The sequence below is a fragment of the Mesoplodon bidens genome (assembly GCF_964165515.1).
Source record: "Mesoplodon bidens genome assembly, chromosome: 7".
Classification (NCBI taxonomy): Eukaryota; Metazoa; Chordata; class Mammalia; order Artiodactyla; family Ziphiidae; genus Mesoplodon; species Mesoplodon bidens.
In genome coordinates, this window is record NC_138164.1 from 57,667,679 (window position 1) to 57,729,153 (window position 61,475).

At 43.3% G+C, this 61,475-nt stretch overlaps 1 protein-coding gene across 3 annotated transcripts; it reads right to left on the reverse strand.

Moving 5' to 3' along the window:
* Positions 1–41,141: 41,141 nt before the first annotated feature.
* Positions 41,142–51,349, reverse strand: CCKBR (cholecystokinin B receptor; the record flags this gene model as incomplete). Of its 3 annotated transcripts, none has more annotated exons than XM_081239381.1 (5): positions 41,142–41,680; positions 41,875–42,032; positions 42,341–42,590; positions 42,745–42,996; positions 51,199–51,349. In XM_081239381.1, 5 exons carry the CDS (start codon positions 51,347–51,349, stop codon positions 41,142–41,144), a joined length of 1,350 nt encoding a protein of 449 aa, XP_081095507.1. The 3 variants fall into 3 exon arrangements, with proteins under 3 accessions (XP_081095507.1, XP_081095506.1, XP_081095508.1); XM_081239380.1 differs by having other exon boundaries at positions 41,860–42,032; XM_081239382.1 differs by lacking the exon at positions 42,745–42,996.
* Positions 51,350–61,475: the final 10,126 nt, after the last annotated feature.

Below are 61,475 nucleotides of genomic sequence, written 5' to 3' on the forward strand. Positions count from 1 at the left end.
ACACAAAACTTTGAGTACCTATCGTGTTCCATCCAGGCCCTATAGTAGCTCTCGTGAACACCAAGATGACAATCCCTTCTGAGGCACTCAAGGACCTCAGAGTGTAGGGAGATACAAACATATAATGACTGATATAAGTGCAGTGATAGTTATACATAGGTTATTTTGAGAGGAAAGGGGAAAGGGACACAACCTAACATGAAGGAGGAAAGGGAGGGGATGTTCTTGGGAAAGGTAAATAGAAGGATGGGAAACAGGAATGGTGAGGGGCAGTAGAGCTCAGTGGTTAATGATTTGGGTTCTTAGTTCCCTCAGCTATTCAAAGGGATGGTGATAGCCCCTACTGGGCTGATACGAGGATTAAGTGATGTTAAGTGCCTAGCACAGTACGTGGAACATAGTTTGTTTCAGGTATATCATCCATTTGTCCACTCATTTGACAAATATTTCCTGAATTCTGACGGTCTGCCAGGCACTATTTTAAGAGCTGGGGATACAGTGACACACAAGTATGACAAGATCCCTGCCTCCGTGGACTTAAATTCTAGTAAGGGGAAGACAGGCAATAAAGAGGTAAACTTATAAGCCAGATAAAAACAAGTAAATGTATGAACTAGAAGGGCCTTCTGGTTATGGGCTCTGAAGAAAAGAAAACACTAGGGATACAGATAATTACTGGGGAGGATGAGTGCTTTAAATGAGGACGTTGGAGACTTAAAGTGGGACCAGAGTTCAACAGTGACGTTTTAAATAAATTTCTATGGAGTCAATTAGAAGAGTCCAAGCCCCTACCTGCGACAATTGGTAGGAAGTCTGTTTCCAGTCACTTTAGGGCTCTTCCACTTCCTTAGATTGTGCAGTTATACCAGGGGGTTCACACCATCTCAGTGTCTCTCAGACTGCATTTCTCTGCTGCTATTGTTCCTTATGACCACACGATGCCGCTGTTGGGGTACCAGTGTCCTGGTTGGTGCCTCATCCTACAACCCAGAGGTTGGCCTGTCAAGCTCTGTGCCCTGAACCAGAGGTCTTTCCATGGAGCGTGGCTCTGCAGTAGCTCCATTTCCTCTGGAGAAAATCAGGGCTCCTCCTCCAGGCTTCCAAACCTTAGTGCACAGACCATTCAGCTTCCCAGCAGCCACTCATTTCAAGGTTTTGCTATCACTGAGGGGCTGGTCTGAACAGGCTCAGTTCTCTATCTCCAAAGAATAAATCCTTGTTCCATTTCAAATCCTTGGAAATCCAATTTCCCCCTTTAAACCCCCACACAAAATTGAGAGCTCAAATGCATGTTTCTCACATAAAATAGCTTGATAGCTCATTGGGAAGCACACGAAGGCTCAGAGATCCTGGACCCTAACTCCTAGGAATCCAAAGACTTGGCTAACTTTGGTGGGGGATGTTACTTTTTATTCCTTCCTGATGCTTCTACTGCAGCAAATAATAAAAATCAAGTTAAAACAAAAGTGACTTAATTTTTTAATAGTTCTCTTCGTGACATTGCATTCTTCATTGTCGCTGCTATCATTATTATTACTATTACTATAAACTAAAGGGAATGGAGACACTGACACAGAGATCCAACTTGTCATCCAGCATATGTGGCATTTAGGTGGCTGCTTTAACCAGGGGGGAGGCACATAATTTTGGATTACCAAAATTCAGAGACTCGTTCTCAGTTTTTAAGATCAGAAATGCAAATTTATTATGTGTTCCAGCATGATTAGGCTGAAAGGGATTAATCAACAATAATCAAATTCAGAAAACACTGATTAACTTGAGTGCTGAATTCATTAATTTTCCTGAGAAGTCTAACTGGTAAGTGAACTAGAATAATCTAGCTAGCTAGTCAGAACATTTTCCATTCTGTAAGAAAGTCTACATGGGAAACTGAAGTAAAATCTTAAAGTATAAAGAAACAGAATAGGGCTTCCCTGGTGGCTCAGTGGTTAAGAGTCTGCCTGCTAATGCAGGGGACATGGGTTTGAGCCCTGGCCTGGGAAGATCCCACATGCCGCGGAGCAACTAAGCCTGTGTGCCACAACTACTAAGCCTGTGCACCACAACTACTGAGTCTGCGCTCTAGAGCCCACGAGCCACAACTACTGAGCCTGCGTGCCACAGCTACTGAAGCCCGTGGGCCTAGAGCCTGTGCTCTGCAACAAGAGAAGCCACCGCAGTGAGAAGCCCGTGCACCACAATGAAGAGTAATCCCTGCTCAGCACAACTAGAGAAAGCCGCGCACAGCAATGAAGAACCAAAGCAGCAAAAAAAAAAAAGAAAGAATAGTGAAAACAGATGAAGGTAATGGGCAGGATTATCCAACCTGCCTGCTTTTTTTCTGCTGTGATATTCCTCCTGCATGGGTAAGACTACATTCCTGGTAGGAAGTGTCTTCCTCTGTTAAGTACTGGAGATCCTTTTGACTTCCCTTTACTGAGAGTTGAATCATATAACTTCAGCTTTGAAGAGAACTAGAAAGCCATTGAATCCACCTACATTTCCAACACTTAAACATCCTTTACCATTTTACAGCCTATCCTTAGCTGGCTTGTATTTGAAAAAGTCCAGTGACAAGGAACTCACTGCCTCTTAGGCAACGCTATTTTTAGACAAACTTAACTGATAGGAAACTTTATAAGATCACAATATGTCTTTATGGTTTCCCATATGTGGCAGTTGGCCTCACTTCTGCAACATCTGTACACCAAAATTCCTTTATTTTTATGATGTGCGTGTCCTTGGAGTCCAGCTCCAGCAGGGCACACAGGACTGACTTATGTAGGATTTCTCCCACCATCTCTTCTTTAGGCTAAACATTGCTGCTTTTATTCAGTCATTCCTTGTGATATGTTCCTTCCAATCTTGGCCTTTCTTTGGTGAATTGTTTTAGTTCATTTGTATCCATGTTAAATAGAGAGGTGGCAAAGTACATGGAAAAAACATCGTCTTCACAGCTGAACTTTATTGCTGGTGAATGGGAATTCTCTTTTTTCAGGTCTGTTAGGAGGATTAAATAAGGTTTTTCATGTATTCATTCATTCACTTGATATTTGTTGTGCTAGGTGATGGGGATGGATGGTGTATTACACAGACAGGAGTGCTGCCCTCATGGAACTTATATTAAACTGGAACTTATATTAAGCTGGGAATTGTAATAAAGTTTGAAATAGGTGCTATAATGAGAGAAATATAAAGTCCTATAAGAGCCCCAGAAATGGGACCTTTTATCCAGTAGGGTGGCAGTAATTACAGAGGCGTCATTCCCTCTAACCTGATTTCCTCTTTTATTTTTTTCTATCCTGTTGTATTATTTCTTATTATGTAAGTTTCTCAAGTGACTTTTTGGAATGACCTGATATATAATAAAAAATAGTCATCTGAGTATCTGATTGACACACTAAATTGAACACATTTAAAACTGTGCTCCTCTTTTCTCAAAAGTCATGATTCTCCTCCGTTAATCACCTTAGAAAGTGTTACAATCAAAGACCTGAATTTCACCACCCGCCGAAATCCCTGCGTCCAATGAGTCACCAAGTCCTGCATATTCTTTCTTAGTAATTCTTGTGAATTTTTCTCTCATAAATAACTAATAAATTTGGGTCCACTAGGAGGATTTGAGAAGAAACCCATCTGGAAGAACAGAGAACCAGAGAGAAGTTGAATATTGCACTTTTCTCCTGGGCAAAATGGAGCTAATCATACTACCTACCATGTAGGTTTGTTGTGAGTTAAATGGGTGGATACATGTAAAAGGCTCAGAATTTTGCCAGACATATGAGAGCTTGACTTTCACTCTTGTTTTGTTATGGTCACTTGATCCCTAAATTCAGTCAATCCTGAAACCAGGTTTACCATGGACGTTTTCATTTATGTGAACTAATAAATATGCTTTTTGTTTAACCCTAGTTTTCGTTTTTTTGATGTATTTGATTTTCCCCTGCAGCTGAAAGATTCCTAATAGATACAGTCTCATTGGCGGTGAAACCAACATGAAGGGCGAGGGCGGCATCTTATCCTTGTATCCTCAGCACTTAGTGCAGGACCTGTCACAGAGTAGGTACTGAATATTTGGAGAATAAGCAAATTTATTCCATTGAGGTGCTAGGGACACAAGAACGAACAAGAACCTGCCCTCGAGGAGCTGGCTCACAGCTGACCCTTATTTGTTGTCCTTCATTAGAGCTCTGTTGCATCCTCCCAGGCAGACTAAGGCTTAGTAGAGACAGTACCTGGGGCCCACAATCCTTTCTGGGCCCATGACAATGCTTCAGTTTTTTTAAAATCAGAAGAAAAAAAAAGAACTTTTAGGTAAAAGAAACATTTTAATGTATGATGTTAATATATTCATTACACAACACAGTTGTAAAATGTAATTTAGAATGTGGTTACCAGAGGCAGGGGGGTGCGGGGCATGGAAATTGGATGAAGGTGGTCAAAAGGTACAAACTTCCAGTTATAAGTTAAATAAGTACTAGGGATGTAGTGTACAACATGATCAATATAATTGACACTGCTGTGTGTTATAGAAGAAAGTTCTTAAGAGAGTAAATCTTAAGAGGTCTCATCACAAAGAAAAAACTTTTTTTTCTATTTCTTTAACGTTGCATCTCTATGAGACGATGGATGTTCACTAAACTTATTGTGATAATCATCTCAGGATGTGTGCAAGTCAAATCATTATGCTAAACGTATACAGTGCTATGTGTTAATTATGTCTCAATAAAACTGGAAGAAAAAAATTTTTTAATGGAGGAAGGAGCTTGCCATCTGTCATTTAATTTTCTAGTTTCTTTCCTCCTTTTTTTTAGGGTAACTTTATTTAAGTTCTGTTCAATTTTTTTTTACATCTTTATTGGAGTATAATTGCTTTACAATGTTGTGTTAGTTTCTGCTGTACAACAAAGTGAGTCAGCTATACATATACATATAGCCCCTCCCTCTTGAGCCTCCCTCCCACCCTCCCCATCACAGGAGCACAGAGTCGATCTCCTTGTGCTATACAGCAGCTCCCCACTAGCTATCTATTTTACACATGGTAGTGTATATCTGTCAATGCTACTCTCTCAATTCGTCCCGGCCTCCCCTTCCCCCCACAACCCATGTCCACAAGTCGGTTCTCTACGTCTGCATCTCTATTCCTACCCTGCCACTAGGTTCATCAGTACCATTTTTCTAGATTCCATATATATGTGTTAATATATGGTATTTGTTTTTCTCTTTCTGACTTCACTCTGTATGACAGTCTCTAGGTCCATCCATGTCTCTACAAATGACTCAATTTTGTTCCTTTTTATGGCTGAGTAATATTCCACCGTATATATGTACCACATCTTCTTTATCCATTCACTAAGTTCAGTACCATTTTTAAAACTATTGCTTATCATTGAAAGAGGTGATTTCTTCTGGACTGTATTTGGAGGAGATTCACTGTATGGTAAATGAGCCAGGGCAATGATCCAGGCTAGCAGGAATTCTCCTTATGACAGAGTTTTCAGTGTGACTTTTTCTCTTTTCTTTAACAATTAACAACGCAGAGTTTTCTCCTCCTCCCTGAAATTACTTGCTGCAGGATGGTGGTCTGTTTGATTTCTTGGTCAGCTCTGCAAGTTCTACTTGTGTAAGCATCAAACTCATTTCAAGGAAGCTCAGGCCTGCAGCCCATGGACTCTGTTCTCATTACTACAAACTAAATTATGTTTCTTCTGCACTTCTGGATGTGCCCATTCACTGTGTGTTGTGCCAGCTCTGTGCGTGTGTCTTTGTGATTTGCAGGTGTGATCATCCTTGCTTTGATCCTCATGGCTATTGGCAGCACTTCCTCTTTGTGGTTTGGGCTTTCAGATTTTTCCTAGTTTCATCAAAGATGCACAGAGTTTGCATTTATGTTTCTCTTTCCTACTTTAGCATTTTTTCCAAAATGATAAGATGAGGAGAAAAATACACAGTGCAAATATGGGGCATCATGTAACAAATATGCACCATTTCCCTCTCGCATGATAGTTTAAGAAACTTAAAATTTATTTTATAGAGTATAGATCCAAACAGGGTGTTCAAATCATCTGAATGTAATACAAATATCTCTGAAAATTAAAGAAAAATATAACCTCATCCAGGGAAACATTAAGGATCGTGAAGCCAGAGCATTTAGCTCCTCAGATGGCATTCTCATGCAACTAACAGAGAAGAGTAACTCTTAGATAAAACGGACAAATCCTTATTAATGGAGTTTTACCTTAAATTCTCCAGCTTTTACAATTTTGGGGGATTAAAGTATAAACAACTTTTCCTTAGAGTCATAACTTGATCCTGCTTACTTTTTCACACACACACACACACACACACACACAAACATTTTAAAACATTTTAATATTTACCTTAGTTGAATTCCAGTTTCTAGGGAGACCTTTGGAGAACTCTCTATTGATGTCTATACACACATATGTATCCATCTACATATGGATGAACACACACACACACATGTATATATATATATATATATATACACACATATATTATATATATGTATACCTATATATACGTACACAAACATATACATATATTTCTACCTCAATGTTATATTTCATAAATTTCCAAAAAACAGTTAGGAATGTCAAGTTAGAACTAAATTAATATAACATTAAAATACAATCAAATCATACTAAAATTATTAGAGAAAGAAATAAAATTACATTTCTGAAAACTTTAATGTGCAAGTTTGTGTAGAACAATATGTACAAATCCAGCTAATCTTCACAAAATCGCTCCTCAAAAGATATTTCCGTTATTATCTCATGCTATCATTTACATTTAGTTCTCCAAATATCAAGCCAGACATTATAGCTTTTTTGTTTAAAAGCAAATAGAGAACATTTAGAAAACATTATTCATAAGAAATTTAAGTCGTTTCAGCTTAAGTATAATAACCGACTCTTAGGGATTCCCTGGCGGTCCAGTGGTTAAGACTCAGCGCTTCCACTGCAGGGGACACAGGTTCGATCCCTGCTTGGGGAACTAAGATCCCACATGCCGCGCAGCGCGGCCAAGAAAAAAAAAGAAAAGAAATAACTGACTCTTTGCGTGGATTAAAACATGCCCTTTCCATACCCCCAAATGCATCTTCTGTAATAATTTTCTTGATTTTGGCAGAGATAAAACATATGGCCATCTTTAAGAATTGAGGCTCATAAATGACTTATTTTACCAATAAACATTTTTCTATTTTAATTAGCAACGTCAAATAAGGAAATACCCAAATTGAGAGCTAATACATCTTGCAGTTCTATTATATTATATACTTTTTCCACTATACTTTTGGATTTAAAACAAAACATTTAGAATAAAAGTTGCCAAACTTGGAATTGTACAAATTAATTCAAGAAAACTCATATAGGAATTTGACTGAAATGGGAGTTGTGATAGATTCCCTCTCCTTTTTGATTCTGAAGCATCAGTTTCTAGGTAGAATTTTTGACTGGCTGAAAAGACCCCATCCATCCTTGTCTCTCCCTCTAGAATTTATATGTAGGAGAAATTTCTTTTTATTTTTTTAGGCCATGTTGTGCAGCATGTGGGATCTTAGTTTCCTGACCAGGGATCGAACCTGTGCCCCTTGCACTGGGAGCATGGAGTCTTAACCACTGGACCACCAGGGAAGTCCCATGTGGGAGAAACTTCTTGATAATTATTTGGGTATATTTTGTTTTAAGTATCATTATTTTTCTCCCTGATATGTTGCTTGATTCAGTTTATCAAGATCATACTTATCCCTGAAAGAGAAAATTCATGAAAAAACTATTCTGAAAAAAAGTCACAACTTTAGACATGATTTAACTTAGGATGGCATTTTACTTTCCTCGAATGGTGTCTATATTACTTCAGTGTACTTGAGAACTATAGTTCATTTTGGGATACACAAAGCCGATAGTAAAAAAATGTTTTCACAGGCAAATCACACATTTAACCAGAACTGATAATATTTACAATTTCTCAGCTTTTCACACATATAACTCACACATTCGTTCTGGTCAAAATGCACTCTTCAAGAAATAAGTTTCAAAAAGGAGTGTCTCATATTTATGAATGGAAATTTCATGTTCGCAACTATTTTCTTAAAAAAAATTTTTTTTAAGTCTTTAATTTGTTACGATGTTGCTTCTGTTTTTTTATGTTTTGGTTTTTTGGCTGCAAGGCATGTGGGATCTTAGCTCCCCGACCGGGGATCAAACCCGCACCCCCGGGCTTCCCTGGTGGCGCAGTGGTTGAGAGTCCGCCTGCCGATGCAGGGGACACGGGTTCGTGCCCCGGTCCGGGAAGATCCCACGTGCCGCGGAGCGCCTGGGCCCGTGAGCCATGGCCGCTGAGCCTGCGCGTCTAGAGCCTGTGCTCCGCAACGGGAGAGGCCACAACAGTGAGAGGCCCACATACCGCAAAAACAAAAAACAAAAAACAAAAAAAACCCCGCACCCCCTGCATTGGAAGGCGAAGTCTTAACCACTGGACCGCCAGGGAAGTCCCTATTTTCAAACATTTCCTTAGAAGGCATCTTTTAGAGCAAACACATTTTGGAAATGTTGTCACATTATTGCAAGATCAGAATACCCTTTCCTGCCCCCAACTCCTGGAAGACATTTCTTTCCTCCATGGACAGAAAGATTAAAAATATGCATTTCAAACAGAATAATTCAAAGCTAAAAGCATCAGTTTATAATTGGGCAGGTATAAGTGCTTACAACTTCGATATTTTAGTTTGTTTCCAGTTTCCACTGTCACCACTCCCACATCTATTGACTTCTGTTCAATTTCCTTTTGCTAAGTTAAGATTCTTCATTATTTTAGATCCTCTCTATTTTAAGTTGACACATTTTACATAGAGTAGGAATTATTATTTCTTTGAATTGATAGACTTTGCCTTTAAAATTTGCAGAACATTGTGTGGATCTCAGGTTGTTGATGTACCCAGGGATATGATAAGGGATCAGAGAATAGAGACAACATTAGCAAAAGGAAAGAAATCACAAATGGTATCCATTAGGGAAGTCCTTAACAGATCATGTCACCACCTGCAATATCATGGGAGAACAGGTTTTGGCACTGAGAACTTGCTGATCCCTAGATGATGGTATAGACTGAGCAGAGGCTATGGTGAAAACTGTGGCAGGCATGAGATACATTTGTGGAAGAGTGAAAAATGGTTCTCCTCTACCGAAGCATCCTCCTTTCTGCTCAGTAAGCAGGTGATAATATATTGAGCATACTAATTCAAAGGGCCCTTTATGTGTCTAGACAAAGAAGTCCACTATAATTGTTATTATTCAGTATTATTCTGGGAGTTCTACTTAATATAATAAAATGAGAAAAAATATAAAAATATCTGAAATATTGAATATGTAAATATATGAAAGGTGTCATTAATATTAACAGCAAATGTAGAACACTACGAATTGTGTAATTCCCTTAAAAGATATAAGTACTTGAAGTGTATAATATATATGCCATAGAAATCTATTGACTTTTTGGTAGTGGGACGGAAAAAGATACACTTATATTTTTTATATTCTATATTTCTCCAATTACTTGCACTTATAAATATGTATTAATTTTGTTAATAAAAAGGGAAAACTCTACCTAACTCAGAAGCCCTTAAGTGATAAGTAAAATAGCTCTCTATTTCTTTCCTTTAAACATACATAAATATTTCACATAATCATTGTCAAAATAAAATTTTATATTTCTTAATCAAACTATATATATGTTTCATAGCAGAAGTATAAGCAGAAATCTTGAATTAAGAATTATGTAATTTTTTTCTTTGTATAAATTTTAGCCTTTTTTCTTTCCTTTTTTTCTTGTGACTATAGGCATATATATACATAGCCCAGGAAATTTTTGTTATAAAGAGTAGAACAATCAATGTAGGATATATACACAAAGAAAAATATAACATCTACAATTATGAAATTTCATGCAGCTATCAAAAGTAAGATAATTTTAATTATATAAGAAAAATTTCAAATTATAATAGTTAAAAATATCAGAAAACTATACCATTTACACAGTAGGATCCCAGCTATGTTTTAAAATTAAAATGTGCATAAGAGGAAAAAGACTAGGCTAAAATGTTAACATTGATGAGAGGACAGGTCACACATTTTGTTCTTTAACCTTTTTTCTTAGCTTCCAAATCAAGTAATTTTTGCAATGAGTACATATTACTTTTGTGAATAGAAAAAAGTAAATTAAAAAAATGTTAAACAACAATACAGTATAGTTTCAAGTAAATAAAACCTGTCAGAAATGAGACTGAAGCTTATGAGTGCAAAGTCGAGGTAGGAAGATTGAGGCAATTCTATGCTGACATGTGGAGACTTCAGAGAAGAGCTGAAGAGACTCAATTTAGTAAGAGTGCCTCATTTGATTTATAGGGAATGGTGTCTTGAGCCTGTAAATTTATTTTTCCAGCATCTAAATCAGGTACTTTCAGATTGTGCTGAGAAACCAAAAAAAAAAAAAAAAAAAAAGATAGACAATCTTTGGTAGGAGCTCAAGTGTCTGCAGGCGGCCCTTCCTCCCTCGACAGAGCTTTAATAATGGAGTACTCCTACATTCCAGCTGGGCAGGCTCATCTCCATCTCGTCAGCACATAGAGGAAAATGAAACTGCAGGTGTCCGAGTTACTCATAGGGACCTAAGCTAAATAAAGAGGTGACATGGTGGAGGTGGGCGGTGGGCGGTGATGGCATGAATCCTAAGAACTGGCTTTCAAAGCATAAGTTCTTATGTTGCATAGTGTCTACAAACCAGGGATATGACTGAACAGACAGAATGAAAAGACAGGAGTCTTCACTGGGGAAAAATAAGACAAGATGGCCTCATCCTACATAATCACCAACCTCTTGTATACTGTGTTTATTTTGGCCGTGCCACGCAGCTTGCGGGATCTTAGTTCCCCTGACCAGGGATTGAACCTGTGCTCCCTGCGGTGGAAGCTCGGAGTCCTAACCACTGGACAGCCAGGGAATTCCCTTGTATGCTGTATTTAAAGCAGCATCTCAGAAAGTAAGCTTGTCATCTTCCACCTCATTTCGTTTTCCCCCCTTACTTCTGTGAACTATATTTCCATTCTTAATGCTCAAATATTGTTTCCCCCCTTTCAATCATCTCCCATATGTACATTAGTTAACAAATCTTGAAGAAGCTAGCTATGCAACATTTCATAAATCTAGTCCCTCATTTCTGTTTTATTGCTATTATCCTCATTCAGAGTCTCATTGCCTCTGATTTTGAACTCCTGAAATCATCTCTGAAATATCCCTATTCCAATCTACCTGATATACTCAGTTGGTTAAAACACTATTCTTGATTTTCTCAAAACCTCGTGACCTCCTCTTCCTCTTAGCCAAGGTAGCATTCTTGTATATTTGCTATAGTCTATTTGTGTAATTGTTCCATTCTCCACTACACTGTAAGCTCCTTGAGAGCAGGGATATATTGAATTTATCTTTCGGTCCTTCACAATGCTACATGTTTATTTAGAATTCATAAAAATGATTGGGGCCTTGGTATATAATTATTAACTTAGCTTCCCTCTCTTCCTACCCCGGTGCCAAGAAGCTCTTTCCAAAAACATGCTTTAGGTAAGAGAAATGGAACTGATATGTCCTCTCTGAACCATAAAACCTGCCTCCTGAGCACCTGTTCCGCCCCATATCACCAGTCAGTGACGGAAATACATTAATGCAAGTCCATTCAAAACAGACGGGGGTTATCATCCCCTTTTCATAACTGCCGGTTTGCTGGTAGGTGTCTGTGCCTCCACCTTTGTTGGGGATTGATGCCCATGATGTGTTTTCTACTAGGCACAAGTAGATGTAGCTTCTGCATTTTGAGAGACACCTGTTCTCAACTGCACACAACTCTGGGATGACTGCTGTTATATTGTCACCACCACACAGTTTCCTCTGCTTACTTTCCTGGGAGCTCTTTGTTCTGTCACTGGGAATCTCTTCTCCTCAAGCCCTCTTCTACCTTACCATTGCCAGTGCTCCAATATTCTGTTATACTTCCCTGCCCTTGCTCCAACCAGGGTAAGTTTTCCCAAAGAGGGAATCTTACTGCTCTCACTATGCTCCTGGAAGTGCAGATCTTTCAACTATTATTGTTTCAGAAGGAAGATACTGTGTTATAGGATTTCTCTTCTGTCCTACCAATAACTCAGTGCAACCTATCTCTCAAAGGAAGGGGTGGGATCTTGATCTTTTCTCCAGGTCAGTGGGTTGGGGGACTTAATAGAATGCTTCAAACAGACTCATGGTCTTTTGACTTTCAAGTATATTACCTAGACAGACTGTTAAATATACTAAACCTTATGATAGTGAAGGGGGAGGGTTGCTCCTCTAAGTGTTTGTTATTTAGCCACTAATATGGCCCTAGACTTCCAGGATATATAAGCAAGTGAGCATAAGGTATTTGGTTATGATCATGGCCTCCCCCACTTTTTTCCCTAAAGGACAGACACAATAAGACCCACTCATTTGCCTAGGAGTTTTCAGGTTATACTAATAAGAGGGAATTGAATAGGAAAAGTGGAGCTCTGATCTAGATTAAAAAAAATGAACTTAAGGCTTATCTGAAGATGGCAGAAAACTGTAAGGCTAACAGAAACACCTGAAAACAAGACATGCTTCCAAAATAAGACAAGAAATCTCAATACCAACAGACAAAACTAAAAAAAGATAAAAAAATATTAAACAGTTTAACATCATCAGCAAAGAGCAAAGCTATAGAAGCCAAACTGTAGAGAGAATTTCTGCAATGCTTTAGACTCTTAGCGGATGGGTTTCCCAGAACCCCTTAAAGGAGCAGCAATATAGATTTAGCTAGAGTTATGTCCTAATTTCCTGATTCCTGTCCCCTGGTCACAGTTGACTGGACAGGACAAAGCATTCCATCCAAACTAGTCAATCACAATCTTTTCTCTACACCAGTGGTTCTCAACTGGAGATACTTCTGCCCCCAGGGGACATTTGGCAAAGTCTGGAGACATTTTTGAGTATCACAAGTGGCATCTAGTATGTAGAGCTCAGTGATGTTGCTAAACAGCTTACAAAGCACAGGACAGTGCCCCCAACAAGAATTAACTTGTCCAAAATGTTGATAGTGCTGAGGTTGCTGAACCCTCACAGGTGATGGATCCCTGCTGTGAACCTTACGCCCACTGTTCCTTATTTGGATATCTACAATTAAGAAGTGGATGAAAAATATTCTCCTGGCATACGATGAAGGAAAAAGATGCAACATTAATTTAGGGTAACCCCTTTGCCTCACAAAAGACATTACATTAAAACAAAACAAAACAAAACCAGGAAAAAAAAACCCCCAAAAACCAAAAATGCAGGTGTGTGTGGAAGTATTCTCATAGGGACTTGGGGGGAAATTTTGTTCTTTTTCTTTTCAGAAATACTAGCACCCATTACCAGGACACCTATTTGTGCCTTTGTTATAATGCAACAGGGTTTTTGGATGCGTCAACAGAAAGGCACCACAATCAAATAATAATAGTGCCACCAGCAGAGTGAAATAAAAACAAGCAAAACTATGTAAGATTATTTGCCAGAAGTGATTTTTAGGGCAAGATACAAAAGGGCGTCTTTATTTCTGTCCTGCCCCTAGGTTCTTCAGAACCTTTTTTTTTAGATTCCATATATATGTGTTAGCATACGGTATTTGTTTTTCTCTTTCTGACGCGCAGGGAGATCAGCTAGGAGCTTTGTGACCACCTAGAAGGGTGGGATAGGGAGGGTGGGAGGGAAACACAAGAGGGAGGGGATATGGGGATATATGTATATGTATAGCTGATTCACTTTGTTATACAGCAGAAACTAACACACCATTGTAAAGCAATTATACTCCAATAAAGATGTTAAAAAAAAGATACAAAAGGGCAAGTGTATGTCTATCTGTGTGCATTTTTCAGAGGTATTTAACAGTTATTTTTAAGTACTATTTTCTGATTGTGATTTAGATGTGATTACACAGAAAGTGAAAAGAGATATTGTGTGAATCCAGTGAAGATAAATGTCATCATCACAGCAGGAAGTTAAAATGGGACTTGATGATGTAGAAAAGGGCGTTCAAGTCAGTGGATGCTGACCAGGCCTGTCAGAAGTCTGCCTGAAAATACCAAGGAGGATTTTTAAAAAAGTAAATAAATTAATTTAATTTATTTATTTGGCTGCGTTGGGTCTTCATTGCTGTGCGCAGGCTTTCTCTAGTTTCGATGAGCGAGGGCTACTCTTCGTTGCAGTGCACAGGCTTCTCATTGCGGTGGCTTCTCTTGTTGCAGAGCACGGGCTCTAGGTGCGCAGACTCAGTAGTTGTGGCGCACGGGCTTAGTTGCTCCGTGGCATGTGGGATCTTCCCAGACCAGGGCTCAAACCCCTGTCCCCTGCATTTACAGGCAGATTCTTAACCACTGCGCCACCAGGGAAGCCCAACAAGGAAGATTTTAAGACAGAGCTGCGAGCCCACTTGAGAGCTATGCCTCCCACAACCATAGTTGCTGTGCCAAGGTCACCTGTATAGCCTGTCATGGCAGCCAAGTCACTGTCCACTGCGCTGGGTTGCCCAGCTCAGCCAGGACCCAGCGGACGAGTGCAGAGGGCTTCTGAGATAGGAAAATAGGGAAATGTTTAGGGGAAGCTCAGAGGTAACTGGGACCCCAAAGAATGATGTCTGGGGGTAGATAAATTTCTGGAAAGCGATATGCACTGGAAAAGGCTTATGGATCATATTGGGGCTACTGAATACTTCCATGGATTTTGTTTTTGTTTAACATCCCAGAAGATGGCCAAAGGGATATCCAGAGATGCTAAATAAAACCTGAAGTAAATGTATCCTGAATATTACATTCAGCTCTGGCAGCTTGGAGAGGGGTCAAACAAATCATTATTTTGTGGTGGAGACGGCAGCTGAACTTACCCAGAACATCAAACATGTTAGAGTAATTCAAAGCTTGTTGCAGATGTGTTGTCAACGTTAATAGGGACTGTTAGAAAAAGTGGAGTGAACAGAGGATAAATAAAACATTCTTCTGGTCAGGTAATGAACCCAAACACATACTGTGGACTTCAGTTGTCCAGGGTTGGGGGTGAGAGGTGGCTAACATGTGACCTAGGGTGGAAAGCTGTTGAACATATAGGACAAAAGCTTAATCAGCCACTTTCTGGATTCTTTAACCTTCCCAGAAGCTGCCAGAAGCCAGGGCCTTTCTGATGAATAGTGGGTCCTGCTCACAGTTTTTAACATGGTTCTGAGTCAGTATATGTGAGTCCTGGGCCAGCTCTCAACAAGACAGCCCCAAGCAGATGAGGAGAATAAAATAAGACACTGACACCTTTCAGTGGTTATGCTGATGTCCATAAGTTTTGGCTCTGTATAAGCTTTACTTCTCACCAGAAAAAGAGCTGTTTCTATCACCCCCTTCATTGCTGCTCCTTTTCATCCAAAGATTGTGCTATTTGGCTCACAGATGATGGGTTATCTAACATGCCATATCTTCCTGGGGGGCAAGGGTCTTGTCAGGCACCACTTCCTGGATGGTTTCCCCCTGATCAAGAAACTAAGGTGGTCTTTGTGTTCAATGGTTGTTCTCCCCCACCCTGCTATGGCTGTGAGGGACCACAACCCTGTGAAACATCACCTTTGGGCAACATCACAACGGAACTTTTGTCAAATCTCACCATGTGGACAGCCTCAGGTTTCCAGTATGTGGTTCATTAGGGTGGTCCAGTTACAAAAGAGAAGGACAAGAAATAACCAAGAAGGCACATCTCCAGCTTTGGGTCTTTTTTTTGGGTATGCTCTTATGTTGGAGGGTGGTTATAAATATGCAGCTAACCTACAGTTTGTTTCACAGTCTGGGGAGAGGGTACAATACCATCATATCTTCACAAGTCTGTATCCTTTTGTGAACAAGACCAAGCACTACTGGGTTGGGCACTGAAAACTGATCAGCAAGGGTGGTGATTTTAAGCAATGTTATTCGGGACTGAGAAAAGTATATGTGTACCCCCACTCTGGGGCTGTTTCATCTTGTCCTGCTTTCTAGGGTCCATAGAAAGCTGATGTTCACGTGCTACTGTTCATTTACAATATCGTAGAGAAAAAGGAACAGTTCTTTACAGGTGCCCAGTGGAACTGAGGTGACCAACCCATCTTGGTCTGCTCAGGACTGTCCCTGTTTTAATACCAAAAGTCTTCTGTCCCAAGAAAACCTTCAGTCTCAGGCAAACTGGGATGGTTGGTCAACCTAAGTAGAACTGAATATGGCTCTGGTCAAAGTGTATGGGACTAACAAGATTTATGAGGTCTGGCATTTTAAGGAAACTTCCACATGACTCTTGGTGAATATATTCATCCACATCTGTGTTATAAAAATAAGGTTTCCAATTTCTAAGCCATGAAGGCCAATATAGTGGAGGAATGATTGTTAAACATAGGATATTGAGTTAAACCATTGTAAAATTCATTAAACAAATATTGAGTATTTACTATGTTCCAATCGCCTTTCTAAGTATTAGAAATAGAGAAACGAGCAAAATAAAGTCCTTAATTTCAGAGGACAAATTCTCAGGAATATAATCAGCAAGGTTGGCATGCTTTTTCTGAATGAATTGTGGGATAAATGTGCACAATGGTCAAACCTGCCCAATACTAATTTGGTGAGTCTACTTGGGAAACGCAGTAGCAAGATGTTTTCATGATATATCCAATTTTCTAATCTTGATTGCACATCCTATGAGAAAAAAGTTGGACATGCAACCTCAATATATGTGTATTTACAAATTATATGCATGTACTACTAATATATTAAACACATATACAAACATGAAAATTAAGAAAGGCTGTCCTGAGTAACTGTTCCTGAGATGTGTGCATCCAACTTTAGAGATGGCTAATACATCCCAGGTCAGTTCATAGATGATAACATGATAATCGCTTGCTAGAAGTATGCAAAGGGTATCTGTGCAGCAGCTCAGACCGCCTGCATCTTCACACACTGATTTTACCACAGGCTGTGCCCTCCTGGGTCATGACTTGCTTGACCATGTGGTGTCCTCCTTGAGGAAAATATGAGCCCCCCGCCCCCAGTCTACCTGCCATCTAGACACAAGCATGAAGCTTCACATGGTTTTAAACAAGCTTCTGAAACCCCATGTGGCAGTGCTTCAACACTATCTCACTCTTGTCTGTGAGAGTTAGACTATGAGGGTCTTAAATGTGTATTTTTCTCCTGAAGTGTACTTTTGGGGTGTACACAGCCTTTAAGAGGAGCCAGGACAATGTTAGCCAAGAAGTCTCAGGCCACCTCAAAGTGTAGGGCTGCCACCATAAAGCTTCTAGGAAGTTCCTGTGCTAGGTTGTTTGGAAGGTCACCAAACTGGGCTGCCTCAAAAGTCTCTTTGATGCTGTTGTCTGAAAGTCTCTAAGGCCCTCTGGGGCTGAGGTGAAGACTCAGGGCACACGTGATCAGCCATTAAAGGGTGGTTTAGTTCCAAGCAGGCATTAAAAGATAATTTTCGAAAGCAGGTAAAATCATGACTCTCATACAGATATAAGAATAAACACAAGTTGAAGATGTTATTTAACTCATTCATAGAAAACAAGTGAAGTGATACATCCAGATCAAAGGATATTATCAATAACAGACACAGTTATAGGTCAGGAATATGGAAAAGAATGTACAAATAGAGCCCAAATTGGTTTTTTGACTATTTCTCCCCATATAGAATTTGTTTGCATGTCTATAGACAAGAATTATTTGGCATTCCTGTCAGTTATCTACAGTTTACAGAATCAGAATCAGACAACCCAGGTTTGCTTTAAAATAAACACTTATTTTTCCATTTAAGCACAAATTTTCCCCTACAGTTTCCCTACTTTTGATCAAAAAGAATCTCAAAGATTCCTGATCACAAAATGAATGTGGCCTCATTAGATTTGGCCTGATTATTTACATAGGTGCAGCAAGAATGTTAGTTTACCATAAAGGCCTCCTTTAAGTTTACTCTGCTGGAGGTTTCCGTAAGGAATCTCAGGTTGGACTTCTAAAATCCTCTATTACTTGCTGTCCTGAGGCTAGGTAGCCACGCCCAAGAGACTTGATCCACCAGATTTCATCTGCAGTACTTATACGCTTTGGGTGACTTCCTCTCTTCTCAAAGTCCTCAAAACATCTCTAGCCTCCTGGCCGGTCATGGAAGTGAGCTTCTTTACCATCTGGTCCCTGTAAGCCAGGTAACAGGAGGGCTTTGTCAGCACTGTTTCAATAAAGTCAACCTTAGTTCCCTAAAAGTGACTGGTCAGGCACCAGCCACAGCTTCCCCAGGTGGGCAGGGAGCCTCTTCCCTTGTTCCTGTGGTCATGTCCACCTGGAGGGGCCTGGTGATGAGGTCACTGCTGGTATGGGCAGCCTGTCCTCCGCAAAGCAGCTGCCTGGTGGCTGCAGATACCAAAGACCATGAACTTGAAGCAGCTGGGAATCAGAGGACGTTATTCTCTCCCTCCTCTTCCAGAGAGCACCTCTACTTGCCCCTAGTTGTCTGAAAGCTTTTCCAAAAAGGACAAAAGGAGCTCAGATCAGTTGTCCACAGTGTTCCTTGTTGGAAATTATTTGATGAAGTCCCTCCCAGAGAGAATCTTCAGAAAATCCAAAAACCATTCAGCAGGAAAAAAGCATGAACAGGGAGGACCTATAAATCACTGTTTCAGTCTTCAAGATGAAAGAATTTTGAATTTGAGCCACCTTCTACCATCTTTCTGATTCTTGAGTATGGGTCATCATATGATTGACGATTCCTTTTGTGTCCTGTTGAAATCTTTGCCTACTCCAAGAAAATCTTCCTGCCAAATCAGTGACAAGAACACGAGACCTTTGAGCTGAGTCTTAAAATTGAGAAATTAAAGCAGTACATTAAAAAAAATTAAGAAGAAAATATTGCAAGTGCAATGGTAATTTGGACCAGGGAAGAAATTCATAGTAGGAAAAAGGTTAGAGAATTGAGGTGCAGGGATTGCCCCCTAGTGATCATGGTAAAGCTTGGATTCTAGCTGTAGTAAGTGAACTAAATAAACATCACTCCTGAAGTTTATACAGTATTCCTCCCCAGAGGAAAGAAATGGTGGGAAAGCTTCAGTAAAACAACTTCTATCTAAACATATCATTCTCTATAATGCTGGTCCAGAATGATGATTCTCCAGATGTTGGTCTGGAATTAAGCTGTACATATCCTATGTCTTTCCATTTCTTTACATTTTTCAGAAAGATGGTCCATATCAGGATGTTTTATACAGTATCTCAGGAGCATATTCATGTTACAGACCTGATGTTGGTTATGTCCAAGGGATGTCTTTCATTGTGGCATTGTGCATTCTCAGTTTGGAAGAGGCAGTCGCCTTCATTGCATTTGGAAATCTCATGAATAAGCCATCCCAGTTGGCTTTTTTCTGTGTGGATTGCAGCAAGATGTTGAAATATTTTGGAACATCTGAAGTATTCTTTGAGGGCAGTCTCTTTACACATTTTCTTCATATCAAGTAGTCTTACGTTTTCACACTAGCATATACTTGATAGACTGGATATTCACATAGCATCACAAGTCACTATTCTACTTGATCCAGCCAGTCCAGGCTGGGATGTATTTTGCAGAGATGAGGAGGAATTTTTATTTAGAACTGGGACAGGAATCCTCCAGTTATATGAAGACATTTTCCTTCAGGTATACTTTATTCACATAGCACAGTTTCTAAATAAATTGGCAGAGGATCTCACATCAGAAAAGCTGTTTGGCTGTGTTGCAGCCATTCAGATACAGAAAAGCACCAGTTAAGGGACTTAGGTCTTTGTGTCAGTAATGAAGGATACAAGAAGGAGGCAAGAATACCAGTTCTGCATTTTTTTTTTTTTTTTTGAGGTACGCGGGCCTCTCACTGTTGTGGCCTCTCCCGTTGCGGAGCACAGGCTCCGGACGTGGAGGCTCAGCGGCCATGGCTCATGGGCCCAGCCGCTCCGCGGCATGTGGGATCTTCCCAGACCAGGGCACGAACCTGTGTCCCCTGCATCGGCGGGTGGACTCTCAACCACTGCGCCACCAGGGAAGCCCAACAGTACTGCTTTGAACAGCTAATCTTCATAATTAACAGACTAATTGAAACATAAAAGAAGCATTTTTTTTATAACAGTATTTTGTTTCCTATGTAAGCACATGGAAGAAAGTTGGAGCAATCCAAAAGAATCAAGAGGTGGAAAACAGCTGATTTTGAATTTTGTGTCTGAAGTAACAGAAATGAGCAACCTATTGACAATATTATTTTTAAAAAGCATTGCCATTTTACACAAGAAAAAGTGTAAATGGCTAGTTCATACTCCATAATCTGGGGGTGAATGTTTGAATGCAAAAACATTTAAAACAGTTTTAGGGAAAAAAAGACAGTGACTGGTCGTACCCAATTAAATAAACATCATTTTCAAATATGACATTCCAGACAAGGCCTTGGTTACATAACCATTTTCCCAATTATATTTAGTAAAGAGGAGGGTGGATTCTTATTGAACCTATGCAAATAACTAAGTTACCATTTAAAAGTAAGAATATTTAATAAAAATTTCTGAATTTGGAAGGGGAATCAAGTAGGGAGAATAAAACATCATCTAAAGATGTTTCATTTCAGTTTACAAAATCAGAATCTACTAAATTGTTATGGCTTATAAATAAGTTAACAAGAAAGAAAAAGGGCTTCCTTATGTATCCAGAAAATAGAACATTAAAACAATATCAACAATATTCCAAACAAGTAGCTACAATCCTCTCTCATTAGTTCATCCATTCTATGAAATCAATCCTTGTTCTGCTGGATATTGGGTTAGCAGCATCATGAACCCATCTGCTTCTTACTAAAAAGAGTTCTGGAAATCCTGATCTAGCCCAACAGTACAGTCTTTTTTTTTTCCCTTCAGTACGGTCTTAAAGTTGTTTAAGTGATGACATCAGAAGCCTGTACCCAAGATCTATTCGTTGAAGTGTCAGTAGTTTGAAGTACCTGGTACAGTTCTTTTCCTTGGGCTCTGGGGACCATGTATCTTTGTCAAGGACGTGATCTGGCCTCTGCAGCTGATTGCAGAGCCTTCAGGGAAGATTCCAAGCAATACAAAAAACTATCTGTAGATGCCAGAGACTTAAAATAACTATAGTAATTACTGGAGAGGGTTCATAACAAGTATGATGCAACTGACGAGGAAATTTAGTTGTTTCTGTCATGCAAAACAATGCTAATCCAAATAAATAAATAAACACATAAAGCTATGACAAAACGTCTATGCACATAATAATTAAGTCTATTTTCAAAGAAGATACTGAATTTTACATCTGGTTTATAAAAATGGATGAACATACTTGTTACAGAGGAAAAATTCTTGAGATATGCAAAATTCTTGAGTCTTAATATATATATGTAATACACTAAAAATATACCAAGAACGTATCAAGAATATCAAGTAATGAGATTTGGAGTAGGTCCTAAACATCTGTATTTTAATTAAAACTCTACAGATAAGTCTGATATTTATCCCCAAATGAAAACCACTGGCCTAGAAGACGCTAGATTCAAATTAAAGAAGAAAGATTCCAACCAAATAAACGTTTTAAATAATAACTAAAAGTATGACTAACAACACTATTTTGTTGTTGCCTAACATCAGGCAAAGCATCATCAGGATACAGATAAACAGAAACACCGATAAATCTCCAGGGCCTTCCCATGAATCATTCAAGTTCTAAAATAGTTACAGCAATAATATTTTACCTATACAAATTTAACCTAGGAAACGCTAAGCATCTTTTCTGATTTGACAAATCTTTCCATGAAACTCATCAATAACAACATAAATAAAACCTAATTATTTAGAAATAACACCCCTCTTTCATAAGGTAAAAGAACAGATCTTTTGGGGTTTGAGAGACCCACTGGGAAATCTCAAAGATAGGTTTAGGGAGGCAAAAATCAAGAGTTGTCAGGAGATTTGAACTCTTAAGATAGGATCATGGGTGCCTCAGAAACAACAGCTGTTGTTTTTCAAATGTTGTCATTTGAAAATGACAATAAAACATCTAAAAATAAGTACAGAATGTAACATGATTGTAAAGAATCTTAGTTCTTTTCTAAGTGAGGAACATTTGTTTGCTTTTTAAAAATAATCAAGAACATAATACAATTAACATATTATAAGACACAGAATCTTTTGCTATATAGGCAAAGTACACACACAAAAAGAACTTTCCATATTGGAGGTGAAGACAATAAGCAGTAAACCAGGGAAATATGGCCATCAAAATAAAGCAAACTTTGGTGAAATTTTAACACATTTCATAGCTTTTCAGACTCAGGTATTATAAACCAAGGCAAATAAAATTTATTTCCAGAAAGAAAGTAGAATGGTTGTTGCCAGGGGTTGGAGGGAGGGTAGGATGGGGAGTTAATATTTTAACAGGTGTGAAGTTTCGGTTTGGGAAGTTGAAAAATTTCTGGGGATGGATGGTGGTGACAGTGGCACAACAATGTAGACATACTAAAGTACACTTAAAAACAGTTAAAATGGTAGATTATTTCCAAATTTTGCCCTTCATCATGTTCTTTTATATTCTGGAACAAACTGACACTTTAGTTTAGGACCCATCTCATGGCGTCTACAATGTCAGAATGAATTTCATAACATGAAGAGGTTATTAATATGCAATGCAGTCATTGTTGCTATGTTCAAATAACTCAATAAATAAGAATTATAAACATTTCTCAATTCAGTTTCCATTATGTTGTGTTGATAATTAAATGTACCATCCCTAGCCCCCTTCTCCCTTTAAGGTCCTCAATATATTTGAAGAATGCAAAGGGGGCTTTGGAGACAAAACAAAACTTACAGACAAAACCTTGAGAACCATTGCTTTAGGACAAAACTATGCTTTTTTTCTCGAGAAACAGGAGCACACACAGTTGTATTTCTCTGTTGCTCCTCAATACAGTCTCAACCACTAACATAAATTCTAAGTTTCAACCAAAGTAACTTCCGTTTCAGAGAAAATTAGGGTGGGGGGGGAGGGAGGAGGTGGATAGTTGTGAACTATGTCACATACCCACTTTTTATTTTATTTTATTTTATTTTGGCCGTGCCTCATGCGGAAACTATGTCACATACCAGCCTTTTATTTTATTTTTTATTTTTTGGCAGCGCAGAATGTAGGATCTTAGTTCCCTGATCAGGGAACGAACCTGTGCCCCCTGCAGTGGAAGCTTGGAGTCTTAACCACTGGACCACCAGAGAAGTCCCAGATACCAGCTTTTTAGCTTTTTAACAGACCAGCAGGGTTCATAGCTACACATAACAAAACTTTCCATAGACACTTATATCCCTTACCGTACAATTTATCAAAGTGGCAAAAATGAACATATTCATGAACAGACCCAAAGATACAGTCTCTTACAGCATATAAGACGCAAAAGTATATAAACTTAAAATTATGCTTAGTAATCAATGTCCAGTAGTCCGTCTTACTTAGGAGTGATCTTGGTATCCGATGATTATCCATTAATTAATTTAATTTTAATATCAGTCCAAGGTTTTAAGTTACCAAAAACTCTTGAAAATTATCTTCAAGGTGACATATTGAAAAACAAAATTTCTGTTGAAATAAAAGTTTTTCTGAATAATGATTGATTAGTGAAAAACAAATTTTCATTTTTCATAATCTTTAACATTATGAATAATGTTAACTTATTTGATCAATAAACTTGTATAAATTTAGAAAAAACATATCTAAGTAGAATACTATTGGGAATTCCACTTAACATTAATAAATTAGAGAAAATATAGCTGTTTTTCCTAAACCCCAAATACTAAACTACTCATTTTCCAAAGATTTACTTAAATTTATAAGCTGGAATTTTTAACATGTTAATGAATGGTTTCTGTAAGAACATTTTATTAGTGTAACACATTTAAAGATTTAGGAGTTCATTTTCACTACTTTCTGGGAATTTTAGGAATATTTGCTTTACTTAAGCACTTATTTATCTCTATCAGTCAATCAGAAAAGAACTCAATTAACATGAGACTTTATAATCAAATTCATTCAAACCCTCTGGAAATAAGAAAATATTACACACTTACACAATGAGGGATAAAGGCCTTTCTGAACTACAGACACACAGACATACAGAGATGGATAAAGAGGGCTTATAGCTTGGATTCTAAAATTTCAGTCACAGGTCAAGAGTAAATGCAGAAGCCCCAAATCTCACCAGTCCTGGTATTAAAGAGTTGTTTTCCCTCCCAATGGGCAAAGGACTCAATTGATTTGGGCTCAAAATTGACAAACTAACAAAAATGACTAACAATCCAAATTCTCCATCATCTCTCACTCAACAGAGAATAGATCTCTATAATCCATTAGTCCATTTACAGAGATCACTAAATGGTCAGACCATAAAACAAAATTCTCAGTCATTGCTGACACTAATGAGTATTGGCTATACATGAATCAAAAACCAAAACCAAAACCAAAAATAAAAAATTAGTAGAGAGGAAAATTAAATTAGAAAAACAGCAAAGATGTCTTGTCACTTTGGATTCACCTCTGGGAGCCAAGAAAAGATGGGCCTGGGCATAAGCACATCTCTGGTGATGAAGTTTACCTGGCTCATCAGATGAATTCATCTTGGTGGCAGACCTCCAAAACTGTTTTTTTAAAAATAGTTAATTAATTAATTTATTTTTGGCTGCATTGGGTCTTCGTTGCTCTGCCTGGGCTTTCTTTAGTTGCGGCAAGCGGGGGCTACTCTTCGTTGCGGTTTGCGGGCTTCTCATTGCGGTGGCTTCTCTTGTTGTGGAGCACAGGCTCTATGTGCGTGGGCTTCAGTAGTTGTGGCTTGCAGGCTCTAGAGCGCAGGCTCAGTAGTTGTGGCTCACAGGCTTAGCTGCTCCGCGGCATGTGGGATCTTCCCGGACCAGGGCTCGAACCCGTGTTGCCTGCATTGGCAGGAGGATTCTTAACCACTGTGCCACCAGGGAAACCCCCTCCAAAACTGTTCAAAGGCCATTTTCAAAATTTAAGAAGTATGATTCTAATACACGTATAAACATGTATTAAAAGATTTTATTTAACTCATTAATGAGAATCCAAAGAACAGACACATTTACAGATTAGAAATATTAAAATGCATGTGCAAATGGAACATAAACTGAGTGTTTTTTGGGGTGGGGTTTGGGGTGAGGGAGGTGTTTTGCATGGCTATTTTCTGCAACTTGAGTAGTAAGACAACTCCAACAAGATCAGAATCAGATAATGGGAAGGGTGTACATAGACAATACATAGTTCTATTGAAGCTTACATGACCTGGCTATTGTAAATAGTGCTGCAATGAACATTGGGGTGCATGTGTCTTTTTGAATTATGGTTTTCTCTGGGTATATACCCAGTAGTGGGATTGCTGGGTCAAATGGTAGTTCTATTTTTAGTTTTTAAAGGAACCTCTATACTGTTCTTCATAGTGGCTTTATCAGTTTACATTCCCACCAACAGTGCAAGAGGGTTCCCTTTTCTCTACACCCTCTCCAGCATTTGTTGTTTGTAGATTTTCTGATGAAGCCCATTCTAACTGGTGTGAGGTGATACCTCATTGTAGTTTTGATTTGCATTTCTCTAATAATTAGTGATGTTGAGCAGCTTTTCATGTGCTTCTTGGCCATCTGTGTGTCTTCTTTGGAGAAATGTCTATTTAGGTCTTCTGCCCATTTTTTGACTGGGTTGTTTGTTTTTTTTAATATTGAGCTGTATGAGTTGTTTATATATTTTGGAGATTAATCCTTTGTCCGTTGCTTCATTTGCAAATATTTTCTCCCATGCTGAGGGTTGTCTTTTCTTCTTGTTTGTGGTCTCCCTTGCTTTGCAAAAGGTTTTAAGTTTCATTAGGCCCCATTTGTTTATTTTTGTTTTTATTTCCATTTCTCTAGGAGGTGGATCAAAAAATATCTTACTGTGATTTATGTCAAAGAGCGTTCTTCCTATGTTTTCCTCTAAGAGTTTTATAGTGTCCGGTCTTACATTTAGGTCTCTAATCCATTTTGAGTTTATTTTTGTGTATGGTGTTAGGAAGTGTTCTAATTTCATTCTTTTACTTGTAGCTGTCCAGTTTTCCCAGCACCACTTATTAACTGTCTTTTCTCCATTGTATATCTTTTGCCTCCTTTGTCATAGATTAGTTGACCATAGGTGCATGGGTTTATCTCTGGGCTTTCTATCCTGTTGCCTGCGCACCGCAACGAAGAGTAGCCCCCTCTTGCCGCAACTAGAGAAAGCCCGCGGGCAGCAATGAAGACCCAACGCAGCCATAAATAAATAATAAATAAATAATTTTAAAAAAATAAAAGAAAATACCATGGAGTATAATTTAGGTCAGGGAATTAGCAGGTGCACCCTAAGCTAGATGTTTGCTCATTCACCTATTTTTTCCCCCCTGTGGCTGAATAGGTATTACTGCAGGAGGACTTGTTTTTCTCCAGCACTTTAAAAGGGAAGGAAGGAAATGTGTTTTACATATAGAATTATTTCAAGATAGATGTTTGGAACTGCGAAGAAAACCTGAACTGGAGATCTGGATTAAAGAGTAAATTTTCATAGAACAGACCTGAAACCCAAATTTGAGAGAGAATCAGCCTAGAACAGGAATATACTAGGAACTCCTAGTATACTCTAGGAGTCATTAGGTGTTCTATGTATAACTCAATGTGAACTTAATCCTGACGATTTTCCCTATAAAGTAGGTTTTGTTATCTACATTTTGAGGGTTAGCAGACTGAGTTTCAAAGAGGTTAAGTGACATAGGTCATAGAGCTAGTAAGCAGAAAAGCTCCCAAATATAGCGTGATTGTTTACTCATTTAACAAACGTTTATTATGTCTCCCATGTACCTTTCTAAAACATAATTTATCCTTTTCTCTAGCAGATTTTCAGCTTTTCTCCTTTCCTTGGGTTTTTAAATAATTTCATTATGATGACACTAGGTGTTGATTCTTTCTGTGTTTATTGCAGTTCATAGGGTTTCTTGAATCTGTGGCTTTAATTTCTTGCTAGAAGCTGCCCTAAGCTCCTGGCCATGTGTCTACTCACAAGACCAAGACTTTTATAACATAACAATCATGAGAGTAACATCCTATCACTTTGCCGTATTCTCTTGGTTAGACTAAAGTCAGATAGGTCCCTTCTCCTTCACTTAGGGGGCTGGGGGATCACTTAGTGCCTGTTTACCAGAGTCTCCTATTAGACTCCCTACTTTGCAAACCCCTGGCTTTGATTTCTGTGCACTGGGACCCTTGACTCTAACATTCTAATTTTGGCAATATGCAAGTGCCTTCAGGGTGACATCTTACCCTTCTTAAGTCCACTTCACATTTTAGCTTGATTATTCCTTACTGTTTTATCATCTCTTCATTGACCTTAAGAAAATGTTTCTTACGTTTTGCTCAGTTTTCCTCTTTCAAGTTATTTTCAGCCAGAGGGTTGATCCAAATAACCTAGCCCACCATTACTGGGAAAAAGAAATCCTGATTTAGTATTTAGAAGATTCACTCCGATTACTGTTTGAGGAACAGCCTGTAAGGATACAAGCATGGAAGCAGAAAGATAAACTAGTTCGTTATTGCAATAATCCAGGTGAGAGATGACAGTGGCTTTGTGAAGGGTGGCAACAATACAGAAACTCCAGACAGAAGGGGCAAATAATTTAAAAATAAGCCCTTTAAAAATAGACATTTAAGGGTTATATATCATCATTTTCTCCCAAGTAAAATAGTTAAGGCTAGGGTTGAATAGAAGCTCATTAGGACTCTGAAATCTACTGGGTGGTGTTACATTCCAGTATTTTTTACACTTTAGTGGAAACTTATGGTTCCATTGCCACCACACCCACCATCAGACACTGGTTAAAACTGTATATATATATATATATATATATATATATATATATATATATATATATATATGTACAGTCTAGCTATACAGTTTTAGCAGACAAGCCCTGAGCTAGTGAGTAATAAACTTCCATGTACTGCCATCGACTGTATAAAAGATTTCCCATTTTTCTGCAGACAAGGGAATGGGAAGGTGCATCCCCATCCTCAAAGGAAGTCACTTAAGAGACTCTGCAGCTTTGAATTGGGCTTGTGGTCTAAATATCCTCTCATATACTCCTGATTTTCTGTGTTTGAGTGGTTGGTGTGGCTCTTGGTGAGGGTCTTTAGGTCACTGGCATTCTGTGTTGCAAACTATTGGTCTTTGTGTTTCCTCCTGTTAATGCCATGCCATCTTCACGTAGGAGGCTCAGCCAGGTTGGCCTGGGTTGTCTTGTTGCACCTCCTCTGCTGTTCTGCAATATTAAATCGGGGCCTCTAAGGGGACATTTCTATCTCTTCGAGCAGCCCAGCCCTGCCCAGATTTTATCCCTAGCCTGCAAGTCCCTCCAACCACTCCTATGATTGTGGTTGGACTCCTGCCTTTCTCTTTAACTTCATTTCATGCCACTTTCCCTAGCCTCGTGGGACCTCTGTTTCCTGAACTCACCAAGGTTATTCCTGCCCTAGAGTCTTTCCTTCCCCATTCCCTCTGCCTGGAAAGCTCTTCCTCTAGACCTTCTGATAGCTGGCTCCTACTCACCATTCCAAAGTCCCTGAATCTTCCCTTGGGTTCAGCATCAATAGGCTAAATGAACACCTAAGTTATATGGGTCCTGCACACCAAACAGAAGAAAGGTTAAACACCTTCTAAAACAATAAGGGAGGGCAGGCAAGCCAGTCTAAAAGACAAGAGAGAAGTCTGTAGCACCGTCTCACTCCTGAAGAACAAAGGAGCAATAGTTTCACCTGAGTATATTTGATACCTCCTAAGCTGTGAGTCCTCTATGCCTCTGTTATGGTCTGAATGTTTGTTTTCCCCCAAAATTCATATGCTGAAACCTAACCCCCAAGGTGATGGTATTAGGTGATGAGGCCTTTGGGGGTGATTAGATCATCTGAGCAGAGCCCTCATAAATGGGATTAGTGCCCTTATAAAAGAAGCCCAAGGAAGCTCCCTTGTCCCTTATACCATGTGAGGTTACAGCAAAAAAATGGCCATCTAGGAAGCAGGCTCTCACCAGACACCAAACCTGACAGCACCTTGGTCTTGGACTTCCCAGCCTCCAGAAAAATAAATTTCTGTTCATAAGCCACCCAGTCTATGACATTCTCTTATAGCAGCCCAAACAGACTAAGAAAGGCTCCCAATTTCTAAACTATTACTCTGAGTAAAGGCATGCCTGATAGAGAGAGGGCTCCATACTGAGGGCTCTCAGAGATGCTGTAGTGGGACCAGGAGACCTGAGGTCCAGGGCGAGGAGCATCTGCCTTTCTGGAGAGGATGATTTTTGAGTCTGGAGACATTTTTTTTGTGGTCTCAGCAAGTCATCAGTTCTGTGTTACCTCTTATCACTGAGTCACATCCTACTAGAGTTATCTTTATTCCAAACTGGCCAATATTGGCTTCAATAATATCTCAACCAATCTGTTGTTTCTACTGAGTCATTTACCTGATCTGTGACTCTGAGCAAGTCATTTCTGTTTTAACTTCTTTGCCTGTAAAGATGAGGATAATGTAACCATCTCAAGACATTACTGGTGTTGCTGCAGTGACCAGGTTCGAACAAGAGGAAGTACTTTGAAAGGGTTAATTAAGCATTACATGACTAGGAGGTAGGATTATTAATTACTTGCATTTTGTCAGATCACAACAATTACAACCCAACCCAACAGTTAACAGCAGTGTCTTCCAAGTCCCGCTGAGTGGGAGGCCTGCCAGTCATCAAAACATATTAGAAACAAGGCTTACCCAGGCAGCTACTTCTGGGCTCCATAACAGCACGTGTTTTTCCTGTACTTGGTGAGGGCCCGTCCTTGCTGGAGTAAGTGAGTACGCTGGCTCTCCTCCTAAGTCCTGCCTTTCCCCAAATAACTTTCCATCCTCTATTTCACTTTCCTTTCTTCTTCTTGCCCATCTGTTTCCCTTCCCTATTGATCACTCAACTCAAGCAGCCCCGCCCGTCATCCTGGTCCCTTCCGTTCATTATCTCCTCCTCTCATTAGTCTCCCCAGCCGCTCACCCTCCTCCCGACCCAGCCACTTTTCTTTGCACGTCTCTTCTGTCGCGTCCCTGTCCAGAAAGCCCATTTCACCCAGCAGCACCCTCTGTGCACCAGCCTCCCTCCCTCCTCTCATCCCAGCCGTTCCTGACAGCAGTTTCCGGTGCATTGCTCAGGTTCCCAAGAGCAGACATTGCAAGTTCAAAGCTGGCAGGAGTGCACGGGCTTCATGTGCGCCCACGGGTGGGGGCCCAAGGGGCGGGGCGTCGGGAGGGCGGCGCCGCAGCCCCTGAGAAACAGACAGATCCGATTTCCCTGGGGCTCACCCAAGCAAGGTGACCTATCAGTCGGTACCAGCTGGAGCCCGAAGTTTTGCGTGTTGGTGTGGCAGGGCCTGGCGCTGAGCCACCCCTCCCTTGGGCACACCTCACATGTCTACATCTCCTCCAGAACTGACCTGGGTCAGTCTCTCCTTCAGAACCTGCCCGTGAGAGGATTTAATGGAAGGCAATGTGACAAGGCAAAGACCACGCAAGCCGGACCTAGTACCCATTCATGGGAGCGTCCTCCTTGTTCATGCTCTCTCTATAAAATAACTAATTTTATCATTGTTTTTATAATTGTTAAATTATACTTGTTACAATTAAAGTGATTATTTAAGGAATGCACTGAATATGCTGATAGTGGAATTGTAGTTCCACAAGCACCAGCAGAATTTGCTCTCTTAAAGACCAAAATTTATCTCCTAAAGCAGCCCATCAGGTGCTGGATAATTCAAGAGAAAACTCAGCAGAGGCCTCGGGCACTTCCCAGGAAAGATTATACTTTGAACACAGTCATAAAATTTTGCTCTCTTTTAAAACCCCACTGAAAGGGATTTTCCCCCCTAATGTACTATTTGCAATATGGGTGAAGGTGAGAGAAAGTTAGGGAATAGGATTTCCTCATCTATCCTAGGCCAAAATGTATAATGTGCCCCCATCTCTTATGCTCTGTTGCCCCTCTGGCACCATGCTGAGGATTTCCTGATCCCTTAACTGAGTTTCAAGAGATTTTTTTTTAAGGTATAAATCCTCAGAGATGGTGAGAAAAAAGAGGTGATGACAAAATTTTGGAAACTGAAAAATAGATGGACAGGTGTTTTATGACTTAGGACACCTAAGTAAGCAGAAACCTAACCCTTCAGGGTAAACAAAGAACTGCCATGACTAAATGGCAGAACCCTCAAAAGACCTAGGAATTGGTGGTTCAAGATATCTCTGGAAGTGGGAGGGGGAGGGAAAATAAAAGAAGATTCGTTGACAGCTGTTGAGAAAAAGATTTCTAGATCCCTCCCCTAACTCTCTACTGCTCTTCTCACTGGGCAGAAGACAAGAGATTTGTCTAGTGAAGGAAAATTGAGGGTTCTTCAGGCACACTTGAAAGCAGGCATACCATAAAACAACCGGAAGCTTAAGTGCCCATATGTACAGAAAATGCCTGGTCAGCCTACCCCCACCCCAAGGTCTGCTCCCACTGGCTCCCCAAATGCTGCAACCCAGGCCTTTATTCTCTCCAGGGAATTGGAGAAGTTCTCTAGGACATCTCACCAGCCAATAAGGAAAGAACTGAAGGTCTTGACATCTGGAGTTCCCAACAAACAGCCTGACCAGATCAACCTACAATGAAGCTCCCAGCTGCCAAGCTCTATCCACTGCTCAGAACTTCTGATCAGCTGTTAGTCCTCCACTGTTAAACTAAGTCCTGTCCTACTGTGAATAGGACTGACCTGTACAACCAACCAAATTCCAAAATCGACAGCCACTACATAAAGTAAAGGATCAGAAGTCAAATGACTTTGGTCTTCAAAAGAACATCTTCAAAATATTGGTTAAAAAAATTCCCAACCTAGAATTCTATATCTGGCCAAACTAGGAATCCAGTGTGAGGGTAGAATTACACATATACAGACATAAAGATATCAAAAGCTTACTTTCCATGCATCCTTTCTCAAGAAGCTATTGGGATATGTTAGGGCCAAGACTAAGGTAAAGTTAGGTACTTTCTTGCTTTGTTTGCAAAATTTAAAAGAGCATCAAAAATTCAGTCATCAAGATAAAAAATATTTTAGTGCAATATTAAAAAAAGTTAAAATTAATGCAAAAAAATCCATGATGAACAAAAACATCAAAATGTTGAATAAAGACAAAATCCAGCAGGGCTGGGATTAAGGTGAGGTGAGTGAGGCCAAGTCATGCAAGTGCAGGATGGGATCCCATCTTCATTAAACATTTTGATATTTTGTTGGTTATATACATCAACCCTACTTAAAGTAAGACAGGACTACATAGGGTCATGAATACAGGAGGTGAATATCATTGGGGATCACCTTGGAGCCTGGATATCACAATAACAATAATTATGCTATTATTTTATTAGGTGAAAAGGGGGTATAAGATTGTGTGTTTCTGGTTGGTGGAAATGAGAGTTAAACCCTCATCTTCCTTGGAGGGGTAGTGAACAGGTAATACTGCCAAACAGAAGAATGCAGAAGTAATATTAGCATGTTATTGAAAGACATGGTGTTAAATACTGGAGAAAATGGATAAAAGATTTGAAAATCATTCCCCCTGGGGAAGGGGAAATGAGCAAGGCAGGGGTCTGGGGAGTGCTATTTGTCTTAATGTTGTAGAATAGTTGACTCTTTAAACTGTGTGCATATATGACTAATAAAAATATTAAAATAAGTAAATCAGTGTTCAAGATTTCAAAAAAAAAAAAGACTCTATAAAGTACTCATAATGGGGGACTTCCCTGGTGGCACAGTGGTTAAGAATCTGCCTGCCAATGCAGGGGACATGAGCTCAAGCCCTGGTCCAGGAAGATCCCACATGCCGTGGAGCAACTAAGCCCAGGCACCACAACTACAGAGCCTGCACTCTAGAGCCCGTGAGCCACAACTGCTGAGCCTGTGCACCGCAACTACTGAAGCCCATGTGCCTAGAGCCCATGTTCCACAACAAGAGAAGCCACCGCAATGAGAAGCCCACGCACCACAAAGAAGAGTAGCCCCCGCTCACTGCAACTAGAGAAAGCCCATGAGCATCAATGAAGACCCAATGCAGCCAAAAATAAATAAATAAAAAAAAAATAGGGCTTCCCTGGTGGCGCAGTGGTTGAGAGTCCACCTGCCGATGCAGGGGACACGGCTTCGTGCCCCGGTCTGGGAGGATCCCACATGCCGTGGAGCGGCTGGGCCCGTGAGCCATGGCCGCTGAGTCTGCGCGTCCGGAGCCTGTGCTCCACAACGGGAGAGGCCACAACAGTGAGAGGCCCACGTACCGCAAAAAAAAAAAAAAAAAAAAAAAAAAATGAAGTGCTCATCATGGGAAAGGCAGAAGTTTACTGGACTTCATTACATGATGTTATGATTCAGTATTATTTTTACTTTGGATTTCATATAGAGGTGGCTGCCAGCGTTGTCTCAATGCTAGGGCGTCTAATAATTTTCCTTAGCTTGTATTTCACAGGGGAGATAGCTGCTCTATCTCATGTAGCCCTCACGACTACATAGCAAGGCATAAAATATCCCCAGGTGAGGGATACTGACAGATGAGGGGAACTGAAGCTCAGAAAGAGAAAGTAACCAGTCAGAGCTAATCACTCCATCGTTAATGGTATTTGGGTAGACTGGGTACCAGATCTTTTCTGTGAGACCAGTTTTTTTTTTTTTTTCTTTGGCCATTGGGAGCACAGGGTCTTAACCACTGGACCGGCAGGGGAGGTCCCTGACCAGGAAACTGGTGTTAGCTCTTTACCCTGTAGCTGCATATTGGTCTCCTCTAGCCAGATCCCCACTTTTGCTGCCTAGTTCTAGTTTGATTTGCATCACCGTTCCAAGTTTGTGGATGCAGATGCTCCCTGACAATGTGAGGGTCCTCCATCTCTCTGGCTGCACTTAAAGCCAGTCTTCCTGCCTCAACTACACTATGCTCTTGCTCTTGCCTTTTCTGGGCTGAACTACAGATCCCCACATCTAGGCAGCCTGGGGGCTGCCCTTTAAGTTCCCTGAACTGCTGCCCATTACTTCATGGAGGGCTAATACAGCTAAATTTAGAAGGATCAAGGGATTATCTGATTTGAGGCAAAAAAGGGATTTCTTTTCCCCTGCCCACAAACTGAGTTCTACCTGGAAGGCTCTGGCCCTGTCCAGGTGGGGCCTTTGCACCTGCCTTTCCTTGTCCACATGCAGTGTGGTAGCTCTGTTTCCTGACACATAGATGGGATCTTGTATCTTTGCTGGGAGTGTCTTGTGTTCTGCCTTTCCCTTGTTGTTCAAAGCCCGTTTGTTTCACCCTGGGAAATTCACTCAAACCAGCCTTATCGTTCAAATAAATGTACATTCCTCAAGAGCCCTTGCATGTCTTATCTCTCACTACTTACATGCCAGGTTAGTATTCTGGAGCCCCAGACTGTTTGATTAAGGCAAAGTGCCTAATTTGATTAAGACAATGTGCCTGTTTGATTAAGACAAAGTGCCTAAGACAATGAGGCTAATTGGTTAACTATTTCCTTTCTCAAGATGTGGATACATGGCTGGGTTAGAATTCTATTTTGAAAAGACTGGGCCCTACCAAAAGGGAGGGGCTAATCTTTGTGATGGACTAAGCATCTGGCTGACCAAGTGCCCCCCTGAGGTTGGGGGACAGTTAATGCGGCTCAGAGAATAGGAAGCAACCAGTGAACCATGGTTAGAATCTGTGACAAGGACTGTCACTTCCAGGATGGCCCCACCTCCAGGCATTATATCCCAGCAACAAAGCTTTGACTTCCGATGGGGCCTGCTTTCTTCCCCACCCTTTCCATTTGCTTTTCTTCCCAGAGATAACCTGAAGGAACAAAGTCTGTCCATAAAACATCCCTTGCACCCCACTAGTCATACCTGTGTAATCAGAGTGTATAGTCCTCCAAAGGTCTGGCTTGAGTTGTCTATGAGAGGGGTCAGCTTCTGGCAGAAGGGCCCCCATACTCCCATGCATGTTCACTGTGATACCTCCCCTTCTCTGGTTTGTCCCCATATCTGAACTTAGCTGGAAACCTGCTTTCCTGGAAGGTTTGAGGGGGGTTAGATTTCCAGGACAATTGCCATCCTCATTTTTTGCGGACCTGGCTTCCCTTTCTCCAGGGGCTTCCCTCCAGGCATGGAGATACTAGAACTGGGGCTTGCTGAAGGATCCGGGTCTGTAGAGATATAGACTAACCTGTGCTTCTACTTTGAGCCCTCAGAAGAGTCCTGAGTGGTTCCAGTTGCTCCCAACTCCCCAGCCCTGAATGTCCCCTCTTGGAGGTCAAAGTCCAGATGTATAGTGAAAAGAGCATGGGCTTTGGAGTCAGGTAGACCTGGGTTCAAATTCTGACTCCACCACTTTCTAACATCGTCTCCTAGCAGACTCTGAGCCTCCCCTTGGACTCAGGGTTCTGTCCCCCTCAGTTAGGGGTGGCCTCCTCTCTGCAAAGGGCTTTGTTTCCTGGTGCTGTTCCTTCGTCCTGGTCTTAAAGCAATCTCAAATCTAACCCTTCTTATGATATGTTCTTGTACAATGGTACAACGATAAGCACTTTTTTTTTTTTGGCCATGCCGCGCGGCTTGCAGGATCTTAGTTCCCCGAACAGGGATTGAACCTGGGCCCTCGGCAGTGAAAGCGCGGAGTCCTAAACACTGGACCAGCAAGGAATTCCCAAATAAGCACTTTCGAGAATTGTTTTACCTAATTCTCAAAATGGCAGTGTGAATTATGATTCTGATGCCAATTACAATGTTTTTTCCTACACCACCAAGCAGTGCTCTGACACCAGCTGGGTGTCTTATAATTCAACCCAGTTCAGACATTATCTACCTGGAGATAGTGTCAGATCCCACAGATTAAGAGCTCAGTCCTACAAGACTGGCCCCCCCTCCCCACCCCTACTGCCCCAGATGCTGTTGCGAGTCCAGGTTGTCACTTGTGTGTCTGACCAGACAGTTATAAATTGAAGGTTCCCACAACCCCTGCCTTTGGTTTAATTCATTTGCTAGAGCAGTTCCCAGAACTCAGAGAAACATTTTACTTACTAGTTGCTGGTTTATTATAAAAAGATATAACTTAGGAACAGCCAGATGGAAGAGATGCATAGGGCAAGATATGTGGGTAGGGGTGCAGAGCTTCTATGCCCTCTCCAAGTGAGACACTTTCCCCAAATCTTCATGCGTTAACCAACCTGTCAGCCCCTGTCCTTCTGTGGTTTGGTGGAGGCTTCATTACATAGGCACAATTGATTAAATCATTGGCCATTAGTGATTGATCTCAATCTCCAGGCCCTCTCCCCTCCTCCCCTCCTTGGAGGTCAGGGAGTGAGGCTGAAATTGACAACCCTCTAATCACTTGGTTGGTTCCTCTGACAAACAAGCTCCCATTCTTAGATGACCTAGGGGCGGTCCAAAAGTCACCTCATTAACATAACAAAAGATACCTTTTATGGCTCTCATCACTTAGGAAATTCCAAAGAGCTCTGTGCCAGGAAAAAGACAAAGACTGAATGTATATTTCTTTCTTTTTTGTTTTTAAATCTTTATTGGAGTAGAGTTGCTTTACAATGTTGTGTTACTTTCTACTGTATGGCAAAGTGAATTAGCTATACATATACATGTATCTCCTCTTTTTTGGATTTCCTTCCCATTTAGTCACCAGCATTGAGGGGAGTTCCCTGTGCTATACAGTAGGTTCTCATAAATTATCTATTTTATACCTAGTATCAATAGTGTATATATGTCAATCCCAATCTCCCAATTCATCCCACTACCCATTCCACTTCCCCTTTGGTATCCAAACGTTTGTTCTCTATGTCTGTGTCTCTATTTCTGCTTTGTAAATAAGATTGTCTATACCAGTTTTTTTCAGATTCCGCATATATGAGTTGATATATGATACTTGTTTTTCTCTTTCTGACTTACTTCACTCTGTATGACAGTCTCTCAGTCCATTCACATCTCTACAAATGGCACTATTCCATTCCTTTTTATGGCTGAGTAATATTCCATTGTATATATGTGCTACATCTTCTTTATCCATTCCTCTGTTGATAGACATTTAGGTTGCTTCCATGTCCTGGCTATTGTAAATAATGCTGCAATGAATAATGGGGTGTATGTGTATTTTTGAATTATGGTTTTCTCTGGGTATATACCCAGTAGTGGGATTGCTGGGTCATAAGGTAGTTTTATTTTTAGATTTTTAAGGAACCTCCTTCCTGTTCTCCATAGTGGCTGTATCAATTTACATTCCCACCAACAGTGCAAGAGGGTTCCCTTTTCTCCACACCCTCTCCAGTATTTATTGTTTGTAGATTTTTGTGGTGATGGCCATTCTGACTGGTGTGAGGTGATATCTCATTGTAGTTTTGATTTGCTTTTCTCTAATAATTAGTGATGTTGAGCATCTTTTCATGTGTTTGTTGGCCATCTGTATGTCCTCTTTGAAGAAATGTCTGTTTAGGTCTTCCACCCATTTTTGGATTGGGTTGTTTGCTTTTTTTGATATTAAGCTGCATGAGCTATTTGTATATTTTGGAGATTAATCCTTTGTCAGTTGCTTTGTTTGCAAATATTTTCTCTCCTTCTGAGTGTTGTGTTTTCATCTTATTTATGGTTTCCTTTGCTGTGCAAATGCTTTTAAGTTTAACTAGGTCCCATTTGGTTATTTTTGTTTTTATTCTCATTACTCTAGGAGGTGGATCAAAAAAGATCTTCCTGCGATTTATGTCAAAGAGTGTTCTGCCTATGTTTTCCTCTAAAAGTTTTATAGTGTCTAGCCTTATATTTAGGTCTTTAATCCATTTTGAGTTTATTTTTGTGTATGGTGTTAGGGAGCGTTCTAATTTCATTCTTTTTCATGTAGCTGTCCAGTTTTCCCAGTACCACTTATAGAAGAGGCTGTCTTTTCTCCATTTGTATATTCTGGCCTCCTTTGTCATAGATTAGTTGACCATAGGTGCATGAGTTTATCTCTGGGCTTTCAATCCTGTTCCATAGATCTATATCTCTGTCTTTGTGCCAGTACCATATTGTCTTGATTACTGTAGCCCTGTAGTATAGTCTGAAGTCAGGGAGTCTGATTCGTCCAGCTCCATTATTTTCCCTCAAGATTGCTTTTGCTTATTATGAATCACAATATTACAGAAGTTAATGTAATTATTCCCATTTTACAGGTGAGACTGAGAACTCACTAAGATAACTTGCGCAGAATCACACAACTTTTAAAAGGCAGGACCACTGGTACCCAGATCTTCAAGGCTTGAAAGAAGGCAAAACAGCATAATGGAAAGAAACAAAGCTTTGGAGGCAGATACGTGAGCTCACTTCCTGCCTCTGTTCTAGCTGTAGGGCTTGTGTAACTTCCCTAAGCTTTCTTAGCTTCACTTTCCTCTTCTGTCAAATGAAATTGTTCTGGAGAAGAGTTTTGAGAATGAAATGAATTGGTATATACAAACTCCTGTCACACAGCACCAAGAAGCATCAGATTTCACCCCCACCCCCTCCATCACCCCACCTTCTAGGCCCAGGCTCAGTCATCTTCCCATGACATCATGATGTTCCCTGCCCAGGATGGGAAATCAGGCAGGAATACAAATAAGTATGACAGAAGAGAGAAAGCAGTAAGTACTCTACAAGCAGACAAGCTTTGCGAGGATGACCAAGCAGGACTTCATGGAGACAGTGGTATTACATCTGGACCTGAAATGTTTTGTCAGATTTCAAGAGATGGAAAAAAGATGGGAGGATCCCAAGATTCCACATCTGGTAACTAGATAGGGCACAGGGTGGAGTGATGGATGTGTAAGTATTCTGTAGATGAAAGGGCTGCACAGTGTGTGAAATGGCATTATTTAGGCCGTGCCTATGCACTAGGTTCTAGGCTAGCCCTGGGCCACTGTACTTGAGCTCATACTCCAGGCTGAGAGGCTGGACTGATCCCTCCCCCACTGAGCTGCCCACCTCCATCTGATGGTCAGCAGGAGTCCAGGCCCCAGCTGGAGGGGCTGACAGTGGGACAGCCTCAACAAGGTGGTCTCTCCTTCAGAAGGGATAGTGGGGCTGGGGGCTGGGGAATGCTGCAAGGGCAATGGGCAACCTTATTTCCACCCCCTGGAAAGCTGGCATGAGAGAAAAAGGTCCAATATCTTGCTTTCCACAACTCTGACCAGCTGGGATTCTATTTTTAACCAGTGCTGTCTTAGTTGACAGCTTGGAACGCCTTCTCCACCCTTTTCTTCCTTCCTCCTGCCTCTTGCAGCCCAGAGCCCTGTAGAAAGGATGGATGGGAGCATAGTGGGTGGATTTTAGAGATATTATTGGCTGAGAAGCTAATGAGGCTTAAATTTCAGGGCTCCTCATTGCACAGGTCTCTTCCAAAGGCCCTGGTCAGTGTCCTAGCAATTTTGTATCTTTAATTTCACTTTTTTTTTCTTAAAAAAGGGCACCCAGTTTTATAAGCTCCAGGCCCCACAGAACTTGGGTCTATCCCTTGATGGGCACGGTGTCTCTCCCACCTCCAGCTCAGTGCCTACTTCAATAGGATTATTTCTGTCTTGGTTCAATTTATTGTATTACCTTGAGCAGCTTTCTTTCTTGTTCTGGGTCTCAGTTTCCCCAACTGTTACAAGATGAAGTGTCGAGGAGCCCTCTCCCAGCATACCATGCCTCTGTTTATTTATGTATGTCCCCTTGGTGAGGTCATCTGTTCTTCCTGTTTGTCATTATGTGTGTGGAGGGGTGGTATTGCTCTCTCTGTCCCTCTCTGGGGCTGGATAAGTCTTATAGTCAAGAGGGAGGCTGGGCTCTGGGACGCCTATCCAGGTCCAGGACCCTGTCTCCCCACGCTACCTCTCCTCCTTGCTGCTGGCCAGTAAGGGTGTTTCCATGGGGAAGAGTGCACTAAAAAGTCCCTACTCTTTAATTAATTCTGCATACCTGTCATGTTCTGACCCATGGTGTTTCAAATACACATTGAATAAACTGAGTCTTATCATACACTGCTTCTTTTCATTAAAATTTTAATAAGCATCTATTAATACAGTACCTTAACAATGGTACCAATGTGCACAGGAATCATTATGTGTCATGGATGTCCCACCTCCCAGCCCCACCTCCGTTCCAAGCTACTGCATACGACTGTGGTGTGAGGTGGGTCCAGGTTGACCACTCGGAGAGAATTCACACAGCCTCATCTAGACTCAGACCATGGGCTTTTTGGCAGGGGGTCATGCACAGGAGTGAACAGCAGGGGTAGGGACCTGACAGAGAGGACTCTACAAAATCCTGTGCCTCCACGCGTGCCCCGAAAAAGTCCAAAAAGGAAATTAAGGGGGAAGCCAAGTCATTTATTATTTCTTGAAAAAGTTGGGTAAGAGAGGAGGGGAAGGCTTATAGTTTTTAACTGGAAAGGAATGAAAGGACTTTTCAGTGCAAAACAGCTTGCTGGTCTGGGAAGTGTGAGATTAGGCATGTTGGTGTTTTCAGTGCTGATTGGGGAAGGGCACGATGAGGTCAAACTGGGGGCAGCCTGGAGCATCTCAGGAGTCATTCCTGTGCCAGGCTCCAGAGCCCTAAAAGATTCAATGCCACTACTATATGTGTGAGAGTCAAGTCAGCCCCTGTCAGTTTCCACAGTGTAGAGATAGTCCACAGCTAGGGATGCTGTGTCTGTATGTCCAAGGTCAGTGCCATGTCTCTGTGTGCCAGGCTCAGTCCCATATCAAGTGCCTTCTTTCCTGCGTGGGGTAAGCCACCTTTTCCTGTGCATTGGGGTTAGTCAGTCTCTTGTGTCCGTTGGTCTGTGTCTCTTGTGTGTCTGGATGGGGCCAGTCCGTCTGTCCTGCCTCAGCTCCCACTCCTGCTCCACCCCTCAGCCAGGTCCCAGCGTGCTGATGGTGGTGTAGCTCAGCCTGGACAGTGAGGCGATGGAGGGGGTGGGAGGATCCTCGTCCGGTAGAGGTCTGGGGCGAGCTCGCGGAGGCCGAGGACAGCAGCGGGCGCAGGTGTCGAGGCAGGCCTGGCGAAAGCGACGGTGCATGAAGCAGTAGACCAGGGGGTTGACACAGGCAGAGGCGTAGCTTAGCAAGTGGATGAAGGAGATGGGCGCACCCGAAAGGGCGCGATGTGCACCGGGGCCGTCGAAGGCGCGCCACGTGTTGGCGCTGTACACTGGCAACCAACACAGGAAAAAAAGCACAACGATCACCAGTAACATCCGCACCACGCGTTTCTTAGCTAACAGCTTGGCTTGGGCCGGCCGGGTGCAGGATCCTGGCCCAGGCGTGGGTCCGGTCAGAGCGGACAGCTCCAGTACAGGCCGGGAGCGCGGAAGCTGCACGTAACAGCCATCGCCGTCCTCACCAGCCAGCCTGGTCTCCGACCCGCAACGCCCGTTCGGGTGGGCAGGACCTGAGCACAGACGGTGGGCGGTCAGAACAGAAGGCTGAGTTCTCCAAATCCCCAGCGGTCTCCCCCCCCCCCCGACCCCCTCCATTTCCAGTCTCTCTTCCTACTCACACACCTTTCCGCCCCACCCACTTTATGTCCCGCCTCTTCCCAAAGTCCCGCCCCTCCTGGATTTCACCCACCTCTTCCGGTCCCACCGGGCAGTCCTCCTTGACTTCCGACCCGGCTCTGGCTCTCGCTGTCACTGTCACCGTCAAAGCGAAGCCCTAAGTAGAGCTCGCGGGAGATAAGCCCGTAGGCCACCGCCATAACCACCCCGGGCACGAAAAACAAGAGCAGGAGCAGCAGTACCGACCTAGAGACAGAGCACAGACCAATCGCGCGGGTCTCTGTCCAGCTATAATCACAGATGGAGGAAGACGCAAGGGTTGATGTTTCTAGGGCTGGTGACCAGGCCCCAGAGGTAGAAGTAGGATTGGGGTATGTGGCCGGGAAGGGTTAGAGAACTGGGGAGAAGCCCCGAATGGGAATCCCAGGGTGGTGGGAAAGGCAATTGTAGTGGTAATTGTTAGAGCAGCTGGAGGGAGATTCTGGGTAATGCTCGTGAGTATCTGATGGAGATGGAGAAGGGAATTCCCAGGAATGGGTTATAGGGACCCTCACCAGGTTTGGCGAACTCGCGCACTGGGCCACCGATGCATGCATTGCAGCACACGAGGTCCCGCTGGCTGCACGGCAGTGTACACCGGGTAGGGCACCATGAGCAGTCCGGACAGCATCCACGTGGCTACGATCACTCGAGCCGCGTGTGAGCGCGTCTGCCACACACGCGCCTGCAGTGGTCGGCAGATGGCGCTGTACCGCTCCAGGGCGATGGCCACGAGGCTTAGCGTGGATACGCTCACAGACACGCCTAGCAAGGGAAGAGGAAGGGGTCGCCTAGGAAACTTGTACTACACACTCACCAGTGTGACTTCCATACCCGCTGACGGAGAAAGACCCCCTACATCCGGCAAGGACTTTAGAAGAGGAGAGGGGCAAGGGAGGCAGGTCAGTTGTTCACATACCCATGAAGTAGGAAACCGCCTTGCAGACGACAGTGCCAAAGATAAATGTGCCCATGAGATTGGGCAGGAGGGTGAAGGGCATGCAAGCCACGGCCAGCAGGAGGTCGCTGACTGCCAGGGAGAGCAGGAAGGCGTTGGTGACGGTCCTCAGACGGCGGCTGAGTCCCAGGACCACGATGATGAGCACATTTCCTCCGACACTCATCAGAAAGATCACAGCGTAGAGGGTGACCCTAATGGCCAGCTCCAATTCTGGGTAGGAAAAAGGGGAGGTGGCAGTAGGAGTCCTGGCCCCCACTCAGCCCGGCTCTCCAATTTCACTTATCCCCAGTCCTCCAGCCCCCACTACCCAGCCAGATCCCCTGCTTTCCAAATCCCTGCCCCCGCCCCCAACCCCAACGACCCACTCAGTAAATGGTGAACTTGAATCCTTTACCCTTCTAACCCCTGGAGGCCTAGTTAAAGTGGCCTAACTCAACTCTTCCTTAAGAAAGCCTGTCCCTTCTCAAGCTTTGTTCCCAATCCTTCCTTCTCTTTGCAGCCAAACTTCTTGAAAAGATTATTTCCATCTTTTCATTCACCCCCCAATCTGTTACAATCCAGTGACCTGTTCCCCCATTACTGTTTGCACACTTCTCAAGGTTACTGAGCTTTAACTGCTAAATCCAAAGGTCTCTTCTCAGCTTATTCTACTTGACCTCCCGGCAGCATTCAACCCAGTTGACCACCCACTATCTTTTGAAAGCAGGTCCGAGCATGTCTTCATTGTCTTAAAAAACAACAATGACAACAAAACAAACAAACAAAAAGACCCTTCACCTACTCTCACCTGTCTGCAACCCTTTAGCTTGTCATCCAGATTCTCCCAGAACTGCCCTCTTCCTCCTCCCACTTCCTCCCTACAATGCACCCAACTTAAGTCACCGGATGACTCAGTTTCTGGAAGGCATCATGTGCACTCATGATTCTCTCCTTTGCTCATGTCGGTTTCTCAGCCTAAAATGCTCTTTCACTGCCTGCCCCACCCCCCCGACTATTAATACCTCCCCCCCATTAATGACTTTCAATAACGAATTTGTTCTCTGTTATCTGGTAAATTCCTATTCACCATCGTCTTTCAAGACTCAGACAGACTGCCGCCTCCTCTGTTAGGCCTTTCTGGACACCTTATTTGGAGCTAATCTCCCCTTCCTCTGACCATGCATGTTCCCTACACATCTGTTAGAACGGTTTTTACTTTCTGTCTTATATTTTAATTATCTGTAAACATTCATTCTCACTCCACAAGCATTTACAGAGGACTCCCTTTATACCAGGCCCTGGGGACAAACAGGACATGGCAAATGCCCTGTGAGCTCTCATCTGAGAGCTCCCAGTCTAGAGGGAAACTCAGATGTGTAAACAGATAATTGTCACATGGTGTGATAAGGAGTGAGGTTGAGGAATACACAGAGTGCTCTGGGAGCTCACAGGAGGGACATGTGGTGTTGCTGGGCTAGACAAAGGGCTGACCCCATTCATTTTTGTCATTGCCTATTGGGAGAAGGATTCATCATTGGGCTTCCATATCACAGCCAAGCAAACCCAGACAAAATTGAATAGAATTAAATTAAACTGGACCCAGTCACCCATGGCCTCAGCATGAGGGAGACTGGAGCTTGGAGGGAGAGAGGGCAGGGACAGAGCCTGACAAGTTGGGGGAAGGGAAGGGCCCAGAGCTGCAGGGCCCTTTTTCATAGCCCCATACTTTGGCTGACTTTGGCCAGAGCTCCCAAATTACACTGTTTTCTCATAACAATAGTTTGTACTTATTCAGAAGTTGTTGTAGACTTCGAGTAAGTGCTACTTACAAGAGATCCCCTAACTGAACTCAGCAGTGATATTACTTGTTCAGAGCACCCAGTAAGCTAGGAGCCAGTTCAGAATAGAAGCCAGTCTCTAGATCTCTAAAATGCTTTGACTTCTACCGCATCCTCCCTTCTCTGTCATTCATGATGCTGTCACCCCCTATACTCTACCATGGCATTTCTCACTGTATTATTCTGTTCATTTTCTATCTCCACCGCTAGACTATGAGCTCTTGAGCACAAGGGTAATGCCCAATCATGTTCTCCAGCATGTCCCTAGCATTTGGCATAATGTCCCCTGCACAGGAGCTGTGAACACCTGCTTGCTGATGAATCTTAAATGGATCTCTGTCACTCTCCACATAAATGAACCTGCTCTGTCCCTCCTCATCCACCTTTCACCTCTGTGCTTCTAAAGCTCCAGCATGTGCTCTCCTTGCTGCCTCTGTCTCTTTAGAGACCCATGTTGGAGGATTTTGTTGGTGGAGGGGAGGGGGCAAATGACAGGCTGTGATTTTGGATGTGTTACTTTTACTATTATATACAAACCACCTGTGTCTCATTTAGAAGCTGGGCCCCTCTCTGCAGGGAAGGCTTATGGACGGTTTATGTGTGACAATCTGAGGTGTACATGTGTGTGTGTAGGGGGGCCACGCCGTGGGGCTTGAAGGATCTTAGTTCCCGTCCAGGGATCGAACCCGGGCCCTGGCAGTGATGGAGCTGAGTCCTAACCACTGGACCACCGGGGAAGTCCCTCTCTTCAAATAGTTCTTGATTCAATAACCACACCTCAAGTTTGTATGGCACTCTAAACTGTGAAAAGCACATTTCTCATTCATTCATCTGGCTAATGGATCTCGTGTGTATCCTTGAACTTGGCTAACTGTGGTGTAGCTGAAATATGGGGCTAGGCCCTCTATTATGAAGTTCCCAATCTGTGTGGGGACCTCTGAAAGCTAGAGGACAAAGTCCCAGTAAAAATGACCAGCAACCGTGCAATGCTTTGCTGTTTAACTGGGCACTTCCAGCTGTTACTTTATTTCCAGCCATCACCATCTCTCTAAGTCTTTGCTGTTGAACAGTTAGGAGATGTGAAAAGGCTAAGTAAAAGCAATCTTAGAGCTAGGGATCTTGGGAAAGGCAGGGAAGGATAAATAGGTGGAGCACAGGGGACTTTTAGGGCAGTGAAACTATTCTATATGGTACTGTAATGGTGCATAAATGTCATTATACATTTCTGAAAACCCATAGAACATACAACACAAAGAGTGAACTGTAATGTAAACTATGGAATTTAGTTAATAATGTATCAATATTGGCTCATCAATTGTAACAAATATACTACACTAATGCAGGATGTTAAGAACAGGGGAAACTCTGTGTGTGTGTGTGTGTGTGTATATGCATCCATGTATGTTTGTGTGGTGGCATATGAATGACCACAGTGGCTTCAGGGGTGGCAGAATGGGAGATGCACCTCCTAGGGTACCTAGTGCCTTGACAGTCTATCTGTGGGCATCCTTCTGCTGGGGATGAGAGGAGAGCAGAAATCAGACCAGGGGACTCAGAAGACTGGGACAGTTCAGTTCTGCTTCTGGGGTCTAGAGGATCTACATGTGTTCTGTCCAGATGATGGCAGAGAAGTGTGGGTACAAAAATCCAGATGACGTGACATGAAACAAAAACAGGCTTTTCTAAGAAAGGATTCCACAGAACACTGAAGCTGCTGATGCCTCAAATCCTGCCATTCACTGGTGTGTTGGATCTGGTCACCCATCACTCAGGCATCAAAGTAGTACCCATGCCTCTGTGGTGAGCATGGATAGCATCTAGCTGATTGTGGGTAACAGCTGGGTGATGGGGACATCCACATGTTAATGGATTCTAACTGAGGGGGCAGAAATAATATGCAGGGTGTGTATGTAGGTAAGATCAGAGTGAGCATTGGGTAATACTTTAGTCTTGGAGCTGATATCTGGGTGGGTGAGAGTAACACATATTTCTGTAGGCAATATCTGGAGAAGGGTAACAGCTACATGTCTATAGGTGATATCTGATTGAGTGTGGGTTGCCTGTAAGTTTAGGCAATATCTGAATAAGTGTTATAACATTTGAATGAGCCAGGGTCTGCAGATAACATCTCATTCTGTAAGTAACATCTTCAGGAAGCATGGGTTACATTCAGAGGTCTGTATGTGAATAGGGGAATATCCAACTGATGGTGATCATAGCTGACTGAGCAGAAGTAATATGCAACTATATGTGGGCAATATTTAAGTGAGTGTGAATATGAAATATTAACAGATTAAGATGTTAATCTTATTGAGTAAAATAGCTGAGCACCTGAGCGAACATAGGTAGTATTTGAGTCTTTGCGGGTAATATCCGAATATGTAAGAGTAATTTCTATGACTTTATGGGTAATATCTGGAGAAGGGTTACTTAAGTGAGCACGGGTAATATTTGATTGTATGTGGATAATAATAAAACAAAAGCGAGTGTGTTTGATGGATGAGTAATATCTGAGTGACAGTCGGCAATATTAAAGTGAGTGTGGGTGACATCTGCTTTTCTGTGGGTAGCATCTGAGTGAACATGGGTAACGTTCAAGTCTATGTGGATTATATCAGAATAATGTGAGTAACATCCATATTTCTATTGGTAACACTGGAGTGAGCCTGGGTAAGATGCGTCTGTCGGGGTAACAGCTGAGTGAGTGTAGCTAACAGAGTCTCTGTGGGTAGCTTCTGACTGCCAGGTGTTACATCCAAATGTATGTGGGCAGCAACGTCTAGATGACTTGTGCTCTGAATCACTTCACATTCTGCTTTCTCAAGGTCCCTTACTCTATTAGCTAGCCCTGCTATCTTTTGCACTTCAACCTTCCTCTCTCGGCCCATTCCCCATCAACATTTTTAAAATGGCCTTCTCTCTACAACACATACACACTCAAAAGACAAACTATGCATGAGCGCGTGCGTGCTCACACACACATGCACACGCACACACACCCTTCCTCAGCCCCATGTTATCCTCCTCAGCCCCATGTTATTTCTAGCACTATCCTGTTTTCTCTTTGTCTCTCTCTCTCTCCCTACCAAACTTCTGGAAACTTTTATCTGCACACCTTGGTTCACTTCTTATAACCCCTCCCCCATGGCCCAAACTTTTACCAACTGTAGCCACTCCCTAACACCCACAGCTCCTCCTAAGACTTCCTTGTTATTGAATCGGAAGGATGCTGTTATGACCTTATCTGACTTATATGGGCAGCATTTGACATCACTTCTCCCACTCTGCTTGAAACTTTCTTTTTTCCTTGCCTTCTTGTCTCTCTGATGGTCTCATCTAGATCTACTTCATGGACTCTCCTTCCTCTGCTTGGCTTTTAAAAATTGGTCTTCCCATGCAGATGGCCAAGAGACACATGAAAAGATGCTCAACATCACTAATTATTAGAGAAATGCAAATCAAAACTACAATGAGGTATCACCTCACACCGGTTAGAATGGGCATCATCAGAGAATCTACAAACAAGAAATGCTGGAGAGGGTGTGGAGAAAAGGGAACCCTCTTGCACTGTTGGTGGGAATGTAAATTGATACAGCCACTATGGAGAACAGTATAGAGGTTCCTTAAAAAACTAAAAATAGAACTAACCATATGACCCAGCAATCCCACTCCTGGGCATATACCCAGAGAAAACCACAATTCAAAAAGACACATGCACCCCAATGTTCATAGCAGCACTATTTACAATAGCCAGGACATGGAAGCAACCTAAATGCCCATCGACAGATGAATGGATAAAGAAGATGTGGTACATATATACAATGGAATATTACTCAGCCATAAAAAAGAACAAAATTGGGTCATTTGTAGAGACATGGATGGACCTAGAGACTGTCATACAGAGTGAAGTAAGTCAGAAAGAGAAAAACAAGTATCATATATCAACGTGGAATCTAGAAAAATGGTACAGATGGACCAGTTTGCAAGGCAGAAATAGAGACACAGATGTAGAGAACAAATGTATGGACACGGAAGGGGGAAAGCGGGGCTGGGTGGTGGTGGGATGAACTGGGAGATTGGCATTGACATATATATGCTAATATGTTTAAAATAGATAACTAATAAGAACCTGCTGTATAAAAATAAATAGATAAATAACAATTTTTAAAAAATTGGTCTTCTTCAGGGTCCTGTCCCAGGACCTCTTTTTTTTTTCCCCATCTGACACAATCTCTGTATGATTTAATCTGTTCTCATGGCTTCCGTTACCACCTCTAGACAAACACCTTTCAAGTTTGTATTTCTAGCTCATACCTCTCCCCTATGTTCCAGACCCTTGGATTCAACAGTTTACTGGGTAACTCCACTTGGATATTTTACCAGCATTTAAACTCAGTGGGTTCCAAACTGAGTGTATAATCTCCTTCAAACCTGTTTCTGTTCCTTTGTTATCCTTCTCATTATACAGCACCAACATCCATCCAATTGTCTAAGCCAGAAACCTAGATGTCATCCCTTGACCTCTTCCTCCCTCTCCATTTTTAATAAATCATCAAGTTCTGTTGATATCACTTCCAGAAGTGCCTGTCAAATCCAATTCTCTCCATCCCCATTGCCAGTAGCTTAGTCTACGCCAGCATCATCTTTCATCAGGACCAATGTAATATAATAGCCTTCTAAAGGATGCTCCTCTCTCCATTGGATTGTCCTCCAATCCATCCTCTTTAATACAGAACTAATCCTGGCAGTACTACTGAACCTTTCAGTAGTTCCCATTGCCCTCAGGATAAAATCCATACTCCTTAGACAAGGTCCATTAGGCTCTGGAAACCCTTTAGGCTGGTCTTCATCTTGAGTGTTCATTATTCCTCTCTTATGGTACATGTCTCAGGCACACAGAAGCTATGACACACTGAATGAAAGGGCCATGGCCTTAAACTCTGGCTGTTTACACATACTGGTCCTCTGCTTGAGATGCTTTTTGCTTTTTCTGCCCCTTCACTTGGCTGGCTTTCCCTCAGCTTTTTAATTTTTATTTCAATTTAGCCTTCACCTCCTCAGGAGGCCAACTCTGATTCCTAAGCCTAGGCTAGGCTAGATAGAGGTGCTCGTCTTCTGTGTTCCCACATCCCTCTCAAGGCACTTCCCACTCTGTACGGCAATTCTCTGCTTACTTGTCCTTCTCCCCCACTGAACTGTGAGCTCCATGAAGTAGGAGCTGTGTCAGTTTTGTTCTACTCCTGTCCTTAGTGCTTAGCACAATCTCTGGCTCCATAAATATTTGTTGAGTGAAAGAATCTGGGTGTAACAATGAGAGAGTGTGTGACAACTGGTCTGAGAATGCATGCAATATTTTATGGGGGTAAATAAATACTTGAATTGCAATTTATTCCCATTTTCTCTTCTAGAGCTTGGAATAATTTCCTTGTGCTTAACACTGTTCCCTCTCCTGGAATCCCACTTCTTCCTTTTCTGCCTACTGAACTCCGACTTCAAGGTTCCCTCTGTGAAGTTTTCAGACCCCATCTCCTTTGGGTGCCCAGAGTTTGGTCCCTCTTGTCGGAATCCCAATTCTGACTGTGATTTTCCCATTGGTTTTTGTCTCCCGCTTGCACTGGAGATGACAGTCCAGACCGGCTTTAGTTCATCCCTGTGTACCCAGAACCTAGCCCAGAGACTATAATAGCAGGTGTCCAGTAACCATCTAAGGAAAGAAAAGGTATAGGAAGGGGAAAAATAAGACTTGAGCTGGGTCGTTGAGAAAATGTGGACGTTGGCTGATGGGAGGAATGAAAGTCACTTTGGGGACTGGGTGAGTGGAAGCAGTCTGGTGGTGAGGGGGAGAAGGTGGCACAAAGGGGTGGGATGATGAATGGGGCAGCCAGGCTCTAGGAGGCTGAAACCTAAGGAGAGGCACGTTGGAGAGGGGGCTTGGAAGGGACCTGGAGGCATTACTTGGAGACAGCGAAAGAGGGAGGGTATAGACCCTTGAGAAAAACTCCAACTTGGGAGGCAAAGGGATCTGAGGAAATGGAGACAGGCAGCTCTAGAGAGCAGCCCCTCAGCCCAATGTCCAGCCTAATTCAGGTTAGAGGATCTCTTTTGGGAAGGCAGGGGGTTGGGTGGGGGACACAGGAGATTATAACGCTAACTTCCCATTCGGGTCTTCCAGAGTGCCCCTTCCCCAACCAGGCCCCTTCCTTCCCCCAATCTTGCCTTCCTTCCTTTCTTTCCTCCCCCACTGTGGCTCCGTGAACTGGCTGCAAAAGGAAAGGAGAGACCTGGGATGATTGGCCAGAGGAGGTCCTTGTCTTCCCACCGTCTCTGTCTAGGAGGCGGCTGTGTATTGGGGGTGACCGGGAGCTCTGGGGGTGGTCAGGGGACCAGGGTGTGAAGGGGCTCTGACCAGGTAGTGTGAAGCTGCAATGGAGTTTTATGAGCTGTGGGGGACACATGCGTCAGGGGAGCTGTTTGGGGACAGACGGAGTACTATGAAGGGATAGCGTGGGCGTTTGGGGAAGCAGTGGGGGCCTCTGTGAGTGTTGCGGGGTGCAGTGAGAAGGAGCTCGTGGACGGGGCTCAGGGAGGCACCCACCTCGTGTCCCGGCTCCGCGGATGCGCGGGGGCTCACAGCTGAGGTTGCCGGTGCCGCTGCCGTTGAGGAGGGGGCCCCCCGGGCGGCACAGGGAAGCCGCCGGCCCGGGTCCGTATCCCGGCACGCTCCGGTTCGGCTTCAGCAGCTCCATGGCCCCGGCCCATCCGCTGCCCCCTGCGCTCGGCCGGGCCGGCTCCCCGCAGCGGATCCACCTGCTCCCGCGGAGATTCCGGCTGAGGCTCCCGCCCCGCCTGGTTCCCGCCCCCAACCCCGGCCCCCGCCCCTCCGCTCCTCCTCTCCTCGCCCCGCCTCGGCTCGCCTCCCTCCCAGGCTCGGGTCCGCCTCGGTCCTGCCAGGTGACTCTCCGCCCCCCTCTCCTGCTCCGGACCTACTGGTCCTCCCACCCCCGACCCCCACGACTGTCCTCGCCCCCTCCCTAGATCTCTCCGGTCTTCTCTTAGAGATTTCCTTCCCGCCCACTCCCCTTCGCCAGCGTCCCGGTTCCGGAGAATTCTCGGGAGCCTCCGTGTGTGTGTGTGTGTGTGTGTGTGTGTGTGTGTGTTGGTGAGGGTTGGGGACAGGTTAGGAGTGGATGGAGAGGTTGTGAGGAGGGAGGTTGGGCAAGGAGCGAGCGTAAGAGGGACGGGGTAGATAGAGCCCGGCTGCCGCGGGGTCTAGCATCTTTCCCCGGTGGGTCGGGAAACGTGGAGACGGGGCCGCATGCTGGGATCCCTGGCTGCAGCGCAGATGCCTTAGCCCGCGCGGAGCGCCATGGGTTCCCTACTTTGCCGCAGGGGCCGCAGTGACCGCGACACCATCGCTGGTAGCTCCCTGCAGCTCCTCGCCTCGGGGCTGGGGTAGCTTCCGCATCCTCACCTCTTACCTCAGGCGCAGCACCCACGCTTCCACCCGAAGCGCTCAAGGAACCCTCCTCAGCGGGCAAGGATGGGGAAGGGACAGCATTTCCCCCTGGGGAACCCTGGCAGGGGAAAAGGGCTGCCTGGACGAAGAGTGACTTGGGGGTTTAGGGGCGGCCGGGGTAGTGGTGAGAACTGCCTGGGATAAACAGGAGTGGGTATGCTTCTGTTCCCAGACCAGCACAGGCATAACCCGGGAGGAGGCAGCTGGCTTTCTCTGTGGTCTCCAGGCAGCGCCCACCCTCACCACCCGACACACTGACGCTCCCTGTTTGTTCTCAGCGCAGGTGGAGCAGCCTGTGCAGGGCGTCAGGTTCCCACGGGAGGGGGCTGGAAGGGGCTGGAGCACCCGAATGCAGCGGCGACAAAACTGAAGGGGGCATGCGCAGGGCCTGCGCTAGGTTCCTTGGGCCGGACTTGCCTCCTCTAATGGTTCAGCCCTGCTTGATGTCATTCTTCTCTATTCCAAAGAAACTCTGATATGACCTGGAATTCCATTCTCTGGCCTCCAGCAGTAGCTGTCAGAGGTGGGAGTTATCGGTCAAAGAGAACATTAGACTGGGGATGAGGTCTGAGTTTATGGGGAATTCAGAGACGCTTAGCCAATCAGTCTTCTGGAGAGAACCTGGTCCAGCTAGCACTGAGTTTATAAGGGATGAGACACTGAAGGAGGATTTAAGCCTGAGGTCAGTGGGAATGTTGTCAACCGCCCCCCTCCCCCTTCTCCTGGCACTACCTGCCTTCCCCACCATAGCAGCCTGATTTGCTGTTTGTTCAGCTCCAGCACAGGTGAGGCCTCAGATAACCTGCTGGACTTTTCCCACACTGGATGAGGGTAAGGTGTGGGAGCAGGGAAGCAAAGGAAATGTAGGGGAAAGGGGAGTGGAAATAGGAGAAGTAGATGGGCATTTACTTATTCAGCAAAGTATGTGCCAGGTATAGGGCTGTACACTAGCTGTCCGATACGGTCTGTGCCTGAGTAGCTCCCAAGCGAGTGGGGGAAAATTACAGGTAAGCCAATGATGACAACATACGGTCATAAGTGCATCCATCAAGATGCACAAATCGGAAATTTACAAATCATCCTGAATGCCTTACTCCCTTATGCTCCTGCACCCCTGTGGTGGAGGCTGTGATGAAAAGCCCAGACTCCTGCCGAAAAATGAAGGATTTACTCTCCTTCTTCACTGAGAATGCTGCTGGAAGATAGCCCTCAACTGTCAGCCCCTTTGGGAGTTGCCTAAGCTGAAGAAAGCTGGCTCATTTAAGGTCATGTTCCTTTTCTGGGGCATCCTGCATACAATGACTGATCGACAGAGAGGTATAAAGGTTCAGCTCCCTCACCCCGACAGAGGACAATTCTGAAAGATGTTCACAGCTGCTCGTGGGGTTGATTGAGGTCGTTGTTGGGCTTCTCAGCTTCTCCCTTTGCCCGATCCCACTTTCATCCTCTCTCTTACACAGGTGTTGACTCTGAGAGCACTCCTTAGTAAACATTCTCCACAGTAACCTCTGTCTTAGAGTCTGCTTCCTGGGGAACATAACAGCCTCCCTCCCATGTTCAATCCATCATGAAGTGCTGTTGATTTTAGCTACTGACTCCACTGATGTTGCCCCACTGTTTCTTTTACTACTCTCCCAGCCTCCTAAGTGGTCCACGTTTTACTGATGCTCCGGACACGCAGGCTCAGCGGCCATGGCTCATGGGCCCAGCTGCTCCGCGGCATGTGGGATCTTTCCGGACCAGGGCACGAACCCGTGTCCCTTGCATCGGCAGGCGGACTCTCAACCACTGCGCCACCAGGGAAGCCCGAGAAAGCTTTTTAACAGTGTCTACGAAGCCTGCATGTCTTGACTCCTTCTGATCTCTCTAACCATCTTGTTTTGAGTCACTGTTGATCTTGTTCTCTCCACTGAAGACACTGGCCTTCCTTTAGTCCAGTTTTTGGGTGTATATCCTCTAGTTACATGGTTTCTGTGCATTCTCTCTGGAAGTTTTCCTTCCTTATTTAATTAACTCCTACTCATCCTTCTGATCTCAGCGCAAGGTCTCACATTTCTCAGGGGTGTTTCTCCTGGCTTTCCCTCCTGGGTAGGCAGAATCACAAGATGATCCCTAATGACTCTCACTCTTGTATGATCTCCTTCCCTCAGGTGTGGGTGGAACCTGTGAATGTGATGAGACTCTACTCCTAAGATTATGGTACATGGCAAAAGGGATTTTGTGGATGTAATTAATGATGCTAATCAGTTGACCTCAAGATAGAGAGATTATCCAACTAGTCCTAACTAAATCATATGAATCCTTTAAAAGCCACGAATTTTCTCTGGTTGGCAGCAGAAGGGGAAGTCAAAGAGATTTGAGGAACAAGATTTGATACACTGTAGCTGGCTTGAAGATGGAGGGGGCCATGAGGCAAGGAATGGGGGTGGCTGTGGTTGGCTTGAGGATGGAGGAGGGCATAGAACAAGTACCTGAGAGTGGCCTCTAGCTGAGAGCCATCTCTGGCTGACAGCCAGCAAGAAACTAGGGACCACAGTCCTACAACCACAGGAATTGGATCCTCCTAATGACAAGAATGACAGGAATAATAACAAGATTTCCCCCCAGAGCTTCCAGAAGAGAACTTAGTCTGGGTGGCATCCTGACTTCTGCTTGGTGATATCCTCCCTGAGCAAAGAACCCAGCCATACTGCCTGTGAGCTAATAAATGGATGTTTTTAAGCTACCAAATTCATGATAATTTGTTACCATAGAAATAGAAAATAACACACCTCTCATCTCAGGAGGTAGCAAATGCAGACCCTTGCAAGCCGTGCAAGGAAGAAGTGAGGGCATTGGAAATTTGTTAAAATTTAGAAAGACTTGGAAATATTGTAGTGGCAGCTGGTGTGGAGAGCAACTTAAGGAATGGGACCAACTGGGAACTGCATAGGAACTCTTTGATAATCACCTACTATGTTCCAAGCATATAATCTTTAATCCTCACAAAGAACTACAAATTTGGGCGCAAGATTATTGATCACTATTTTAAATGAAAAAACTGGCTCAGAGAGAGTTTTAGTAACTTGCCCAAAGCCACAAAGCTACTAGGTGAAAAAAGCCACAATTCAAAGCCAGGGATTTGGGAAGTCAGAATTCAGGTGCTCCTAGTATGCTGCTTCCCAGTATACGTTTTATTGTTTCTCTGGTCACCTTCTTTTTCTCATTTTACAAAATATTTTTTTCAAATTTTCTTGACTTATAAAATCTCTTATTTCATCTCTTACCCTGGTGACAGCTCATATGTACAAACACACACACACACACACACATACTATCCTTCAGTCACAACAAGTAACATGGCCTCCCACTTCATAGAGAAAATAGTAGCTATCAGACAGCAGCTCCCACCAGGGAATCTGGTCCATTTTGGATAAGTAAAGTTTCAGATGCCTATTAGACATCTAAGCAGGAATTCCAGTAGGAAGCTGAATAAGCAGCTTGTAAAGGAAGTAACGTAAACCATAGAATTAATGAGAGTATGTTGAATAAGAAGAAATGAGGAACCAGATCAGAAGTCTGGAAAAGACCATTATTTAAAGGCTGGATAGAGAAAGACCAGTCTGCAAAAGAGACCAAGAAGGAGCATATAGAGGGGTGAAAGGAGAACAAGGGGAGCAAGGCATCATGAAAGCAAAAGGAGACATGCTGAATGGAATCAAACACTGCACCTGGACCAAGAAAACAAGGATGAGAAATGTTCTCTGAATTCAGGGACCTGGAGGTCCTTGGCCACAGAAAGAGCCATTTTGGTGAGGTCCTAGAGACGGAAGACAGATCAGATGTACTGAACACTGAATGTCATGGGAGAAAGTGGAGCAAGTGACTTTAGACAAGGTTTTTGTTTTAAATTTAATTTAATTTATTTTTTTATACATCAGGGTCTTATTCGTTATCCATTTTATACATATTAGTGTATATATGTCAATCCCAATCTCCCAATTCATCACAGCAACCCCCCTTCCCCACTTTCCCCCCTTGGTTAGACAAGTCTTTTTGAAGAATAGTTATTAAGGAAAGGAAAGAGGGTAGTAACTAGAGGGGGATGTGGAATGAAAGATTTTAAGATGGAAGAACTAGAATGTTTTTAGGGGAAGATGGAATTACTGCAATGTGTAGAAAAGACTGAAGAAATGAGAGAGAGACAGAGACAGAGACACTAATGCAAGGTTCCTGAGAAAAGGTAGGGAAGTATGGAACCCAGTGCATGTGTGGAGGGTTCTAGCTTTTGATAGGAGTACAGATTCAATTGTAAGAAGTTAGTAGAAGAGAATAATTATAGATGAAAATGTCATGGCAACCAGATAACAAGTATATAGATGAAAATGTCATGGCAACCAGATAACAAGTATATTTCCTAGACTATTCTTTTGCAGCTAAGTGTGGCTTAATGACTACATTCTAGACAGTGGTTGTGGATGGAAGTCTTAAGTGCAGCTTCCAGATCAAGTTCTTAAAGGAAAAGAGTGAACTCTCTCTTCCTCATTGACTTTTCTTGCAGGTTGACTGTGGATGTGGATAAGCCACTTTCAGTCATGCAGTGAAGTGTGCATCCCTCACACACTAGGGATGGCAGAGTAACAAGATGAAAGGGGCCTGGGTCTCCTACATGCTCAAGTCATTTTACCACCTCTGGTTCTCTTGTATGAAAAAGAAAGAAACTACAATCTTAAGGCTCTACAATTTTTTCTCTTTTTTATCATAGCAACTTGATCTGTAGCTTAAGACAGTAGGTGTTAGATTTGGTGGAGAGTTGTTTTCTGATAGTTTCTGGTTTCTCTATGAAATTGGAGATCTGTTTACAGTGAGTGGTGTGTATATGTATGTGTGTGTGTGTATAGGACTGAAATTTTAGGAGTCAAGATGGTTTAAGAAAACTGTATATAATGGGAAAGGGAAAGTGGACATCTGAGGAATGTAGTAAGGTAATTAGGAGAGTGTTGAGGACCCACTTAAGAGTTGGTGACCATGAATTTCTAGTGGTATCAGTTTCTCCAGCAGAGCCCAGACAGTTGGATGCAAGTATGGAGAATGTTGATGGTTCAGTTCCTCCTAAGTTGAGATTTTACCAGGTGGGTGGGATGGAAAACAAAGGGACAAGCGTGAAATGACGGGCCACAAAATCTCAGCTGGACATGAGAAGACAGAACTATGAGGTAGGTGACAAAGTTTAAATGAGTAATAAGTAGGCTTTAGAAGGTTGGGAGTCATTAGCAATAAGGAAGGGAAGAGGGTAGCACAATGAACATATGAGCGTCAAAGAGCAGAGGTCTATTGAGAGTAAAGAAGCAGCACTGGTGAGGGCAGAGGATCCCAAAATCTGTGTACATGGATTATGAGAGGATGAGAAGCCACCCCTTTCTGTGAAGGATATACTATCTTTAGGGGATGGCTGGTTTTAGTTAACATGGGAGTTGAGAGGGTGTTCAAAGTTGAGGATATAGCAGTTTGCTGATGTTGGGAAAGGAGTTACAGAGGACGAAAACTCCTCTGAGAAGCTTTCCTTAGCCCCACACATCTGGGTTAGGTGCCTCTTAACCCATGTACTTCTGTAACACCTGTATCTCTCATTACAGTAATTCTTACAATTACGTGTCTTGTAATTGCCGTTTTGCTTGTCTATATTTCAAGGCTCTGGTGTCTGTCCTTTTCTCCAACATTTTCTCAAACCACTCTCCACATTACTCTCATTTCTATCTTTTCTTTATGCTCAAGGAACCTTGATTTGCTTATTGTTTCATGGTGCTTTCCATATTGTTCATCATCTGCGTACCTTGCTCATATTCTCCCCTCTAACTAAGTGCAGTTGGGTGATGGGAGGTGAGGACCAGGAGACGGTAGGTATAAACTGTTTCAAGAAGATGGTTTGTAAAGAGGAAAAAAAACCAAGTCATAGATACAGTGGGGAAAGAGGACATACCATGAGCAGAGGAGGGAGGAGGAGGGATGAAAATGCACTGCTAAGAGGGTCAAAGCTCATTTCTCAAAATCAGGAAATTCTATCCATGCCAGAGTTAAGCCAACATTTGGAGAGAATGGGATTGCTTAGGGCCAGGAAACAGGGGAGTTTTAGATGAGAGCAAGGAGGGAAACGCAAAATCAATGCCAGAGGACAGAGACTTGGACCCTTGTTCCAGAACAAGTCAGAAACCTAAGAGGTCAAGGAAGCAAGTGCATGAGGTCCTGAAGTAGGGCCAAGTTCAGTCCTCAGGGAAGCTGCCTTTTTGACTCAGGCCTTGACCTGTCAATATTGTCAGTTTTTTGGTTTTTGGTGCCTCTGTGGTGTGTGTGTGTGTGTGTGTGTGTGTGTGTGTGTGTGTCTTGCAGGGGGTGCTGGCCCACCTCCTTGACTCTTGTGGCTTAGAACAATCTACCTTTGCCTTGGGGAAGTCTCAGTCACCCACATTACTGCCCAAGGTGGGCACATGATCCTTCTTTCAATATTCCATATCACAGTTGAGATAAGAGGGGAATGTTTAAACAACATGTCAGTAAATGTACAAGGGAAAGAACAAAAGAGAGGAGCACATAGTGTCAAATGCACAGCCACATAACCTGCTTTATAAGGTAGGACCTATTTCCAGCTAGCTTGCAGGTCCACAAAACATCAGCACTTTCCTTGGGAAACCCAGTGCTCACACACGGTGGTGTGAGGGTCATGAACACGCTCTGCCTCCACACCTTTGGCCCTGACACACATGCAGCTGGGATCCAGTGCTAGGAGGGGAACCAGTCATTTAGTCCTTGGGGTGCCAGCTTGCCCACTGGCTCAGCCCCTCCCCCCTGTGGCTGATCAGGTTGCCTCTTCCCCTCCCCATTCAAGGCCTTCTTTTCTCAGCATTTCTGTGATGTGCAGATATTCTTCTGTGCTGAGCTCCTGCCCACGCACTCCCTGCCCACGCAGAAGCCCCTTCTCTTGGCATAATTCAACAAAGAGGGAATGGGCTGAGAAGACACACCGCCTGGAGCCAGAGCAGGCAGGGATGTTGGCTAGAGGAAAGAAACCAGGGGCAGGAGCAGCCCTCCAGAGGCTGGCCTTATGCTGGGGAGAGCAGAGCATACACTGGGGGCTGGCTCCCGCTGGAGGGTTACATTTGGCTTCAGATGTGGCTCTCACAGGTAGGCCAAGACAGGCCTGGATCCCCCAGGTCAGGGCCTCACTTGAGGGCTAAGATGGCCATAGGAAGGCTCACCCAGGAAGTCAAATGGATAGAGGGCTTTCAGGAATACATTTGAGCCTCTGTGGCCCTGTGAAACCTATTGGTGAAAGGCAAGGCTGAGGGCAACAGGCCAAGGTACCGAAACCAGAAAGGCAATGCCAGACACAGAGAGGGCCCATGCATTCTGCGTAAAAAGCACAGGAGTTTTCAAGCTCTTGGGTAGGGGAGTCTTGAATGATCCCAGCCATTCCATAGTGTAGACCCCACCAGGTGCCTTGGGCTCTGATTTGGCATAGCTAATGTCTCTCAGCATCACCACTGCTGCATTTTAGTTTTTTTTAAAACATCTGAATAAGTTTTTTCATAACCCAGTCGAGACCCAGATTCTGTCTCTAAGATTCCATCTCTCCCTGGGGAATTCTCCCAGCTTTGCAAGGCAATGCAATCCTAAGGCCTGGGAGGGAGCTGGTAGGAAGGGAGGAAAGGAGAGCCCTGCGCCCTCTGCTGGCCAGACCTGGCATTGCCAGCACAGCCCCAAGGCCCAGGGCCAGGCAGGGCTGCACAACCCCTGCTCCTCAGGGTCCTCAAAGGCATAATAAGCTGCTAGAGGGATAGGAGTAATGGTCATAGCTATTATTCATTATTAAGCATTCGCTATCTGTCAGGCACTGGTAGACAGTTTACATTTCTTATCTCATTTACATTTTAATTCCCCAAGCACTGCTTTCAACAACCTTGAGTGATTTTGTAGGAGGTGAAGAGTCCCCCAGCCAGTAAGCAATGTTTCAGAACTAAAATCTGACTCTGACTGGCCTACAAGCACATGATTGGCTCCAAACTCTTTCTTATCTGTTGTGCTTTTAGGCCAGCCTAATACCTGCCTTGACTTGGGCCATGCCCTGACCCCAGCTCCAGTCCAGCTTGACCATCCATTTCTGATCCAAGCGTCAAGCCAAACCCTAGCTTCAGCCCCAAGCTGGAATCCACCGACCTTGCCTCCTGGTCCTGGCTCCTAGTGTCTGCACCAGATCTTCCCTGGGCTGGATGGCCTGTCTCGCTAGGAATGGGATTTCCTCCCAAGCTTGATACTTTATTTCCACCTCTCTTTGGGGCCAGCAGCCAAACTGTCAGAAAGGAAAAGGTGAAGTACATGGGCCAAAGAAGCTAATGTGGGGGGAATAGCTAACTGGGAACACTGAGGAGGAGTGTACATCTCAAATCTTAGCCAGGCCAAGGTGTCCTGAGGTTAGTGACCCAAGGAGGGAAGTGGGTGAGGCCCTAGTCCTGCGGGAGGGAGACGAGGTAAGCCAGAGGCAGCTGGGCTCTCAGCAGGAGGGCCCTTGAACAGTTCTGACACCCCTGTAGGAATCTGGCGGTGACTCCCCAACACCTGCCCTCCTCCCACAGCTGCATGTGTGCGGGCAGAGAGCTGGAATTGGCAGCTCTTCTCCAGAGCAGTGGGTGGCCCCTTGTCTTTGGCAGTAGCCCTGAGGTCACACTTCAGCACGCTGGGCAGGCTTGCTGGTGATTCACAGGTTCTGCTCTGCACCTCTGGCTCCTTCTCTGGTTACTACTTGTTGCCACCATTCCAGCTTGCAACATTCTCAAGAAAAGAAGGAGCTTGCCTGGCCTTGACCTCAAGCTGAGGTAATCCCTTTTCTTATCTCCCTAAAAGAAACAGTAACACAGACCTCGGTTTCTTTCCATGTGACTTGGGAGCCCTGTGATACTGGGCAAGTTATCTAAATCTCCCAGAGCCTCGGTTTCCTCATTTCAAACTGGGGAAAGACGAACATCTTTCTCATAGTTGTAAAGATTAATTGAGACAATGCACTTAGCCCAGGACCTGGCATAAAATAGCTTTACAATAAATCATATGTAATATTTTTAGTTGCCCCATGGGCTTGTTTCCTGATTTGGAAAAATGAGCATAAAATCATCTAAATTTCCTAATATTGCTAATTTAAATTTCCAAATGAGATAATTTATATAGAGCAGTTACAAGTGATTCCATAACAGTGTGTTAAAAAATTGGACGTTTACTTGATTCTCTAAATCAGACAATTCTCATCTAAGTGTTTAACCACCTACCTTACAGAAGATTTAATCTCACTTGTGTTTGTGACTTTCTTTCCATTCTCTCTTCCTCCAAATTTA